The sequence below is a fragment of the Pavona decussata genome, unplaced genomic scaffold (assembly GCF_977016875.1).
Source record: "Pavona decussata unplaced genomic scaffold, jaPavDecu1.1 SCAFFOLD_87, whole genome shotgun sequence".
NCBI classification, from domain to species: Eukaryota; Metazoa; Cnidaria; class Anthozoa; order Scleractinia; family Agariciidae; genus Pavona; species Pavona decussata.
Window position 1 is genome coordinate 1,107,865 of NW_028145504.1, and position 57,771 is coordinate 1,165,635.

A 57,771-nucleotide genomic window follows, 5' to 3' on the forward strand; every position below is an offset into this window, starting at 1 on the left:
TCTCTCTCCGGAGGACTACACCTGGTGTTCGTACTTTGTCAAACTGCATTTGTCTATTCAAGGTCATTTTGAAACATGTTCTACAATAATGAGCCGGCACCCTCTTACAACGTCTCTCCAATCGCTCGTGGTTTCCGTTCCTATCCTTACTCTAGATCGGAGAAGATTAATGGCACAATCAGCAAATCCATAACCCGCCCTTAATTTCGCTAACAACAATGGCAGATTAAGCGAGTCGAAAGCCTTTAGTAGATCTGTCGATAAAATACCAACAATGTTGTCATTAGCCTAATGAGGGTGGAGCTATCTTTAACGATAGAAAGCGCTCGGAAAATAATGGAAAAATAGGACAAATCTTAGAATTTTACCGCCTGCCGAACAGGATTCAAATCTTAGAATTAAGTAGCTTGCCGAACAGGATTCGAGACTTCTAGTTATCTTTAACGGCAGACAGTGTTTGGATAAGAAGAAAAATAAGACGACAAATCTTAGAATTTAAAAGCGTGCCGAATGCGTAGAAGACCTCTAGTTATCATTCACGGCAGACAGTCAGTTCGGATATAAAGAAAAAAAGGACAAATTTTAGGATTTAAAAGCGTGCCGAACAGGATTCGAGACTTCTAGTTATATTTCAAGGCAGACAGTGTTTGGATAAGAAGAAAAATCAGAGGACAAATCTTAGAATTTTAAAGCTTGCCGGCTTCTAGTTTAATATCATTTACGGCAGACAGTGTTCGGATATGAAGAAAAATAGGACAAATCTTAGAACTTTACACCGTGGGGGTACGAGACTTCTAGTAATCGTTAACGATAGCCAATGTTCGGATACGAATAAAAAACTAATAATAATAATAATAATAATAATAATAATAATAATAATAATAATAGTAATAATAATAATAATAATATTTAAACAGGATCACACCGTCAGTGCAAAAAATACCCACTGATATCAAAGATCAAAAGAGGTCCTGTACTTAAACAAAATAAGTAAATAAAATTACGATTTAGACATGAGATGGATAAAAGTCCCCAAAATGCTCGAACTCTTACGACTCTACTAAAACAATTTAATCAAACAGTTTCATTTAAAAACATGCAATATTATTAACAAACTGGTCCTTGGTGTCTCCTACAGACTCATTAAATGATTGTTTCGACTTGATAAAACTCACTAGGCTGTTAAAATCCATGGCTCTATTGAAATAAAACGATCTTTTAGGGATATGAATGTCATTACAGCTTCTTGTAGAAACTGCGTGGGCAGGACTACTGACAAAACGATATAAAATTTTCTTCTAACGGCACGAAACCTAAAGACAAATCTTAGAATTTTAACCTTTACAAAACGAGAAAGAGACTTCTAGTTATCTTTGACGGAAGAAAGTGTTTGGATAAGAAGAAAAATAAGACGACAAATCTTAAAATTTTATTGCGTACCGAAAAGGGTACGAGATTTAGTTCTCTTTAACAATGGAAGTATTCGGATAAGAGAAAGAGTAGCACTAATCTTAGAATTTTCAGCATATGCAGTTTCATTAGCGCATTTGCATTTAAGTAATAATCCCTTATAAAGAAAAGGAAGGAAGCTTGACTTCACTGCCCTCTAAATGAAGCCGCAAACTATCAAACAAAAGGACAAAAGTGTTGCGATCGAAGCTCTGAAAATTTCGTGCATTTCCACGTACTCTGTACACGAAGAAAGTTCTGTTAGCATGGACCCGAACGACGCCGAAGCGCCCAACGACTCCTACATCGAAGCGCCCAAATTTTCCTGCCGGGATTTGTACGCTACATACGTTACTGCAGGGGATGTAAGCGACGCTATAGCTCTCTGGATTGTTATTGGTTTGGTATCTCTTGTTTCTCCCACGATAGTTATTTTGAACGCTCTAGTGATCATAGCTTTGAGGCTAAGAAAAGAGCTGCAAAGACTTTCTAATGTTCTTTTATTGAGTATAGCCATCTCAGACCTTCTAATAGGTGCTGTATGCATGCCTTTAACTGCCATTGTTGACTCATTTGTTGCCCGCCAAACTCTACCAGAGAATGTTTGCGTGTTACACTTTGTGTCTCTACTCTTGCTGTATATTTTTTCTTGGAGTTCTGTTCTCCACTTGACACTGATTGCTTGGGAGAGATATGTGGCGATACAAAAATGGAGAGAGTACAAGAGCATCGTTACTAAAAGCCGACTCAACAAATTCTCGATAATAGCTTGGGTGTCAGCCACATTTATGGTTCTTCCAGATATTATATTACTGACAGTGATTAACGGGGACGATAGGCTCGACTTTGCCCAAGCGTGGTTTATCGTTACTGCTATTTTGGCAGTTTGTGCGCTGGCTCTTATCATTTATTTCTATGTCATGATGTATCTTGGAGTTCGCAATCGTAAGCTAAGTGAAGTTAGGCAAGTTACTTCTCTAATATCAGCCAAATTGGAGAAGAAAGTTGCAAAGATGACGGCCTTGGTGACAGCTGTCTTGATAATCTCCTTCCTTCCATTAATAGTTGTTATTGTTTTCCATGGAGTTTCACGAGTCCCTCCCAAAAGATGGGCCTGGAGATTGGCGGATATTCTTATGCAGTCCAACTCGATAGCTAATCCACTCATTTACTGCTATGGAGATCGCCGCTTCAAGAACGCTGTGTTCAAGCTGTTGAGAGTCAGAAAACCAGGAACAAACCAACCCGGGGCAGTCGCTGGTGTCCGATTTGTCAGCCGTAAGGGACGGTTTGGTTCAGTGGAAAATGTTATGGAGCTGCAACGAGAAGTAAATCTCATGCATTTTAAAAGACGAGCATCCTGTGATCAAGCCGTGACCTTAGACTTTTTTCAACTGAAGTTGCGGAATGAACTTCAGGGTTCCAATAGGCCCGTATCGGCTCCGTCGCTCGCTAAACTGTCATCAGCTGCTGCTGGGAACATTTCGCAACCTGCGCACTCACACATCGTGGAGTGTACTGCAATGATCCATTCTAAAAGAAAAGAACGAAAAAAAGCGAGCAAAAGGAAACCTGGGGAGTTACCCGAAGATGTGAAGATGGTGGCGATATGGAAGGAAGAGCAAAAGTTTCCTTTGACGGATTCATGTGAAGATATCGAGGTGCTGCAAAACGAGAAAGAAAAAAGGAATATTCACTTAAAAAGACCAGCATCTTGTGATTTGACTGTGGCTTATGTTACATTTCACAAAGTAAGGCAAAGATCCATGTCATCTCCATCACTCCTCTGATAGTTCAAGGAGAATCTTTTTGTACTATTAATGATGATGGCATTTGCAATTGGAATGTAAATTTTTCTCCTTCCTTAGATAGCTCGTTAATGTTTCTACGTCATACTTTTGTGCGCAGTTTTGAATCTTAACTCCGGGCAAAACGATCAAATATTTGTACAACTCGTGTAATCGTTTTGTCAACTCTTGGCTTTTTAATTAGAGCCTTCTCAGACTCAAGTCTGATCTAGATCAAACGGTTTCATGCCAGGTTTTGTTTGACGAGCAAATTTGTCACCGTTCGGCGGTTTATAAAAAAAGGCCCGGCTTGGGTGTGTAAAGGTCCGTTTAAACGATTTCAAAGTTTGCTTCAACATGCTTTCGTCACTTTGTTGAACTAAATGTCGGGGGGAGTTAGAGCAGGTCGTTTAATATTGTTGAAAGTGTAAAAAATGTTGAAAGCGTTTAGAATTCGTGTTCAACCGACGGCTTACGATACATTTTATACAATTTATATTTGCTTTTAAACGATTTCAAATGGTGTTGAACGATTCCGACGATCAACGAAATAGACACTGATTGATTCCTTTTTTTAAATTTCCTTTCGCTGCTATAAAGCGATATAAACTGTCAGAAATCTTTGCCAGTGACAGCTTGTAGATCGAGGCAATCGAGACTTTCACATAAGAGAACCGTAATTAGTTCTTAAATATCAATAACATAGTGTCCCAATCACTGCTTCAAAGTCTTTAGTGAACGATAACTGTTTGACGACTTTTATCGAACTTTTAAATTTAGGAAAATTTCAATGTGTAGATAAGAGACTATAAAATGGCGCACCGGCATAGTGCGAATATTGCTAGTGTGCTGGTAGATATTACCTCAGGTTTGACTCACGCTTAATTTTTCCGGCCATAGTAGCTTCTCTTTTCTTTTCTTTCTTTCTGTTTTCTTTTTTTTTATTCTGATTATTATTTTAGTTTTCGACAAGTCTTTTCAACAGCTGTTTTTATTCCCGCGCAGGATTCACTGTTTTCTCCGGTCAAGCTGCGTTTCTTTGTTTTAACCGATTTCATTGCAGTTCACATCTGACGGAATATTTATTTATCTATAGAGCTACTGGTAACGTCAGTGTAAAGTTCAAACAATCTTGGACGCCTTTATACGAACACCGGTTTATAAGGAGAACGGAAACTTTTCAAAGAACCGACCGACATGCTCTCATATAAAGTTAACCTTGCTTTACGAACATAAGGTATTTGCACACTGTATAAATTGTCTTGTATTCAGTCCATCTGACTGAAGCGCTTAATGGGAATTTCAGTGCAGAGAAAAGTAACAGCCGGGCTATATTAAATGATTACGTTGTTAGTCGCGTTTGAAGCACTGAGAGAACATTAACTTTGATGTGAGACTATTTGAATGAGCGTAAAGGAAATCATTTCTCTTTATAGCGTGAAATCACCCTTGCTTTTTTAGTGTATTAGTTTGTGAATCATAATAAACTGATATAAACCTTACAGCGCGCGTGAAAACGAAATCCGAGTGCTCCTATTAAACAGGAGTGGAACATATACTCTTCCGCTTACTACTCTACCACTGAGCTATAGAAGACCTAGCATGGAATGAATCCTTGGCATGATGTGAAAAAAATATGATGTTATGTTTCAAACCTGGTGAATACATGATAGAGCCATTTTTTTCAGTCATTGACACAGGTATACTTGGAAAAAGAAAATCCGAGTTCTACCAACAAGAGTTGAACCTGTGGTTTTCTGATAACGAGTTCAGATGCTCTACCAATGAGCTAAAGGAGACTTGTCGAAGATAGGCCATTAGTCTCCAATCCCTCACCTCCCACCAAAATTAATGATGAATTCGCGAGTAGAGCAAAACGCCCCATTTTTCCATAATTGAAATGTGGGGTTGGGGGGGGGGGGGGGGGGTTGAAGGGGTGGTCTTAATTTTTCATTTCAACTTTCCAAGATTGTAGGTTCCTTTGATAAAAAGTGCCGTATAGATCTTGTATTTTTCTGTTATTCATTAAGCCTATGCTACGGTTAGTATAACGTACATGAGAACAGAAAATATGAAGCTCATTTTCAATTTCATTTGAATAAAACAACTGAGTTTAAATTCACAGTAGTCGTGCTGTGTCTACTTGTTTCAATAAGTAACCTATGGTTGTGTAGCCGAATTATATTTTACAGCAATTTATTCATAACGAATGGGAGGGTTTGGCGAAAATAAAAATGGCGAAATATGAAAGTTATGGTGTTGAACCCAGCCGGGAACGTTTATTACTGCATGCTGGTATAGACTGACACACTAAACATACTGACAGGGGAGATACTGGTGACAAATTTGAACGGCCCTCACTCGAGCACAAACATGGAGTCTTTAAAAAGGAACACTGTATGCAGCTAACAGGAGGATTCGATTATTTTGGTGGGTTAGCCAAAACAATCGCCCTAACAACCTTTGTTCGGTTGTGAAGCTACCTGTAGTCTAATATTTCCTGTACAGCTAACATGCCGAAGTCAAATCAAGTGTTTTGCCAGAACACACTTTTTCGCAGATTCGCCCAGTAGAATGCGACGGGCATTTTTATTCCTACGAAAAACTAAGGTAAATTTTACCTTAATTTTGTTAAAAACGTGTCCCTTAATGTGGAGCTCGTAAGAGATGTATATACTGTAGGTGTTGTATAAGGGAAAAAAGGGGATGGCCTTACATAAAAAAAATGATAATAAATAAAAAACCAAATGGTGAGAACAAGCCGATGTCATTATACTACCCCACCCCTCCCCTAACTCGTTCCGTCTGTACGTGTCCCAAAGCCAACAATAAAACTGATGCCGCCTAAATAACCAGATACATCTTGAGCTCTAGATAAAAAATATTTTCCCATATGTGTAGACAAGAGAGGTTTCAAATGTTTCTATTGCCTCATTTGTGGACACGTGACCTGAAACAGATAGACCGTGTCATAATATAGAGGCCTTGGAACTAGACAACTAGGTAACCCTTGTTACTGCACATACGTTCTGCGCATCTCGAGAGACTGGGCTAACCTATGGGTGGCCGGGTGCTTACTAATACAGGGATAATTTTGCGCGGTTTTGAACTATGCGGAGAAAGCAGAACTTAGAAAGTGCTTTTGGTATCCAAAAAGAAAATTTGAGGTAACCATGCATTTTCAACCGATAATAAAGCTTCAATTTGGAAAAAACTCCATACATTGCTTTACATGTTACTAGTTTATAGCATAAATAAACAAGAATGTTTTTTCCGCATTTGTGTTTTTGACTCACTCATGTGAAACATTTTCTGAATCACGGCCTGCGCTCCTTTTGAAAAAAGAAAAATAACTTCTTTACGCATTTGCATTTAAATAATGAACCCATTTAAAAAGAGAAAGGAAACCAGATTTTACTGCCCACTGAATGAAGCCGCAAATAAGCAAACAAAAAGAAAAAAGCGTTGGGATCGAGCAGTTGAAAGTTTCGTGCATTGCAAAGTACTCTATACCGGAAAACAGTTACCTTAGCGTGGTCCCAAACGACGCCGAAGTAGCTTAAAGTGCCCCTAATCCTACAATTTGTTTTCTTTTGGTAGATTTCCAAATCTTTTAAGAACTCATTTTCGAAAAAATTTTTGAGAAATATTGAATCCTTTTCTTTTTACGAGCGCTAGAAGTGAAGGCAGTCTTGTCGATATTTTCACCTATCGTTCGCATTAGTCCCCCACTCGGCCAAATATGGAGCGTGACGTAAGAAAAGGACATCGTGCAAAAATATCCGAAGATTCGGGGTAATGCTTTAATTGTAAACAGAGAAAATGGTTAAAAAATGTGTGGTTTTTGGATGCAGCAACTCTCGAAATGTAGAGAAAAGAATCAGCATGCATAAGATTCCTTCTGAATCCTTCTGGTGTCCTTTTCTTACGTCACAGCTAAGAAAGTGTCAAATATCGGACGCTTCTCATTGGCTCGTTCCTAATGAGCCCACGAGACAAACATTTGTCCAGCGGGGCTTAAAGCGGGCAAAAATTTAAAAATTTCAGTAACTTTTAGCGCTCGTAAATTAAAAAGGATTCAATATTTCTAAAAAAAAAATTCGAAAATGAGTTCTTCACAGATAATGAAATCTACCAAAAGAAAACGAATTAAAGGGTTAGAGGCACTTTAAAACTCCTCCATCGAAGCGCCAGAATTTTTCTGTTGGGAGTTGTACGCTACATACGTTACTGCAGGGGATGTAAGCGAAACTATAGCTCTCTGGATTGTTATCGGTTTGGTATCTCTTGCTTCTCTCACGATAGTTCTTTTGAACGCTTTAAAAATCATAGCTTTGAGGCTAAGAAAAGAGCTGCAAAGACTTTCTAGTACACCTAGTAATTTCATTTCAGAGTCACTCTTTATGTCCTCGTTCACCACATTATTTCTTGCGTTTCGATCCCAAGCTCATTACTGGAATTTATCGTGATTACACATAATGCCTTCTGCATATTATAATTTTTCTGAAGTAATCGTTAACTAGTTGTATTTTATTTGTGTCCCCATATTAGTATGGTGATTGATTGATTGATTGATTGATTGATTGATTGATTGATTGATTGATTGATTGATTGATTGATTGATTGATTGATTGATTGATTGATTGATTGACTTCCTTATTCAGAGTTCTCTCTCCGGAGGACTACACCTGGTGTTCGTCCGCTCCGTACATTGTCAAACTGCATTTGTCTATTCAAGGTCATTTTGAAACATGTTCTACAATAATGAGCCGGCACCCTCTTACAACGTCTCTCCAATCGCTTGTGGTTTCCGTTCCTATCCTTACTCTAGATCTGAGAAGATTAATGGCACAATCAGCAAATCCATAACCCGCCCTTAATTTCGCTAACAACAATGGCAGATTAAGCGAATCGAAAGCCTTTAACAGATCTGTCGATAAAATACCAACAATGTTGTCATTAGCCTAATGAGGGTGTAGTTATCTTTAACGATAGAAAGTGCTCGGAAAAGGATGGAAAAATAGGACAAATCTTAGAATTTAACAGCATGCCGAACAGGATTCAAATCTTATAATTAAGTAGCGTGCCGAAAAGGGTACGGGATTTCTAGTTATCCTTGACGGCAGCAATGTTCGGATATGAAGAAAAAAAGGACAAATCTTAGGATTTAATTAAAAGTTTTGCCGAAAAGGAAACGAGACTTTCAGTTATCTTTAACGGCAGACAATGTTCGGATAAAAAGAAAAATAGGACAAATCTTAGAATTTAATTTTAAAAAAATCAAAAAGGTGCCGAAAAGGCAACGAGACTTCCAGTTGTCTTTAACGGCAGACAGTGTTTGGATATGAAGAAAAATGGCACAAATCTTAGAACCTTACAGCGTGGGGTACGAGACTTCAAGTTATCTTTAACGATATGCAGTGTTCGGATACGAATAAAAATCTAAAAATAGTAATAATAACATAATATGTAAACAGGATCACCCCGTCAGTGTCAAAAAAACACTGATGTCAAAGGAGGTCCTGTAATCAAACAAAATAAGTAAATGAAATTACGATTAGACGTGAGATGCATAAAAGTCCCCAAAATGCTCGAGCTATTAAAACAATTTAATCAAACAGTTTCATTTTAAAACGTGCAATATTATTAAGAAACTGGTCCTTGACGTCTTCTAAACACTCATTAAATGATTGTTTCGACTTGATAAAAATCACTAAAATGATCTTTTAGGAATATGAATGTCATTACAGCCTCTTGTTAAAAGTACTTATTAAAGTTAAAATAATTACTTAAATATGGTGGCGAAACGAAGGGCCACTATTTTTAAAATATCTCAAATCTCTCAGTTTTGTTCAAGACGGCCTGAAAAAGGCCAGATCTTGTCCTCTATAAACTATTCAAAAATGGCTAGAGTTTTAATATTCTTTTGTTTGTATTCAATTTAGCCGTTCTTGCCCACTTCAAGGTAAAATACTCTTTTGATTTTGGAGCTTAAGAATTAAAGGACGATTAAAATAGAAGTAGCCATATTGGATTAAGGTCTGTACAGTTGGTAATCGGGCCAGTCATTTCGTTTCCTCGATTTCAGAGGTAATATCCTGACATTACAAAGGGACTTTGAAATTTAATTTTTAAAACTAGAATTTTATTTTTCGTAATAAACACATCTTCACCACAACCACACTAACTGAATAGCCGGCTAACTAATGTTTTCTTCTCTCCTACATAAGAAAAGATTTTCCGCGCTTGTGCTTTTGACTCACTAATGTGCAATATTTCTGAACAACGGCTTCCTCCTTTTGAAAAAAAATTACCATAGTCTTGGCGCGTTTGCATTTATATGATAAACCCATTTCAATAAAGGAAGGAAGCCAGACTTTACTGCCTACTGAATGAAGCAGCAAATTAACAAACAAAAGGAAAAAAGCGTTGAGATCGAGGAGTTAAAAGTTTCGTGCATTGCCAGGTACACTAAAACCCGAAGAAAGTTCAGTTAGCATGGACCCAAACGACACCGAAGCAGCTACCAACTCCTCCATCGAAGCTAGGTCAGAATTTTCCTGTAGGGAGTTGTACGCTACATACTTTATTGCAGGGTATGTAAACGACGCTATAACTCTCTGGATTATTATCGGTTTGATATCTCTTGCTTCCCCGACGATAGTTCTTTTGAACGCATTAGTGATCATAGCTTTGAGGCTAAGAAAAGAGCTACAAAGACTTTCTAATGTTCTTTTCTTGAGCATAGCCATCGCAGACCTTCTAATAGGTGCTGTATGCATGCCTTTATCTGCCATTGCCGACTCATTTGTTGCCCGCCAAACTTTACCAGAGAATGTTTGTGTGTTAGACTTAGTGACTCTTCTCTTGATGTATATTTTGTCTTGGAGTTCTGTTCTCCACTTGACATTGATTGCTTGGGAGAGATATGTGGCGATACAAAAATGGAAAGAGTACAAAAGCATCGTTACTAAAAGCCGACTCAACAAATTCTCGATAATCGCTTGGGTCTCAGCCATATTTATGGTTCTTCCAGATATTATATTACTGACAGTGGTTAACGAGGACGATAGGCTCGACTTTGCCCAGGCGTGGATTATCGTTGATACTATTTTAGCAGTTTGTGCGCTGGCTCTTATCATTTATTTCTATATCATGATGTATCTTGGAGTTCGAAATCGTAAGCTAAGTGAAGTTAGCCAAGTTACTTCTCTAATATCAGCCAAATTGGAGAAGAAAGTTGCAAAGATGACGGCCTTGGTGACAGCTGTCTTGATAATCTCCTTCCTTCCATTAATAGCTGTGTTTGTGTACAGTGGAGTTTCTCGAGTCCCTCCCAAAAGATGGGCCTGGAGATTGGCGGATAGTCTGATGCAGTTCAACTCGATAGCTAATCCACTCTTTTACTGCTATGGAGATCGCCGCTTTAAGAACGCTGTGTTGGAGCTGTTGAGAGTCAGAAAACCAGGAACAAACCAACCCGCGGCAGTCGCTGGTGTCCGATTTGTCTGCCGAAAGGGACGGTTTGGTTCAGTGGAAAATGTTATGGAGCTGCAAGATAAAGTAAATGTCATGCATTTTAAAAGACGAGCATCCTTTGATCAAGCCGTGTCCTTAGACTTTTTCCAACTGAAGTTGCGGAATGAACTCCAGGGTTCCAATAGGCCCGTATCGGCTCCGTCGCTAGCTGAACTGTCACCAGCTGCTGCCGGGAACGTTTCGCAACCTGCGCACTCACGCATCGTGGAGTGCACTGTAATGATCCATTCAGAAAGGAAAGGACGAAAACAAGCGAGCAAAAGGAATCCTGGGGAGTTACCCGAAGATGTGACGGTGGTGGCGGTTGGGAAGGAAGAGCGAAAGTTTCCTTTGACGGATTCATGTGAAGATATCGAGGTGCTGCAAAACGAGAAAGAAAAAAGGAAGATTCACTTAAAAAGATCAGCATCTTGCGATTTGACTGTGGCTTATGTTACATTTCACAAAGTAAGGCAAAGATCCATGTCATCTCCATCACTCCTGTAATGCCTCAAGGAGAATCTTTTTGTACTATTAATGATGATAGCATTTGGAATGTTAATTTTTCTCCTTTCTTAGATAGCTCGTTGATGATTCTACGTCATACTTTTGTGCGCAATTTTGAATCTTAACTCCGGGCAAAACGATCAAATATTTGTACAACTTGTGTAATCGTTTAGTCAACTCTTGTATTTTATATTAGAGCCTTCTCAGACTCAAGTCTGATCTGGATCAAACGGTTTCATGTCAGGTTTTGTTTGACGAGCAAATTTGTCACCGTTCGGCTGTTTATAAAAAGGCTTGGGTGTGTAAAAGTCCGTTTAAACGTTCCAAAGTTTCCTTGAACATGCTTTCGTCACTTTGTTGAACCAAATGTCGGAGACGTTAGAACAGGTCGTTTAATATTAGAGAGATTAAGCACCACGTTTACGGGAAACGGCAAACGTGAGATTCGCGTTTACTTTTTCTTGAAAATATGAGTACGTAGTGAAAATAGTACAAGATAATTCTAGCCTTTAATTCTAACGCAAAAACATTCAGTTTTTCTGAGAAACTGAAAACAGCGAGCGGCAAGCGAAGGATAAACATGGTCACGTGGTCATTTTTGCCGCTTGCCGTTTGCCGTAAGCGTGGTGCTTAATCTCTCTATTGTTGAAAGTGTAAAAAATGTTTAAACGGCTTGTCGAATTCGTGTTCAACCGACGGCTTACGATACATTTTATACAATTTATAATGGGTTTTAATCGGTTTCAAACGGTGTTGAACGATTCCGGCGATCAATGAAATAGACACTGATTGATGCCTTTTTTTAAAATTTCCTTTCGATGCTACAAACCGTGGTTAACTGTAGAAAATCGTTGCCAGTAGACAAGACTTTCATATAAAATAACCGTAGTTAGTTCTTATTTGTGGACAAAATATCAATACATAGTGTCCCAGTCGCTGCTTCAACTGAAGTCTTCAGTGAACGATAACAGTTTGACGACTTTTAAATATATGCAGGACAATTTCAATGCTTAGATAAAATGGCGCTCGGGCATAGAGCGAATATTGCTAGTGTGCTGGTAGATATTACTTCAGGTCCGAGTCCCACTTTATTTTTCCCATAGTAGCTTTCTTTTCTTTCTTTCTTTTTTTCTTTTTTAATTTTAGTTTTCAACAAGTCTTTTCAACAGCTGTTTTCATTCCCGCGCAGGCAGAATTCACTGTTTTCTCCGGTCAAGCTAAGCTGCGTTTCTTTGTTTTAACCGATTGCATCAGTTACAGTTTACATCTGATGGCATATGATCTATAAAGCTACTGGTAACGTCAGTGTTAAGTCCAAACAATCTTGGACGCTTTGTACGAACACCGGTTTATAAGGACAACGGACGCTTTTCAGTGAACCGACCAACGTGCTCTCGCATAAAGTTAACCTTGCTTTACGAACATAAGTTATCTGCACACTGTATAAATTGTCTAGTAATTCAGCCCATCTGACTGAAGCGCAAAATGGAATTGTTAGTCAAGAGAAAAGTAACAGCCGGGCTATTTTAAATGATTACGTTGTTAGTCGCGTTTGAAGGACTGAGAGAACATTAACTTTGATGTGAGACTATTTGAATGAGCGTAAAGGAAATCATTTCTCTTTATATCGTGAAATCACCCTTGCTTTTTTAGTGTATTAGTTTATGAATCAAAATAAACTGATATAAACCTTACAGCGCGCGTGAAAACGAAATCTGAGTGGAGAAACCATTTTCGCCTTTTTTTTTTTTTGTTTTGTACAGAGAATCTTGTAATTAATCGGGAACAAAACCTGTTTTCCAGGAATCATTTACTTTATTTCACTATGTTATAAAAGAATTGGTTCATGCTTAGCGTGCGTATATCGAGTTATGGATGCACGCGGGAAGTTTGGAGAGCACGAGAGAAGCGGAAGAGTTGCTCTCGGCTATGCCTCGAGCAACTCTAGCTTGACTAAGGGATCGTTCATTTTTTATGAGCATGGGGGGGCTGGTGAGATTTAGGGGGGGGGGGGCCACGAGAAAAAAAAATGGCACAAAAGGGGGGGAGCTACCAAAAAAAAATTGAGTGAAAGAGGGGGGGTCACCAGCAATAATTGGCTAGTAGGGGAAATTGAAAGTGGCTCAACACAGAAAGAGATGAATAAATTGAATATTATTTTAATTTTATTTAATACGATTTTCCTAACCACTTTTAATTTGTTTCACATACTGAGGTCGAAATCTGCATTTCATATTAACAACAACTGAGGAAATGAAGCATATCTTTTGGAAAAGCAATAATGAGTATAAACTGAAGTAGACACCTATGTTTGTACAAGTTCAAATTAATATAAAAACGTAACAGTCTCACTATTGAATCATCCGTGGGGGAGTAGTTTTCTATTACGTGGTTGTGCTCAGACCTATATCAATAGATTGTTTAATGTTCTGTTTAATAGTACTCACTTTCATAAAGACTGTTGATTAGTAAATTATTTGAGCCCAGGAGTATCAGTAGACTCAGTAGTATGCCTAGTGTGAACATCCAGATTAGTTTTTAATAATAGAACTGTTGTTGGTGACTTCAGTTGACGGTAAATCTGAGCCGTAGGCCATCTTCAGAAAAGCTTGTAACTGTCATTTTTAATAGCAGTACTTTAATATCCAGGCGTGTAGGAGGGGGGTTCGAGGGGTTCGAACGAACCCCCTTTGAAGATCAATAATGGCGGAAGAAAAAGCACAACGAGGAGGTTGAACAACTACATGAGGTGTACCATGCGAGAGAGTAGAATGTCCGCCCTGGTTCTAATGCATATCAAATATGATATGCCTGTCAATCTTGACGAGATAGTCAATTTGTTTGAAGGCCTACACCCGAGAATGATGCAGTTTACCAGCTTGGTGTATGACTATCAGCAGATCGAATAGCAATCAGAACTTGACAGGGCGCGGAATGTACATTGGACTTTCTTGTTTAAGTTGAGACAATTATGCCGCAGAAATGATGTATATAGCTTAAAAAGCTGCTGTAAAACAAATTTGTGATTTGCCTAAAAAGGGTCTCAAAATGCAGGAAATGAGGTTTCTGGGAACCTAGATTTTCAAAAATTTTCGGGGGAGCATGCCCCCGGACCCCCCTAGTAAGAGCGCCTCCGGCGCGCTACAAACACCCCTATCTAACCCTTACCTACGCACCTGATATCTGTATGTCCGCTGTTTTTTTTCTGTTTAATATGACTCGTAATCGTTGATTGGTTTGCTTCGATCCGTATTTTGTTAGTCAGATCTGTACGTGTATTAATTGTTTGTACTCGAAGGGGAGTAATTTCACGTTAAACATTTGCTTGATTAATTTTTATAGTTCCTCTAAGAATCTGAATGGAAATTTAGGGTTTGCCGTTGCCGTAAACGTGTTGCTATCTATAAAACGTTTTTTTTTTTTAAAGAAGAGAAATCTTTACCTAAGCAGAGAACGGTAACTTTTTAATAGTACTGTAAAGAAATCACAGTAACAATTACGTTTATCTTTGATATAAACAGTGCATAAGCGTTTTGCTAAAGTTAGGAGCATGTTTTGTTTCTGGTTGGGCGGGAGGGTGGGGGGGGGGGGAGTCATCAGAAAAAAATAGTTTCTGCTTGGGGGGGCCATGTGGAAAAAATTGCATGCTGGGGGGGGGGGGGTCATACAGTTTCGTAGTGGCAATTAACCAAATCCCACCAGCCCCCCCATGATCATAAAAAATGAACGGTCCCTAAAATTGGACAAAGTACGGTCGCCCAAATCTGTCCCTAAATGTTTAGCTCGTAAGAGATGTAGGCGTTCTATAAGGGGAAAAAGGTGATGGGCTTACATAAAAAAAAGATAAGGAAATAACGGTAAACAAACAATGATGAGAGTAAGCCCAGGTCATTTTAACCCCCCACCCCCCACCCCTCCCCTAACTCGTCCCGTCTGTACGTGTCCCAAAGCCAACAATAAAACTGATGCAGTGGCCTTAATAACCAGATGTATCTTGAGCTCTAGATAAAAAAATATTTTCCCACATGTGTAAATTCTTCATACTTTCAGGGTTCGGTTGTTCGAAAGCCGATTAACACTAATCCTCGATTAAAAGTTAACCGAGGTTTTCATCTCGCTCATTAAAATTCTTTGAAGCTAATGTTACCCAAGGGCTAAGGCAAGACTGAGGGACAAAAATCTTTTGGAAGAATCTTTAATGATCAATCATTAAACTCGAATCAAAATTCACGTTAATCCAGGATTAGCTTAATCGGGCTTTGAACAACTGGGCCCTGGTTACTAGTGCCTCATTTTTGGACCACGTGACCTGGAACAGATTGAAAGTGGCATAATATAGAGGCCTAGGAACTAGGCAACCTCAACACAACCACTTAAACATGAAACACGAGTAAGCTGAGCCAAGACTGAACTGAATTTCATTAAATAATATTTTACAGGAGTAAAAAAATAAAACGAAAGAAACAAGTTTAATGAAAGACTGATGAAATCTAGGAAATGATTGTTTAATGATATATACACAGTCTACAATGCCATCGGAAAACAAGTTTGCCATTTATACAATCATATATCTTTGGTCTTTCTTCTAACGTCTCAAGTTGCTAGACAAAAGTGTACACACATGCATTGGAAAAGATACCTACGTTAGCTGCCCTGACAAGACTTGAGAGTTTCTTCCGACGTGCACAAGAATACACTGTATATGAAAACAACGGTCATCAAATGTGCTGAACCAACGAGAACAAAAGTGGCTCAAACATAAAAACTTATTCCTGTCTAAAAAAAGTGCAATGTAAAAGAAAATTTAATGTATACAGCACACATACAATGCTGATGTAAGGTATTGAGTGTTAAAATATCAAAGCAGATTGGTTTTTTTTTTGTTTCTTATTTCCAGCTGCTGAGCCTATTGCGAGAGAGAAGTTAGATGGGTTTGATCTTGAAGTGAAGACCAATGAGAGAAAACACCATGCACTTGAGATCTTGAACCAAGTAATAAAAACACCTCAAGCCATCTGGATCCCTGAAAAATAGCAACAAAATTAACTTCCACAATAAACACTAACATAGCACAAATCCTCTATGTTTGAGGGGGGGGTAAAGTGTCTTCTACAAGAAACAACATGACTGCAGAGCCTTATGGGCGATTTAAATGATACGACCTTGTCGCATGCGACAAGCATACGACAGTCCTACGACATGAATTGTTTCGTGTAAATCAAACCTACAACTTGCTTACGACTGTCGTGTACATCACAAAAAATGTTCTAGGATTTTAAAACGCCTTTTAAAATCCTATGACAATCGTAGGTATAGGCAATGTTGAGCGACGAGAGTTGGGTGTGATGTTTTGCATGACGTGAGCAGCGGGCACTCCAGAAATCGCATGCGACAATCGTAAGCAAAAGTTATACCGTGTAAATTGGCCTTAAGTATTCAACAACCAACCTTCTGATCTGGCATCTGGTGAGCTGACCCCTCCACCAGCACATCTCCCCAGCCAAGATAACAGGAGTGCAGTGTAATCGTCTTTAAACTTCAGAGTTCATGTGTTATTGATAGGTGTAGTATATCTTTTCCATGTACATTTGCAACTACAAAACAGAAACTTACTTGCACTGGTTGACATCTATAAGAGAACCAATCTTGGAAGTTGTGAAAGATATGTGTTCATCACCCATGACAATTTCAAGTTCCTACAAAATTACAAATTATTTCATCAACAATACATTATTTAGCATTAGAATACTTAGAAATAACCACAAAAAATCACTTAAATTGGCTAGTTAAGTGCCATTTTAAAGGAGGTTAAAAACCTCTTGCCAAGTTGACAATCCAAAAAGAAACTGCGGCGTTGGGTCAGTGGGGAATAGAAACGAACATTTGGTTTATCAGAGTTTAACTAAAGGTTAATTGGCCACCGTAAAGAGATTTGAGTGTTGATATTACAAGCATAAGCCCTTCATCCTGGCAACAAATTGCTCTTCATCAAAGCAAATCCAGAGTGATTCACTCTGATAAGGGCTAATGCTCCAATCTCTTTGCAGTGGCAAATTAACCTTTAGTTATCAACTCTGATAAACCAAATATTCCTTTGCATTCCTAACATATTATCATAATTAATATTTATGACTATTATTATCATTATTGAAACCTTTGAAGAATGAGCCAATGAGAGAAACAACTTAAGAACAATTGAATGGCTTCAAATAGAAGAAAGATCCTCACAGTTAGTATGCAACTTAAGCAGTTGCGTACTAACTGCGAGGATCTTTCTTCTATTTGATCTTTCATCCACAGTTCAAAATATATGTTTCATATATTTATATTCTTGAAATTGAATGGCTTGTTGCATAACCAACCTATAGCGCCTTTTAGATCAGTTTTGTTGTTGTTTTGTTTTGTTTTGTTTTTTTAGCGGAGATTCACTGATTTTCTTGCACATGGCCTCCAATTCCTTCAGGAAACATTGCCCCAATCTTTATCCGTCACTTTGCACTTCATTTGCAATAAAAACCCAGGATTAAAACGTAAAGAGCGAACTCTTACGTGACTCTGCGTGTGAATACCTTATTGCATTATTCGTGTCTCTTAGGAATTCTTTTTACATTTATAGTCGTTCTTATTTCATTCATTCTTGACTTGATAATGACGTTAAGCGAACATCGAAATGTCGTTGTATTTGAAACTTTTAACCAAGATGGTTTTAAACTTTTCAATTTTATGGCAATGTTTTACAGTTAAAATATTCATAGAAATTAATAAATTCAGTGATTTCTTGGGAAATTGTAATTTATTACAAGTCCTAGCCTAAAACTTAAAATGTGTTTAATGGGAAAAAAATCCATAAACCACTGGTCAAGAGTTATTTCTGGAACGTATTAAATTGTGTTGAAAAAGAAAACCAATTAGACATGTGGCGAAAATTAATTAACCATAAGCTGTACTAACTTCCTTTTTTTTGGTTTGCAGTTTCTTCTTGTGGTTTGAGCTAGTGTCTGACTGATTGCAGAACAAAAAACATTTCAGAAATAATGCTAAGCATTTGCAGCTTTTTTCAGTCTCTCTGAAAATAGCTGAAGAAATCATTAACTACAATATCTCTTGTTTATTTATTTATAATCACAACATCTTGTTAAGCATGAACTGCTAAATTTAAGTAGCAAAATGTCATATTTTCTTACTTGTCTGCCAACTCTGTCAGGTTGAGGCCATAGTGTGTCATCTTCTTTGAGTATCTGTATTGAAACAATGGAATAAAATTTAAATTAAGTAGTCTTCACAAACATTGACAGTAACACGAGCACAAAATGTTTGGCACTGCACTAAAGAAACATAAAATAAAATGAAAAAAAAAAAAACAACAACAATAGAAAACCTAAGAATCAATCTAACCAGACTATGGACATAAATGAGTCTGTACTTGTAAATAAATATGTATTTAGCCATGAGACAAACCTCGCTATCTTCAATTATCCTTTTAAGCTCATCCATAACAGCTTTGTGAACAAATGCCTGTTTAAAACAACAATATATAAAATGAATAAAAATTAAAAAAATAATAGTATCAACAAAAATTTTGTGTGGGTCAAGTCCATTATTCAACGATCAACCTCAAAAATGCCTTTCCCACAGGGTTATATACCAGACGGTTTGCTATTTACCTCGCCCAGCAAATATGGCATTTTATGAACAAGTCAACAAGGGGGTTACCTGACATTACAACTATTTGAAATGAGCCACAATCACAAATTCAAAACAACAGCAAAGTTGGAGTGTCACATCTCTTAAAACAGCGAAGATATGTTTCCAGAAAGTTGGCAAATTTTATAGACATTCAAGTGGCTCCAAGAAACTGTTTCCTTATTGGAAGGCAAGCAAATGTCTCTTGAATTTGCCGATTTTACAGAGCTACATCATCACTGTTTTAATAGATATTTCTTCCAAACTTGGCCATTTTACTAATTTTATACTGCTCTTCCCAGTAGTGTCAAGAGATGTTCATTATCTTATGTCTTTCATCCAGACCAGAGATAACAAAGCAGACTGAGAATTTCTGAATGACTTGTGTCACGTACAACACGTAGAACATTACTATTGCCAGACTGGTAAATAGATATAGATAGTTTTATATAATTCAATTAGAGATGATTGACAGCTCTTTGCCTTCCTTTCTTGCCTGATTGAAGTTACTGTAAAAGATTTCCACAAAGCCCCATACATCAATAATTATTATACATGTACCACTGTCATACTAGCCGTCTTCCAAACACGGCAAGCGTGTATAGAGTTTGAGTCACAAAATGTATACATAATTAATGTTTGGGACTGTGCAGAAAATAAAGGCCATAACAATAGCAGCTGTCGCCTGTTCAGTCAATGCATCAGACATTGTTTTTCTTCTTTTTCCCTCTCTCCACTACACAGGAACAAGTGCCTGAGTAAGGGTTGTTAAATGTTTAGCGCAGGCAACTGAATGGATGACCAAACTTATAAGTACACAGGGCTTGAACAATCGATGAAACCGATGATCGGAAAATCAATCAATCAATCGATGACAATCGATGCCTTGTTAGTTAATTGGCATCGATTGGCATCGGCCAATCGATGACCAATCGATAATCACACAAAAGTGGTCGCAACTCATCGATTGTCATCGATTGGTGTTAAAAAAAATTTCGGTATTCCACACGTTCCAGCATGTACGCATACGCTCTTGCAGTACGCACAAATGTGTCAGATTTGAAATCGTTCACCGGATTGTTTGTATGCAGATGCGACTGGAGACGAGTGAGCTCTGAATGGTGGGTGATGCAATAATACTGAATTGTAATACAATAAACCAGAATAAACGTGAATAGGCTTCGGTAATCACTTTATTACTTCTTTGTCACAGCAAAGGTGCATAAAGTAAACAGGGTAAAAAATGAATAAAGTTTACTGCATGCAGGCTTAAATGGGTGAGCCGTATAGTAAAAGCTGGAAAAAAAGAGACCATATCGAGAAACTTAGAGCTGCGCGGGAAAAAGCCAACAACACAACATCTACAGCCTCTGTCCGAAACACAGTTACCACCGGTCACAAGAGAACTATAGGCCACAGTTTGGACTCAGATTCTTTTTGTAAATCTTGACTGAAAATAAAACGCATCAAAAATGAGAACCAATCGATGACAATCGATGTCAATTAACTGATCGATTGGCGTTGATAATCGATAAAAATTGATAATCGATGAAATCGATAATCACAAAAAACCCATGCATCGATTGTTCATCGATTATCAATATCAATCGATTAATTGGCATCGACTGATCGATCGATTTTCCGATCATCGGTTTCATCGATTGTTCAAGCCCTGAAGTACAGGGTAAAAAAATTAGGCCAGTGTTACGATAAAAATGGCTCGGTTTCCCATCATACAAAAAAAAAACATCATAGAAAAAGAAAGGTATATATTTTAACGACTCGGCAGGTCGCCAATAATTGACAAGCCGCCGAAACAGCTTGGGAGTCAGTATAATAATAAATTGTCAAAGAAGCATTGTATTCTATGCTTGATCCGTACAATGATACTCTTCAGTTACTTTCACAAGGGCCCCAGCTTAACTCCGGTTCGTACAAACCAGATAATTAAGATTTAAACGAGTTGCGCCATAAGATCTATGAGAAAAGTCCACAAAAATGCGTCTCACCTCTTTTCGAATCATGACATCGTTCTTGTAGTTTGAGTTATTTGCATAGCGAAGTTTACCTGAAAGCGAGAAAAGGCCCTCTGTAATTGTTTGAAAACCACTTAAAATGCTGCATTGAAGAATAAAAATGCTTACCATCTGGTCTGAACTCGAATTCTAGAAACTCGTGGCCGAATTTTCCTTTATGTCCGACATAGTAGCGCAGGTAAAACTCAGCCGACATGTTGAAAAGAAGCGCGTGGGGAAGTCTGAGCCGGCACTTCTTGATAACAGCGGACACTGTTCAAACTAGTGTTCAGTTTCCCTCGATCACCCCCAAGCCCGGCGTGTTGAAAAAAACTCATCCTAAAATAAAATGAAATGTTGAATGTATGAAAATTGCCCGATATTTCTATTTGAAAAATATTACCTTCTTCGGGGGCTAAAAAAGGATTTGTAGTACCTTAGGCCCGGTTCAGACGCCGTACTTCACCGCATGAGCGAATTTAATTCAATGAAAAGTTCATATGAAGTACGACGTCTGAATCAATTCAAAACGGCCGATCTTATTCGGCTCGGCTCAGCCGTCTTCCTCGCCTGGCTGGACCGGCTTTGATTCAGACGCCGTACTTCACATGAGCCGGATCAAATACATCTGCAATTAATTTTCTTCACGCACTAGTATGCTTCAGTGAAGTACCTTATTTCGCGGGCACATAATTTCGCGAATTTGGAATACGAATATTTCGCGAGCATTAATTTTCGCGATTTTGCAAAAAATGATAAATTTAGGGCATTTAATTTCGGGAAAATTGACAAAAGACAGACTTAGAAAACTGTTTTTTATTGAATGATCACTTAAATAACGATTGATTTACAATCATGATTTGCAATTACGTACCTTATAGAAATAGCGTTGATAATCAGACAAATCAAGCAAATACTGCAAATCAATCAAATGCTACTGCAATAAGTCAATTGTAAAAATATGATTTTAAATACCTATGCCACACAGTTCTGTAATGATTATAAATGCTTAACACCCTTGAAACAGAATAAAACTATAGATGAATAATAATGAAATACAATTTAAGTATGTCTTCCTATACAGCCTTGTGCAATGTCTATATTATTACTGTGGTGCACTGTCTATAGTTTGGAAACCGATCCTTAGGCAACGTTCGAACCTTTCTCGCGAAAGAGAAAACCTCAATGATCGCTATGCTATAGCTGCTTATATATAAGCGCCTTCCGGGACGGCTTGCTGACTCAATCATTGGTCACTTACCCAGAGAGATCTCTAGGCTTACACGTTTTTTTTCTCTTTTTTTTTTTTTTTTTTTTTAAAGCGAGAGGGGCTGCTTTCGCTGAAGTCATACATACAACGCCCAGAAGATCACCGCTTGTACAAGGAGGACTTTAAATTCCAGTTAAAAGTGTGGTTGAAATCGAAGCCACAGCAAAGAACAGATTGATAATTGACAAATACAAAGAGCTCGTGTTGGCTAATTATAAAGAGCCTGACCTAAATGGACATTTTGATGACTGCACGAAAGATGTTTTGAAAGAGCTACATGTACAAGAAGAAGAAATGAGTGATTCGGATGAAGAAATTGCTGAAGTAGAAGATAAATAGACTGATGACAATTACCATGTAGCTATAAACGCAGTTAATCATTGATTAAAGCAATTAAAGAAGTGTATTAAATTTCGCGTGTTTAATTTTTGCGTATCCTAATTTTAGCGGGTCTTTAATTTCGCGTTTTTTTTACAAATCGCGAAAATCGCGAAATTAAAGCCTCGCGAAATTTAGTACGAATAAGGTAATTAATGGTTGAGGTCACACTGGAGAAAGTTAACCATGGTAAACTCAAGTTTACCATGGTTAACGGCACCGCAAGTGTGACCCCCAATTTTCAGTTTACCATGGTAAACCTAACTCTGGTAAGTTACCCTGACAACAGCGGCAAGAACAAAGTTGACTTGACCCCAGATAAGAATCTAGTTACCAAAAAAAAAAGGTGGGTACATCTCTTGTCTATCTAAACCATGCATATTTTGTTGACAGTTTGTCATCTTTTTGGACAAACGCAGTAATTACAATACATTTGTGGATTCATATTTTATAAACATGAAATTTATTTTCCCGCTCATTGGCGCGTGTGTTTGAGCGAACATCAACAGCGCTAATTCTTCGTCCTTCACAACTTTTAAAATGAAGTCGAATGTTTCCAGTGTTACCCTGAAATGGTCTTTCCAAAGGGCTCGAAGGAGCCGGTTATCATACATTTCCTCAAGCCATCCCTGTGGTCGAGGGTAAACCCAGGCTTGCCTGCACGCTCTTCTTTGCCTGTGTCTTTGCCGTCTACAAACCGCTGCACTTTCTTTGGTCCCAAGATCTAAATAGTTGTATGTAAGAAGGAAGCGAATTCTACATGCTCGTCTAAGCAGCAGAATTAAAAGCAAAATGGGAGAAATTGAAAATACAACTCTCTCTTGTTGATCCATAATTTTATTACACGCCAGGTCACAGATCAGTGACTTACAGCCGATATGAGCTCACGCGACATGTCAACATTTAGTGTACTCGTCACGTATAAGTTTACTGATCATGCGAAAGAGTGCACATGGAAAGCGTCAAATCTTTTTTGACAGCTTTACTATGGTAAATAGGTGGTTGCGCAATTTACCTTGGTAAAGCAATTTTTACCATGGTAAAGCCTCTAGTGTGACCTCAGCCAATGTCCACGTCTGAAACAATTCAGCCGGGATTAATTAATTTGGGTTGGTCTAAATTCCAATTCGATTCGGCTCATGTGAAGTACGGCGTCTGAACCGGAAGTTTAATAGGGCAATAGGCCTTATCACGGTTTTCGACGCCATTTTGACGAGAAGGCAAACACGTCTGAAATAACAGTGTTTGTATGGAAATCCGATGTCAAATAATTTTCAAAAAACATCGCATCTGAAAAATTCATGAATTGGAAACTTTTGGCACTGGGAAAACGATTTTAAGAAAAAAATTTTGAGGGATGTAGCTGTGCCAGAAAGCGTCCAGTCGTGTTTTGAACTTTCCATACATTTGTCTGTATAGCGACCAGCCGTGAACTGCTACTAAAAATAGTTCGCGGGAAAAAAAAAAACAGGAAAATGTATGGAAGGTTCAAAACACGACTGGACGCTTTCTGGCACAGCTAGATCCCTCCAAATTTTTTTCTTAAAATCCTTTCCCTCGTTCCAAAAGTTTCCAATTCATGAATTTTTCAGAAGCGATGCTTTATGAAAATTATTTGACATCGGATTTCCATACAAACACTGTTACTTCAAACGTGTTTGCCTACCCGTCAAAATGGCGTCGAAAACCGTGATAAGGCCTATTTTTACTTCGATCCCCGATTCCTCAGTTGTATTTTAAACCATTTCGGTGCTAACACCACTTATGAACACCCAACATCGTTTGCAATTTGTCTCGCAACTCGGTTCAACGTTCCAAGTTTGAGGAATATGTGCCTGGTATAAAAGCATCTACAATTTGTAAAGCCTCCAAACGGTAGCTCACCAGTGTTGATTTGTTTTCCCTTAAGGATGGATGGGCGGCAAGGCCAGTGAGCAGTTAGTTCGTTCAATCTTTATTTTTCACCCGGTTAATGAATTCATCAGGTTGATACAACATAAAACTTCAAGATAAACAATCAATATCAATACGTATAAATATATAAAAATCTACTGAATCTAAAGAAAACTTGATCTGCTTCTCATGATTGCCGTATACCTCAAGCTCCTACAAGCAGTTAAAATTACTTTAAATGGAGTAAGTAGTTGCTTAAATTGAACAAGTGATTCAGCCTGCCTAAGATTATAGGGTAGACTGTTCCAGAGAGCTGTACTGCTATAGCTAAACCTTTTCTTTTTTTAAGTAATTTGTTCGTGGCAAAGGAACAATCAATTTCTAAAGTTGCTGTATTAAGCACGCAGCATCAGTATCATAACGCGTGAAATTAAAGTTAAAACGTGCGAGCGGTACGATTAAAGCTTTTGTAGTCTATTAACAACGTTTTACCGCAATTGGTTCAATTATTGCCGCAAACTCGCGATCAACGCGGGACTCGTGACTTTCTACGAGCGTGCGTGGGAGTTTCGCGCGTTCTTGCTTGCTCAATTTCCAACGAAATAAACGAGCTGATACTGGCTGAACGAGAGAGCGCGGAAGGAAAGACAAATTTAGTAAAGAACGTGACGAGAATCCTCGATCTCGTCTTTTCCTAGGCGTTAATCGAGCCTGCATTCTTTTTCTTTCTATAAACTTCTTCTTACCTGGGGCGCAGAATTGCGTGCATATTGATGTGTGTAAATCAATAAAAACATCCAATAACATAAATACCGGTACAGTACTGACATTCCGAAAGGCCGAAAAGTACAGGACGTGCTGTGGTGTTTACGATTGGAAGTTTCAACAATTTTGGACATCATGTTTAACAAAAAGTATAATTTACAGCCCTCTAAACGATTCCTTCTGGATGCAAAAAATCAAATGGCGCCATCCTTTATGTGTTAACGGCCATGATTTTGCTTCTAGACTACGAGCTGCGGGTGTAGCTAGAACCGGCCCACCCAATTCCTATGCAAAATGTGTTGTTGGTGTTTTGAAAAGCTCACGAAGATGCTTGCAGTCTAGTAACATGTAAATGTAATGTGGTATTGACTCAGCGTGTTCAAGCATGGCAAGAGAATTGAATATTTTACTGTGCACTTAGAAGCGTTGTACTGAACTAAGCCAAAACAGAACACCAGCTCACACATTAATGTGGTGTTAATAGCGCCTTATAAAAGTCACTGAGATTTTCGGACAAAAGAATAAAATTCAGCCAGAGCTTTGACATTACACAGTTTTTGATTTTACGAGGTAAAATACGGTTAATCGTTGCTTTGAGTGTTTGAGATTCTTAGCTATTCTTGCACCAGTTGAGTTTTGAATTTTCTCCAGTCTTACTCAGGTCGGTCGCTAACCCTTTCCTGGCAAAAGAACATTGGGAATCAGTAGTCCATCAGTTATTACTTATTGCACATCGCGGATCGACGTAAACAAGTGGTCAATCTTATGATACTCCTGCGGCGACGGGTCACTCCAATATCGGGTCAAAACTCACAAACTTGTGATGGTCTTTATTAGATTTCAAAGGTACTGATGACTTTCTTAGACGTACTGAACGATTTATCGCTCATACTATTTCTAAACCTTATGAAAACATTCCTTCAATCTTTCTATTGTGAGCAAAATGTAAACTACATCTGCCTCATTGAAATACTGTGCACCGACACCTGCGGCCCGCATCGATCCAAGGAGTCCACAAAAGTTGCACTAAAACCACAGATAACCTTCTAAGTCCAGTTTCTATAGACAGCTGGATGCCGAATTATTAAAATACCTAATTATTTTTTTTTGCCTTCTCTATGGGTTGCATTATTACCGATGAGAATAATAAAACTCATTTTTTTCGGTTCAGAAGTTCAATTATTTCTGTTATTGTTCTATGGTCAATCAATTACATACATATTTTTCATTTCATCAGACTGAATAACTTTTTGGAAAATGATGATACCTCGAAAGAATTCAAAAACATCATTCCACGAAGAAAGAATTTCACTCTCTCCTTAGAAATTCCCTTTAAAACTATTAAGTACGCTCGTATAAATAAAAGTTTTTGTGACATTACGGTGTAAATCAATTTCGAGAGATGACAACACCGCACAGATCACGCGGCGTCCTTATGTATTTTGGTTTCTATGGAGACTAAAAATGTAGCTTTTCTATTGAATTGAATAGGTTTTGACGCCTTTTAAATAGTCGCTTTAAAGCCCAATATTAAAGTCCACCGCACGAGAAGTCAAACACTTTCGCGCGAAGCTGACTTCAAGAGTGCAACTCTGCAATACGCCAGCTGAGATTGGTGAAGACAAGTTATAAGATCATCACTTCCGTCTGTCATCAACGATATCGCATTCCACACATCAAACGTCAAACGTTGTAAACCCGTTACACAGATTCAAATTTTCATTTCGCCGCCAAGATGAGTAGTGGTAACATCAGAGTCCTCTTTCCGCTGCTCCTTGCTCTCGCAAGCCTCCAGGTTTCTTCTGCTTTTCCAGGTATTGCGTTTTGCTCTCAACTCGTCTTGTAAATGATTCTTCAGCAAAGATTTTAGGACTGTTGAAATTAATTTCCCATGTTTTTCTTTAATCTCATGGCAGCGGATTCCTCTACAGGGAAAACCCAAGAACACAAGTTCGTGGAAAAAACCTTCCGCGCAGCAATGCCGTCGGCCAAAGAGGTAATACTGATTTCCTTTTTCCTTTTTTTTTTTTTAATTTTTATATTTTCCATTAAGGTTGCTTTTTTCTTCAATTCACTCGAGTTTGAAAGAATGTTACACATTGTGCTGAAAACAACGGATACCCCGTTCGTCTCTGTTTAATTCAGTTCCTTTGATTATCATGTTTTGTTCATTGCTTGGAGCAAACACTTGATAGAACACGAAGACGTCAAGTGAATAGCGCAAAAGCAGTTTTCTGATTTATACGTTCAGAGATGCCTTACATCTGAGGCGTAACAGTCCGCCCGATTTTTAGGCGGACCACAGCTCGGGTCCCTAAACTGTTATCCAAAATACAGGTACAAGCGTGCCAATATTGCATCTTAATTGTTCGAGAGGTCAGCGTCGTGACGCACCCTGTATTTGCTTAGAATTTTACTGACCGTCTCTCATTCAAAACTCGCAAACTCGGTCGCTTGCAACAGAGCTTGAAAACGCGCAACCTAAAGAGCGGGAAATTTAGAATTGCGAACGAACGACTTTTTCCAAAATATCGTTTTTCGTGTCACTTGTTTTGTCATCGCTTAGGTGAATGTTCACGGGTGTTCTAAATCTTTGCTGTGAAAGAAAACATATCGACTCAAACAAACAATGAATGTAGCCTCTAGAAAAACACGCCACGCTGCAGATTGTTGTGTTTGCATAATTATCTCACCGCCCCGCATTCGATTTCATTAGAGCGTTAAACCAAAGCCCAATTTTTACGACTTGTTAATCGTAGTTGAGTCCCAATGAAATGAAAATTAAAAGTCAAACAAAGAGGTGCGATCCTAAAATATCGCAATGGATTGCATCGCCTACGCGTGCGGTTTTTGTTCCATCAAGTTGTCATCAAGAGTCCATTAGTGCAAAAAGCTACAAAAATGTTTTCACGCCATTAAAACAATATTATTAAATCGTCCAAAAAACATTAGGAATAAATGAATGGAAAACATCTTTTATTTATAGTTAAAATTATAAAATTTTTATTTCTCTGCGTTTTACACCCTGTTTTAGGACCTTGTGGAACACCCTATATGAAATCATTAGTTGGTCCAAAATTTAATTTTAAATTTTATTAGTATTTCACATTTTCCAAACTTAATTAATCCATATTCCCAAGGTGTCAGAGGTTAATAACGGGGGGATCGGGAGCGCGTGGTGGACGCGGCGAAGGTGCGGCTAAGCACGAAAACAGCCTCTGGCAAAATAAGCAAACATTTCAACGTCTACTAAATGACATATGCTTGTCTTTCACGGCCTACAGCACAGAAAGAACGTTAAACTTGAAGGCACTTAGTATTCAAACGAACTCGTAACGGCTTGTAGCTAAGAGCCTCTTGACTTATCAAGTGGTCTTCTCTGATGAAATACATAAAGCCACTAATTTTAACCGAGTATCAAAAACAAAAAGCAAAACATTTCGCGTCTATGCAAGCGTCTTCTTTTATTTTCTGCGCTGAGCGCGGATAGGAGATAGGAAGCTGTATAGAGAACCAAAAATGGAAAACTTGGATGCAAAAATGATAAAAGACTTAGATACACGTTTCGTTCCAAACAAAAATATCCACGGTTTATTGAATTCAGTTGATAAAGTAATTTGGCCACAGTAAGGAGGTTCGTGATCTGATTTTTCGAAAGTTAGCCCTTTTTTAGAGCAAAGACGAAGGACTTACTCTCAAAATAACAGCTCTCGAATGTCTTTACAGTGGCCAAATTACCTTTTAAACTCAAAGCATAAAACCGAATATTCGTTTCTCTCTTTGAGAGGCGGGACATTTCACGCGGATTTAAAAGGTTTGGGGGTTAGCGAGAAAACAGAAAGAAAGAAGACGTTTCGAGCGCTCAGGCTGTCTCCAGTGGGTGTGTATGATTATAAGTAGAACCGTTAAACTGATATTGAGGGTTTTAAACTCGGTATTTACTATAAGCCCTCAAGACATAACCGATCGTTATATAGCAGCGAGTTGTGTCGCAACCAAATTCCGGCGCCAGGAAGGCGTAAATTTTAACAATTGCAAATTCTGCTCGTAAAAGAAGTCGACTCCGTTGCTTACAATTTGCGTCAAGAACAAGATGAACTGATGGCTCATGGCGATACTATTATTTAAGCCGTTTTTAAGAAGTACACGAAACGGTAAGTAACAGCAACGATTCTTGTTCTTAAAGAAAAACAATTATTTCGAATTTGTTTGTTTATCGAGTTATATGCGTGCAATAACATTATCATAATTGAAGTTCGATGCAAATACTGAACAAGGAAAATTTTGAAAGTTGAATAATTTTAGGCATGAAGAACTTTGATGGGACGGCTTCCCAGTTTTGGAGTCTAAAAACGTTTTCTTGTAAATCAATGTTTCGTTATTCCACCAAATAACGGAATTTCGCTTTATCCCCCAATAAACAAATCATTTGCAATTAATGAAACAAAGGCGTGACTTGAACCGAAATTAAAATTCAAGGATGAACTTCTTTGGGAAAATCCAAATCCGGATTAAATTAAAAGAAAAAAGAAATCAAGCTATTTCTTTTAAAAAAAATAAGAAAACGGATTATAAATCCATATGGATAAAGGGGTTAGGTTGTAAAGAAACTACGGAAACTGACGAAGGGCAAACGCTCGAAACGTTAGCACCTGATTCTCTTTACGGTGGCCATTTTCGCGGCCTTAAGTTATTAACAACTCGGAGACCAATGGGCAGCTAGTCGGGAGGAAGAGATTTTCATGGGAGAAAGTTTACAGCAAGACCAGGAGAGCCACTGGGCGCTTACTCTTACCAATCAGTTCCAGAAATGTTCCAGAAGCATTTGAATCTGGTCGATCAAAAGTAGGGAATTCAAATGCTTTTCGAACTACTTCGGTAATAATAATAATAATAATAATAATAATAATAATAATAATAATAATAATAATAATAATAATAATAATAATAATAATAATAATAATTATAATAACAATAATTTACCAATTTATATAGCGCGTATTTACATGTGCTGATCAATAGCGCTTTAGAATCATATGTTTAAAAGAAAACGAAAATACATTACCGTAAGAATAAAATAAACTAAGTTACAAACTATAAAAATACTTCTTAAAAAGAAATGTTTTAAGTTGAGATTTAAAACTGTCAAGTGATGTTGCTTGACGAAGCTCCAAAGGTAGCTCATTCCAGAGTTTCGGAGCTGCTGCTGAGAATGATCTTGCTCCCAATGTTGTAAGCATCTTTCCCTTGGGATGGTCCAATAAGGGCTTACCAGTAGACCTAAGATTGTGAAATGAATTCGATTTTATACTAATAAGATCGCTAAGATAAGTTGGCGCTAGGCCATAAATACATTTGAAAGTCAAAAGTAAAATCTTATAGTCAATACGCAAAGAAACTAGCAGCCAGTGCAGCTCATAAAGCGCCGGTGTAATGTGAGAAAACTTTCCAATGCCAAGAATAAGAGTAAGAGTAGACGTGTCCAGAGGTTCCCCTGATCTTGTTGTAAACGTTCGCACATGAAACTCCCTTCCTCCCGACTAGCTGTCCCTGTCTCCGACGATGTTGATAAACCAAACATTTGTAAATACGTATGAAGTCCTGTCACCGAAAGAGGATTCATGATCGAAGCGTTTCTCTTCTGTTCATCCAAAAAGAATTCAGGGAAGCCCGCTTTACGGACACCCGCTTATTACATGACAATCGTGTTTGTTCCCGACCAAAAGCTAAACTATGTTTTTCTTACATTAGCCTTAATACGAACAACGGACACTTTTCTGTGACCCGAGTCACACCCTAACAAAAGCTAACCTCTCGCTTTACGGACACTGACTTTGTGCCGCACACTGTATAAATTTTCCTGTAATTGTCTAATATTTAGTCCGTCTGGCTGCACCACAACTGAACTGAAAATGTCAGTGCAGCGCAAAGTCACAGACTATATTGTAAATGATTACGTTGTCATTCGTGTTTGAAGCACTGGGTGAACATTAATTTTAGTGTGAGACTATTTGAATGAGCGTAAGGTTTCTTCAGTTTAAAGTTAAGTTATAGTTCAGAAATTAAACACCGTTCTGTTGCTTTTAAATGGTATGCCTTAGTCTTAATATCGATAAAACATGCGTCAATGACGCTTATTCTGACGCCCGCTTAATACTTGACGGACACTTTTGCTTGTCCCTTTTGCGTCCGTATTCGTTCCACTGTATAATGACTACTTTAAATTCACAGTCTGTCTAAAAAGCGCCCACGTTGCGCGTGTACTCGAGAAAATACTCCACATTCTACAACGCTGACTTTCAAATTCCAGACTGTTCTTGTGCCTCTGTAACCTATGATGAGGACGATATAAGATCGTGGAGGACTATCTGCCCTAATTTTCAGGTCCAGATTAAAAAACTAGTCTCTCATTTCCTCAGGAGAGGTCGAGAGAGCGCAACAGGCGAAATTGACTTCTCGTAGAAACAATTGATAGATGATCGTCCTCAGCATATGGGCATTTATTTTCTCGTGCTCTATTGATGTGTTTTAGAGACAATACGCAGTCTACAATAGACAAAACATTGACGTTTTTTGTTTTAATTGCAACAGTTCCATGAGCTAAGAAACGAAACAGTGGAACCCCACTCAATCCAGAGAAGGTTTTTCATGAAACAACCTGGGCTCATTGCTCCTGAATCCCGAGACATCATTATTCATAAGAAACCTGGTTCCGAGCTTACAGAGAACAGAAAAATGAACCAGAAACCCGTGCCACCAGAAGTATATTCTGAAGCTGAAGTGCCAGAACATTTCGCACAGAAAAGATGGTGGATGAGTGGCCGAGGTGAAGGTGACGGTGACACCAGCCAAGCCAATGAACAGAGGCAACCTTCTGTTCCTGAAAGACGTGGATCACAGGTTAGCCACGAAAGACGAGGGTACCAGCACTCCATTCTTCCGAAAGATGATTCCGAGAAGGTTCACTCCATTGATCTGAAAACAATGCTGATTCTGAGAGATCGTGCGAAGGCTCTTCACGAGAAACTGGACGAGGTCATTGACAAGGACCGAAACAGCGACCAGAGCATGAGAAAGGCACAGGAGCCAGATGATCCCAAGTTGCAGGAGTGGGAGGAATTGTTGAAAGGTTTTGCCGACGATTAGCTAACAAAGGAAGTTCAAAAGTAAGAACACAAACAATAAGAAAAATTCTAAGGATTTTGTCGCCTTCAGGGCTGGGATCCAATTGACATTAGCTTTACTTGACGTCACGAAGGGCAAAGGTGTATTAACGTATTGCGTCGCAACTAGAATCCGTAGATAGTTTTCAACTTCGTCCAAAGGGACGATCAGGGACATGTCAGCTAGTTTTAGTGGCACTTTCACATTAACACCACTAGCAACGTAAAAAGAATAATCTTCATAATCATTCAAGTTCTGGGATTATGTTGAGCAAAACTCGCTAAAAACTTGTAAAGGTTTGTTTCGCCAGAAACTTTCCTTTCTATCTGTTATAGGGGCGTTCTGCTCATGAGGAAAGGGAATTTATTGATGACGGATTTTGAACATTTTTGACAAAACAGCCACAAAATCCTCGGAACATTGTCCCTTTAAAGCTGTTAGACTTTTGCGCCTCGTACATTAATTATAATATAAGGGACTATGTCACGCCAGGCGCATGCGCGCGTTGATGAGAAACACTTTGAAATCGTTGGCTCAACTTTTTCAAATACCGTCGCTAAATCTGTGTGGATCGCGTTTATCTTCGGAAAGTCAACTGAACGTTCTATTTACAAACGTTCTTTAGTAATTACAGAAGCTGTTTGTTGCGATATTTTTGAAAGCTTTTGCAATAACGGAAAGCAAAAATCCCGCGACGAGTTGTATGCAAATTAATCTCAACCGTAATTTTACTGCGCATGTGCCCCAGCTGACATAGTCCTTTTAAGCTAAGTCCATTGTTTTTCTTTTATATTGTCGCTGTAAACTAGTGTGTACTGTACTAGGACACACAATTCAGGTTTGTAAGTTAATTAGAGCGGTTTCCAATTCTCAACCAATGGAAATCCAAACCAAAACCAATCGTGTTTTCGCCGCACGCGTTTTCCCGCGCTTGGCACCAGTTACATGTATTTGCTTCGAATTCTGATTGGCTCGTTGTGTTGTTTACATCTGTTGCGATTGGCCAGAGTAATTACTTTAGTTTTGGTTTTACGACACTCAATTGGAAACCGCGCTATTAGCTTTCGCTACATTGAACACAAGGAAAAGGAAACAAAGTAGCTATGAAAAAAAAACAGGATATTTAATTTTACGACTTAATACTGAATAGGCTATAAGGGTTCATTTAATATATATCTTATATTTTCGAATATATTGTCAAGTTCATACTTTGGCTGCATTATTGTTTTAAAATAGCATTTGCTTTGCTTTTGTACCAATTAAAATATTAAGGTTTTTTTTATTGCATTCAACGCTTTGCTAAGTTTGAAAGCTAATTCTATAGAGCCTTAGATTCGTTAAGTTTCTATATGACTAATAGTTTTAACAGCCATTGCCACCACTCGGTTGCGCTGATTAAAACTCTACAGGCAGAAAAAGGTGATGAAAGATTTGGTGGTGAAGAGTACATCATGAAAACAGAGCTAAAATGTTAAAAAATTTGGAGCAATACAAGAATGTTGTGTTTTTCTTTAAAAGTGATTTAAAACTGGAGCTTTTGTACCCAAAAAAATGAGATTTCACATGAAAACAGAACCATTTGAGGGCACAGTGATCATGTCATAGTTGCTCTTCACCTCCCTACAGTACATAATAAAGGCTGCATTTAGAGTTGACTTATGGACACAAACTGCATCGTTCTCAGGCCCCGAGTTTGCATTTTAGCAACTGCGAAGCGCACGCTCCTCTGCGCTTGAATTTGCATAACAAGAGAGACGCCTGGGTCCGAGGCAAGGAATACAATAACTTATGATATTGCACCAGATTAATTCAAAATAGTTTTTTTCTATGTGTTCTTTCAAATAGAAGAGCGCTCACGCAAGGTGACTCTACAGATATTTAATGTTAATTTTTGTATTTGTCAGAATTAAAATTACATTTTCATAAGTTTGGTAAAGAAATCTGAGTGAAAAGTATGTTTTGTTGTTTCAATTACTGCCGACGGAAAAAACTGAAGAACCTTTAGCTTGCGCATGCGCACACCCTTTCACTTTCGTGAGGGACACGCTCATGTCCGATTTGTTTTTTCAAGGATTGGAGACCGCTGTACAAAAGCTAAAGAAGAGTTTTCTGATACCTTTCCATTTTCCCTAGGTGGAATGTTTGACTGCATCAATTGTGTCCTTTGTGCTAGCGACACAAAATTCATTTAACACGACTTGTTTCCAGCTGGCCTCATAGTTCAGTCGGTAGCGCAATGGACGATCAAATCCGGAGGTCGTGGATTTGATTCCCGCCGAAGTTAAAGATTTTTTCTTTGCCTGGTGCGCGGTCTCTCATTTCCTTACGAGGACTAACGCTCGGTAGGATTTTCGTGGATTCACTTAACAAATCTACCATAAACATCAGTAAATTTTCTGATGCATCATTTGTTTGAAGTTAATGTTCGGTTTTATCAACAGACTTGATAAGGTAATCAGATTCAAGTGCTGGCACTCGAATTTCTACTGTGGTCAAATTACCTTAGCTCTACCATAAACATTCGATTCCACTCCCCAACCGTCGCAGCACCAACAAATCCCCTTATCTATTTGTTCGAAATTACCCGGCCTACGAATACAGCCGCCGGGCACCTCTTATCGCTCCCGACCTATAGGAACGCCCCAGCTGTGGCTATATTTGCAGATTTGTTCGAAATTTGCGTCTCTGTAAGATTTGATGCCTCTAACCACAATAAAATTCAAGCAACTCTGCGAGAGGATTGGGGCGGGCACTGCTGACCAAATAGAAAGTTTGCTCGCAGGCTACCACAAAGCAGCAAAACAGTCTGGGCCCAGTTGTTCAAAGCCCGATTAAGCTAATCCTGGACTAACGTGAACTTTGATTGGAGTTTAATAACTAATCAATAAAGATTCTTCCAAAAGAGTTTTTGCCCTCAGTTTTCACTTAGACTTTTCTTTACCTTTAGCTTGAAATTAGGCTTTGAAATCACTTTTAAAGAGCGAGATGAAAACCTCGATTAACTTTTAATCGTAGATTAGCGTTAATCAGCTTTTGAACAACCCGCCCCTGAATTGTTACTGATGCCCTTCAAATGCTAACCTAAAATGCACGTACAGTCAACTCCTTTTATTGCGGAAGCCCTCAGGACCGCGAGTTAGTGTCCTTAATAGCGAGAGTGCGTAATAGCGAGAATTTATTTCAGTCAAACGTCTGCAATTTATTTTTTCTAGGGATTTAGTTGCTGTCCGTATTATTGGGGTGTCCGTAATAGTGAGGTGTCCGCATGGCGAGAGTTGACTGTAGTTTGTTTAAAATTCTGTAAAAATGATATTATTTCGTGTATAAAAAATCAGATTAAGCCAAACAGAGGGAGTCGGAATTTATAAGCTGTTAGCTTGAAGGAAGTCTCAGGAACAGAGTTCTAAACCAGGAGGTTTGGGAGAGTTGGAAAGTTACGAAATAGCTCGGAGTTTCTAACCAATTATTGACTCAATTCTAGATTTCCATTCGAATTGCATGGGGTGTAGTAAAATCAAAATGGTGGCTGAACAGATAAAACTCAATATGACCAAATCTCGTCTGCAGTGCCTTCGTTACCCGTCGGTACACTATACGGTCCATACACAACGTACCTACCCTTTTCTCCTGACCAAAAGAATCGCAGTTTCAGGGAACGAGATTGAATATGAACACGCAGATTCTCCTCACTGTTCTCGTATTTTTGTTAAGGGACTGGTAGTGAGAATTTATTTAATCGTCAGAGGGATGAATCTCTCTATTCTCATATAGAAAATATTAACGGCAGACTGATCCCAACGGCGGAGGTGGCGAAACTAAATAAACAAAATGACTAGAAGAACTGAAATATCATGATTAATAACAAATAGGCCATTTCCAAATTGCTCCGTACCTCATTATGAAAGCGAGGCTAAGTGCAAAAGCTTTTCAAATGAAAATGAGATTTGTTTGCATATGAATGAAAACTAATTTTCATAACAACAATTTTGCACTTAGCCTCGCTTTCACAATGAGGTTCACAGCAACTCGGAAATGGCCTATTTGCCCTATATTTCTGTTTGCAACACAAACCTTCATCCCCACCCCCCCCCTCACCCCCTACCTTTTGTCCCCAACAGCCACCTTACAAAATTAAGCTCTCTAGACACATCACTAAAGTGATTCAGTTCTGCTTTGATTCGTTGCGTTTTATTGGCTGAGTCATATATCAGTGTATATAGTAGATGAACAATGCAATGCAATACAGTACATCTGATATGGCTCTCGGGTGATCTGCCATAGCGAGAGGCAATTACAGTAAGGCCGTGCCCGAAGATCCGGAAACTGGCTTAATGGAAGGGTGAGTTGTAATATAAATAATTTTCATTCACCTGTACACTACGCTATTATGGTGGCCAGTTGAACTGAGAAGAGTGCCCGCAATATCAATGACTTAATCAAGAATTCACGATATGGCGTTAGAGGTCGCGAAAAATTTTAAACACGTAATGAAACTCTCAACTAACGAAGGGTCTATATCAAAATAACTCCTTTTTTAACAATTCTACATTATATGTGGAAGGTATTTTAAAAGTAACTGGGGTTTTAAAAATTTTGAAATATGTGTAATAGGGTATTTTAAGTAATTTTAGTCTTAAAGTAAGTAGCGCCGATTGTTAGCGTTTTACAAATGATCAATATTTCAGTTTGAACAGCGTGAAAGTACCTTTTTTTAAATGAACTTGGATGGGTTCCTTGAACTTTCTCTTCAAAATGTTGGTGATTGAAGAATATTTTCTGTTATCGCCGATATTTTTGGCTCAATTTAATTAATTTAAGATAACGTCCAGTCACTCTCGTGTTTCTCTTTCCTCATTCACTTTTTCGCCAAAAAACTTTTATAAAAAAAACAACAAATTACATCCCTTGTTTTATTTAAACTAATTGCTCCGCTGGTTTCCTATAGAGTGTGGTAAAAAATGTAGCACTTTAAAAACACACGTGTAACATTATAGATACCATCTGAGTATTGAAATGTTTCCGTTCCACAAATAGAATATATTTAATTTTAGGTATATATTTTAGTTTAGCAAATCTTTCTCTTGTTTAGATTTTTTATTTCTTCAATTCAATCGTTTGCTTCGTTTTCAATTTTGCAATTTCTTCATTGGGTAGTAAAAAGTTCGAAAGTACGAGCGACAAAATAAATTTTGAAATTGAAAAACAGCGTACATTTCGTGTTTCATTGAATATTGGTGAAGATATTTTAAGACAAACACGACTTGAACTTCAGATAAATTAAGCTAAAAACGGCGATAAAATGGCCATTTGAGACCACTTGTACCTTACAGGGCGTTAAAGCAGTTCTTTGTGAGTTAGACTGGAAAACGGGTACCGGCCCAAGAACCTGTTCCTACTTGGATAAACGTGCGTTGCTTCTCACTTCTTCCAAGGAAGCTTGATAAATCAAAGGAAGATGGCATTTTGCGGGGAAATGGGATTTTTGGAAAGAAGAAGATGACTTCGTGTGATAGAAATGGCGATTTTTTCTGTTCGACTTCAAAGACTAGCGTTATATTCACTGCTGGTTTTAACTATAGTTCTGATTTATCAGATCTACAGTCATGGTGGCGAATTGGTCAAAAAGCAACGACTACGCGATGAATCAGCGAACGCTCCGAAGTCAAATGATGTGAAATCTTCAATAAAAGAAGCAGTTTCAGAAAGAAAAGAAGTCAAAGAGCAAATCAAAAGAAGAGAACTCGACATGGAAAGGTCTCAGAATTCGCGTTTACAGAATGAAATCAAGAGATTAAAATCCCGCATTAACCAGAAAGAAGAGCTAATTCATCGGTTAACTGCACAATTAGAGAAAGAAAAATCACAGGCGCAGAAATTCAAGCAAGAAGTTGGAAATTTGAAAGTTCAAAACGCGGAACTTTTGGCTGAAATGGAAAGCAATTCTGTCGGGGAAAACAGCGGAAGAAGCGAACGAATTCCAGTTTCTACGAAAGATGATTCAGGCTCCAAAATTAAAATACCATCAAAAGATATTCAAGTGTCCGAACGCGTGCAGTTTCAAAGCTTTGCGAAAACGCACGTCTTTGAGGTCGCAGCTTCCTTGCGGCCGAAAGATTATATATTTCACGGACAAAACGCCAATATGCGGAAAGTTAAGTCAGGTAGAAAGCATTTCCTGGAAGCACAGGACACTGCGATCAACTTTATTAACGCGAACACCTCGTACCGTGTGAGTCGTGACAATGTTGTGGATGGAGTTTACAGAATCGATATCAACGCGGGAATTGATTATGAGCTCTATTTCAAAGATCCTGCCTCAAATAAATTTATTACAGTTCGACTAATTCGTCCTTTAGGACTTATGCAACCAGTGACAGCCCCAAATGATGGTAGAAACCCCAGCGAACTTATAAACTTAATTCTACCCTTGTCTGGGAGACTTGAAAGATTTCAACAGTTTATAGATACTTTTATAGAAGTGTGCATCAAAAGCGACAAGCACGTATTTCTGACAGTCGTCTTGTACGGCGCTTCGGACTTCAACAGCGTAAAATCAACTCTTAAAGATCTCGAGGCTTCGTATGGTTTTAAAAAGTATCAATTGATAATGCGGGATAAGCCTTTTTCTCGCGGCAGAGCGCTTCACGATGGAGTCATGTACTGGAGCGGAACTCCAAGCAATGTTTTGATGTTCTTTTGCGATGTGGACATAACTTTTCGACCCGAGTTTTTACGCCGCTGTCGCATGTACACAGAGCCGGATAAGAAGGTGTATTACCCAATGGTATTTAGTTTGTATAATCCAAAGAATGTCTACGAAGATGGTAACACTCCACTGCCTTCAGAACAACTAAAAATTGGTAAGTTTTAATTTGCAATGTTATTTTTAGAGTTTTGCGTTTCATTTCATTTTTGTTGTTTTAACACAATACCAGTATTGGTTGAGCGTGGTGCTACAAAACCAAGTGGCCGCCATGTTGGATTTAATGGCTGAAAGGCCCTGGGTACGACTGAGGTGGTTCTAGGGGATTACGCTAGATCACGTACTTTGATTTGGAATGACCTCGTCTTGGAAGTATTTTAGAAAATATCGAGAAGATGGTTTAGTTCCAAGTTCAAGTATGAGTTTTTCCTTGCTGCAATTTCCTTTCGCAACTGCTTACATGTAAGTTGTGTACCTATTTTAAGAACTGCGAAGGTCTCTTTCTTGACTTAAATATTTCACTTGTAGTTCAAACTTATGACATTTCATATATCTCAAATGAACTCACTCACTGATCCTCATCAGTCGGGTATATTACGAAAACACAATATGAGCAGCTCCCAGTTAAGCTTGATAGCTCAGTTGGTAGAGCACTTCACCGGCATCGCAGAGGTCATGGGTTGAAATCATGACTTTAGTGCGTGCCATAAACTGGGCGTTGAAACGAAGACGTGATACTCTCTGGGCCCTGAACGACGGTGCATCATCTAGTGCCAGTGGATACATATTGCACGCAGTTGTAAAATTGCATGTGTGTCCATCCTGATTAATATTTGCATTCAATTTTGCGCGCATTTCTACTGAAGTAGAACGTGATTCAGTTTCAGCGGGGTTCAGTGGAGAGTGTGCGTGAGCCTTTACAGAAACACGAGAGTGTCAAACGTACCGGACCCGAGTATCTCCACTTATTTAGAAAGAAGATATGAAACTCATATACTAGTAGTAGTAGTAGTAGTAGTAGTAGTAGTAGTAGTAGTAGTAGTAGTAGTAGTAGTAGTAGTAGTAGTAGTAGTAGTAGTAGTAGTAGTGGTGGTGCTGGTGGTGGTGGTGGTGGTGGTGGTAGTAGTAGTAGTAGTAGTAGTAGTAGTAGTAGTAGTAGTAGTAATCATTCGAAAAAATTAAAATGGCTATAAAAGAAAAAACTGATTTACAAGATTGCCGAGTGGGAATCGAATGTTTCAAGTGCGCCGTTGATTTCCGTCTTAAACTGTCCAATTGATCTGATCGCCCTAATACTACCAGGAAGAGAATTCCACAGTAAGGCACATTTGAACTGTGCATGAATCAAAAGAATTAATAAATAAGAGAACATTGCAGAAAGCAGTTTTCAAACGAGTTGCGTAAAACCAGTGCCAAAGTAATTGTTACGACCAATTACAACAGACACAAACAGCGAAATGAGCCACTCACGTAATTCGAAGCAAAATACATCTCATTGTCGCCGAGCGCGGGAAAACGCGTGCGAGTAAGTCGCGATTGGGCTTGGTTTTGCTTTTCATTGGTTGAGAAAGTGACGCGAGTTTTGCTAGCCAATCACAGAGCGCAGTAAGGCAAAATCATTTGAAGCAATTTATTTTTAAGCGCTAGAGATTACTTCCGCACTCAACTGAAAACCGCTCTATTTCCTGTTGAGCCTGTGGCCAAATATTCTTTTGTTTTAAAGTACGCAAACGACGCGAATGCAGAATGGCTCAATTTCCTTAACTTGTTTGTCTGTCAAACCACTGATAACTGTAATAAACAGCATTTGAAAACCGTGAGTCACCACAATAGTTATTTCTTTTCTGCAGTTGAGTAGAAAATAATTTATCACATAGCAGACTGTTCTCCATCCTTGGAGACCGAGGAGCAGATAGTCGCCGGGTCAGGAGGAAGTCGAAGCGGCTAAAGTCTCCGAGAATGACTGTTCTCACAAGTGCTGTGCATTTTTCGTTTAACTTAAAGCCAAAGTAAAGTAATTTATTTAACGTCAATAACACGGGGAGTGCTTGATCAACCTCCCGAGCCAGAGACCCATGATAAGTTCTCGACAATAATCCAGATCGAACTGGAATTTGGAAATGTTGGTTTTTGAGGAGAGGGGAAAACCGGAGAACCTGGAGAAAAACCTCTCGGAACAAGGACGAGAACCAACAACAAACTCAACCCACATGTGACGCCGAGAGCGGGAATCGAACCCGGGCCACATTGGTGGGAGACGAGCGCTCTCATCAATGCGCCATCCCTGCTCCCCCAAACTGACATTCCTATTTCTTTTATTGAAGAGCCATTTAAAAAAGGCCCAGTTCAGACGACGAATTTTTCATGAGTCGAACCTAATACCTTGAATTAAGTACATGAAAAGTTCGTCGTCTGAATCAGTTGAGAACGGCTGCTTCAATTTGGAACTGGGCCTTAGTTCCTTCATGTACATCCAAAGAACAGTTATTGGATGTACGTATGGTACTTGACTCTTACGTCATATTCTTCCTTTTCTCCGCAGAGCGTTCCCACGGGTTTTGGCGAGTCTACGGATTCGGAATGACTTGTCAATACCGTTCCGATTACCTTCGAGTTGGCGGGTTTGATTTGAATATTGAAGGATGGGGCTCAGAAGATTTGGTATTACACCAAAGACATCTGCTTCAACCCAACACGAGGTAAAGTTTACTGAGGACCGCATCTTACGTATTTTTGAATTTTTAGTGAAAACTTCAAAAACTACAAAATCGTGCTGCTCAAGTCATTACTAGATCAAATTATGACACCAATTCTGAGTATCTTCTTTATTCGCTTGGCTGGGACATGTTAGCTTCCTGGAGAACGAAAAAAAAGACGTTAATTTAAGGACGGTGCCTACTAATACCGAAGTATTTTTATGCGGCTTATGACTATGTGGGAAAAGTAGATCTTAGCAAGGCCTATTGGAATCCAAAAAGAAAATTGGGGGCAACCACGCATTTTTCAGAGATAATTAAGCAATAATATATCTAAAAAACGCCAAAATATAAAGCAATGTATGGGATTTTTTCCTAAATTGAAGCTTAATTATCTCTGAAAAATACATGGTTACCACCAATTTTCTTTTGAGATACCAAAAGCATTTGCTAAGTTCTGCTTCCTCCGTATAGTTTTAAACTGCGCAAAAATATTCCTGTATAAGTAGGAACCACCCATAGGAAACCCGAGTATCTCGCGATGCGCAGAACGTATGCGCAGTAACAATACTAGGCACCGTCCTTAAGATGCACAAATACGTCAATAAGCTCGCCCCGGCCTATCTCTGTGAAATGTTTACTACCAAAACTCGTCCTACGATCTCCGTGACGCTTTGAAAAAAATGGTCGTACCACAACCAAGAACTGAATACCTAACCTAAAGGATAGCTTTAGTTGTAGTGCTGCCAGCGTATGGAATACCCTCATCATGGATCTCAGATCAGCAAATTCTCTTTAAAGTCCCTTTAAAGGTTTTAATTTTATAGGTGGTTTGCATTGCCGCCATGTTGGTGGACAAAACAAAAGAAAATTTGTTCACAAAGTTTACATGAAAATGAAGTGAACTCCCAGAGGAGAAAGATCTTATTGCTCCTGTCCACCAACATGGCCGCCATGACGTCACATGCAAACCATCAATTGATTCATTTCTGTTGTAGATTTTTACTTTTGTAGATAAACTTACATTTTTGTAACTAACCCCTTCAGGCTCACTAATGTTACGTGTCTAAATTTCAAAACATTCCTCAACATGTTTATGGTATTAATTTTCGCCCTCTTTCTCCTTCAGAATCATTCGTGCGCCCGACAGAGACCTGTTCCATTTTTTTCACGAAAAAAAGTGTGATCCTAGTCTGTCCGCGGAGCAGTATCGATCGTGTTTAGGTTCCAAAGCTCTTGCGGAAGGAACACATACTCAGATAGCAATGCAGCTGAGCAAACTCAGAGAAAGGTACGAATCCGATTCACAGCTGGATGATGGAGATTAATGGTTTCCAAGAGTACACAGCACGTGCGCACGTGACAAGAGAATGCCTGAACACGTGACAAAGCCATTCAAGTGAGAAGGATCGGAAACAATGAACGACTGCTGAATCAAGATGGCAGATTCTGATTCTCCAGAAGATGATTCAAGAGCCACAACAATCGCTGGTTTGCATCGTACAATTTCCCTCCCAAAAACCCTGGCGCTGAGGATGAGTCAAGTAATTCAAGTTCCTAAAATCTTCTGTTTGTCAGTACTGTTTTCTCATTTTGTTACTTATTAGAGAGGGAGGAGTAAACTAATGGGCTGTTTACGTGGATGTAGGAAGATCCTAGCACAAGGAAGATCCTAGAAGGCGGATCATACTAGCGCCATATGTTTTCTGTATTCAGTTTACATGCAAAAAGTTGTACTTGGCCCTAGCACTAGGATCTTCGTAGAGATAAGAACTTCCTAGCTGAGAGATAGGAAGATCCTAGGACTAGGAAGATCTTAGCCCCATGGAATAGCACTAGGAGTATCCTAGTACTAGGGACAAAAAGAACAAACATGGCGGCAGCCGGGCTTTCAGCTGCTCAAGGCCAACAGTTATCCTTCTTTTCCTTCTCCACTCGGTGACTACTTCGGCCGAAATTTCTGCATGTAAAACAAACGAAAAGTTTTTCCGCCTTCTCGGATCTTCCAAGAGCTAGGATCTTCCTCCCTCCATGTAAACAGCCCCTAAAAATAGCACATTTTACGATCTTGCAACTCATTTTGACTGCTTCCAATAAAACATTTGAAAAACAACTTTCATAACCTTAAATCAAAGTGAAAGAAGAAATTCATAGCAATTTTGCAATTTTCAAAGTTAAAGAAAAAAGAAAAAGCAGTAGTGTACCAGTTGTGATAAGCTTGTAATAAAATATTGTTTTAATTGTGTACCAGCTGCCATTGTTTGTAGGGTTGGGGGTATTGTACAGTTGTTTGTTCTATTGTTTTCTAGAATGGTCGCAAGCCAATCACGCTTTACTCCAGGGTCTCCAGGCCTGTAGTCTCCTTCACACGCGGCCGCGTGGGGACGGGGAGCGTTGCGTGACTCCGGCCCGAGCGGCTGCGAAGGAGACTACCAGGCCTGTAGAAGTTTGGAAGGAGACATCAAAAGGCCCTGGTGAAACTAGATTTTCAAGCGATCTGATTGGTTAGGTTTCAAACAGAGAGAGAGATCCATAAGAGCGATGAAGACTGGATCTTTTTTGCCGACACTAAAATTCGTTCGCTGATCAAAGGAATCATGATTTATCGCCACTAAAGTGAATTGGTATTTAGCTTAGTATAGTCTGAAAATGGATTTTGGAGATAAGAAAAAAATCGTTTCAACCTCAACCAGTGTTAGCCGATTTCATTCAAGTTTCTCAATAAAGCACTTGTTAATCATTTCTGGTAAACTCGATTGAAATTCTAGCTTGTGAACAGGCTCCCAAGTGGGGTATAGGGCGAAGACAAAAAATACCGCGCTCCGCTCGCCTGGCTTGTCGATTTTTCTTTTCGCCCTATACCCCACTTGGGAGCCTGTTCACAGGCCATTGAAATTCGCATCCCCGGAAGGTACTGAACTGGAAATTAGCTTGCACACGCAGCTTTAGCTGGGGAATCTCTTCACGCCCAAATGAATTTTTTTGACATATTCCCAACAGCCTCCATTGCAAGCTACACCCAGGCCAATACTAGGGACCTTCAGATTTTACTACGAGTACGACTTTTCAAATCTAGTTTGCGTGGTTTAGATAACCGCTTGTCACACCAATCTCGTTTCTAGGGTCTCCTGATCTGCTGGTAAACAACGGGAAGGAGCGAGAGTTCTGAGGAAGTGACTGATTTGACAGTTGAAAGTCGTACTCGTATCTGATCTGAAGGCCCCTCGGAACAAGCCAACTTATTAACAAGTCCAGTCACCATAATTAAGCTTTTATTTCAAGTCTATATTCCTTCATAGATCACATCTGAGGCAACATCAGTAGCTACCTCCAATCACAAGTTGTTCAGTTTTACTACTTTTCTGTTGCAGAGAATTCAAATTTGTGATGCTACTAATGGCGAAAAACATTGAAGAGCAAACCGAATATGCGATGACAATGTAAAAATCTATTTTACAACAAATAAAATTGCACATAATGGATGAATCAAAAGCTTTCGGCACACACATTGACATGAACATGTTTCTACTTGAGAATACTTGTGATAAAAAAGCAAAATACAAATGAAAAAAAAAAAATGAAAGGTTTGGTAGGCTTAAAACGTGCGAAAATTTGAAAGGAAAGGAAAGGTGTTTTACTGAAGCAATACATTCAAAACCAATGGACTGCAAATACCAGGGTTTATTCTAGACTTCATGTATGAGGGCACCAGGTATCCTTCCCCTCCTCCTCGGAGATTTTAAAGGACTTGATCTCACAAACGAGGGGGTAAGATATTCGAACACATTATATACGACTTCAGATTAGACAATTCATTGGTAGTGTAACAATTGAAATCAAACTTTTTGTAAGTTTCAATCTGTAGTAACTTTTTTAGGATTGTAAAAGTGAAACAGTTGTTCTAAAAAGGTATGCAATTCTTAAACCTGGGATTCACTAGTGAAAATTGTGGTCCACGATTGACATGCTGCTGTAAATTTTAAGCACCAACCGATAGTTTTATTTGCAATGCCACAGATTTAGAACAAACCCTGAAATAAATTCAAATTTGCTGCCCTTGTTGAATGTCACTATCTCATTATGCTTTTACATTAATCTGTCTAAAAGAATCATAATCAACGACCTGGCTACAATGTAATGCAAAGAATAGATGAAAATGTATCCTTCACAAAAACAGTGCTAAGGGCGTGATAGGAATGAACAACAAAAGCTACAACAACGTTAAAATAAAATGTGGCAGTGATATGAGTTACATGGGTGATAAAATAAACTGCAGCAGTTTTAGACTTTCTAAGAAAAGATGATAGGCCTTGCTTGGAAAGATGATAAAGGAGACATGGCACCAGATATGTCAACACTAAAGTTTTCAGCAAGTTTTTTTGTTTTGCGTAATGGTCACCCTTTGAGTAAATTTCCATTTGCAATTAAAAAGATACAGATTCTCACATGAGAATCGAGAAAAACTTACTTGATGGTTGACAAATTTTAGTACATATTTTCATCTAAAAAGAACAAAAACTTGTGTCACACTAGTGTCATACAAGTACAATTTAAATGCCTATCTATAAAGTAAAATTTCCCTCCAACCCTATTTCTTCTCAGCTTAGATGCAGGACTATAGTTAAGGCTACATATTCACCAGCTGCCAGTAGCTGAGTGAACCAGGATTGTCAAGAGACTCTTGGTGTATGCCTACCAATCAAACGCCTCTGGTTAAGTGTAAAATGTTCTATTTTACTGCCTGAAATTTATTCACCCACAAGAGCGACCCTTCTTAGTGGCTTGCAAACCAAAAAATATTGTAAAGCTTGATTAGTCTTCATCTTCTTCATCATCTTCCTCTTCTTCCTCCTCTTCTTCTTCTTCCTCCTCGTCCTCGTCCTCCTCCTCATCCACGCCATTCTCAACCCGTTCCAGTCGAACTAAAACAAACAGAACAGACTTATTAACTGCAACAAATATAAGGCTTTATCAACTTAGTTGATAAGGTAATTTGGCCAACATGAAAGGTTTCAAATGCTGATGTTTCAAGCGTTAGCCATTCATCATTTGCAGACAGAGGGCTAATGCTTGAAATGTCAACACTAGAATCCCTCTATGGTGGCTACATAACCTAACTCGGCTGACAAAACCATAATTATATTAATTGCAAGTCTTGAGGGTGCAGAGTCAGTGCTTTAGACTGCAGATATAAATGTCATGAGATGACAATCAATCGATCTACAAAATATATTATATATTAAAAAATTTTTCCCACAAGGCATTATGGAGCATTTTTTAAAATACTTTTAAAAAGAAACTCCTCATACCAATAACTCAAGTAGTTACAATTAAGTTCAAGCATATTTACACATTAAAATTTGTTAAAACCACAGAAAGATCCAAACCGCAAGTTACGAAAACATAGTAATAACACCACAGCCCCTACAGTTTGTTGAAGCAGACGTCACGTAATAATCTGAAAGCTCACCACAAATCTGCTCTTTACATAAGTGATTAGAGCACCTGAGTGACATGCAGGAGATTCAGCTCCGGTCACTTTAACCATAGGTAGATGGACATGTGACAGTAACTTAATACAGTTTTTCTACAACTACAAAGCTAAACAATAAATTATTGCTACCTTTTCCTTTTCATAGCACATTACACATACCGGTAACTAAACTGCATGTCACATCACAAACCTCACGTATGACCTAACAGTAGATCACCATATGCAACGCTCCATAAAGCACTGTGTTTAGTGCATCAACTAAAACGTAAGGAATTTAATTATACCAGCAAAATGTAAATTTGCAGCAGCAGACAGCATACGTGTAACTGGATAATTATGTAGCAAGAAGCAGTTCCCCTTGTCTTTTTTAGCAAGATTTTTTTTTACTTCATAAACCAAGCTTATGGCGACTTAATACTCAATGCAAGACCTGTTGGTAGCACAAGTGAAACTTACTTGAGTCGTTGTTTCGCACCATAAGCTCCGCCGCTCTGATCCGTGGTCCCTGGGTGTCAAAGCCCATCCCAAAACTCAACAAGGTTGTGTTCTTTTCCAAGGAATTCACAATCTTTTGTTCTACTTGGCTGCCTATTATAGCAGACTATGAGAAAAGGAAAGGAATTCACAATCAACATTTTACAATAACTGTCCAAATTCCCGCGCGCTGATTGGCTCGTAGCTATTGTCTATAAGAGTACAGACGATAAAAATGACGTCACATGTAACGTGCGCGCTTTCTCAATGAAAAAAATAGCCAGTTCCGCTCATACTTTTTATATGTTATTGTAAAATACAAATCGATGGCAGTTTTCTATGGTCTATACCATTAAAGACCATAAAATGACGCCATAAAATGTCCAAAACTTGGCAGTGAAACCACTCGCCTGCAGCTCGTGGTTCCACTTGAGTTTTGAACATTTTTGGACGTCATTTTATGGTCTATAAGAGTATAGACCATAGAAAACTGCTGTCGATTTGATAATTATTTTATGACATATAGTTGTTCATGAATTCATACCCAAAAGGGCCTAAAGTGCACATCTATGAAAACAAATAAATTTGGTTCTGGTTTGAAAATTTTTGACTGTGGTGAAATCCTACCATGATACTTAAATTGAGGTATCTGTTTTAAGTGTCACATACAGTTATTTAAGCTTGAAGTGCTCTTGGTCAGTTAAAAAGAAACACTTTTTGACCAATTCTAACCTCAAAAATACAGCCAAAAGACCAGTGCTTCAAAGATTTAACTTTGCGTTCTGCCCTCTTGGAAAAACCAACCAGCACATACCTGATTAGCAAGCCGCAACGCCTGCAAGGTGGTGTTGGTTTCTAAGACTTCCATTATTGCCTGGAAATAAAAAGCAAAACAGCTATCAGAACAAAAAACAGAACACACACACTTCATTCTGCCATATTCAAAACTGTTCAAGATAATGATTATATAATCGCTCCTCACAAAATCAAGACATTGCCAAAACTTTTATACTGTCTGCAAGTAGAACATTTGTCAGTGATTAAATCATGGTTTAGCATTGATAAACTTTTGAATAACCAGAGCTAGTAAGCTACTTACCATGATTCCTACACCAGTGAGAAAGTTCGACTCAAGGTTGAGCGTCTCAAGAGTCTTGTTTTTACTCAGAACATCAGCGAACAGCTGAATCAAGGCAGAATCAAGAGAAACAAACAAACTTTAACCAGCGCACAAGGTTATTTTACAGGAGAGCGGAAAGGTACATTGTCTGTTGATATTTAGTTTCAACAGTGCTCAACCCAAATAAGTTTGAAGGGGATTAACTTTAACCAATTAGGACATAATGTCATGATGTGAAGGACATTTAAGTGCATTGTACATGAAGTACTAGTTTTTATTTTTTGCTTTGGTCAAATGACCTTGGATAGAACTGCTGAAACGTTTTGGGTCGTTTTCAAATCATGAAGTTGTTTGTTGACACACATGTATTTTCAGTGTAGTTTTGGACTATTTCGTCTTAGAAATCAATTAAAAGATTAACTTAAAACCATGTCAAAAGATAAAATGGCACATAATCACAGCTCCCAAGGACAGCTTTGTTGTAACAGAGACAATCAAGACTATTAAAAGCAACAAGCATAGACATCTATATTTCTGAGAGTATGGTGATTGGCCCAGGAAAAAAACTATCTCTGAATGAGATTTAAACATGCACCTGTCAAATTGACTCAAAACCCTGCGCAGGCCATGCTGAGCATGAATGCTACCTCTGGATCATTTAACAAAATTACTCATGGGAAGTTTAATTGCGATATAAATGTGTTCACTGGGGCTGTGTATTTAAAACTTAAAGAGGATGATCAACTTAAACAAAAGAGAGAAAAAAAAATTACTATTCATTGTACCTACTGACTCTTCAAAGTTATTTTGTATGCATGTGGAGCTAGTGACCTCTTAAATTGTTAAAAATGGTGAAATAAGACCTTCACTTTACTACAAAATAATTCTAGAACAATGAGAGGAGAAAAATCAACTCAATTCTTGACAGGAATGACTCGTGATTTGTTCTAGCACATTTTGGAAACAAAAATATGAGAACTTGAAAAACATTAGCCTAATATTTTTCAAGTTTCAAGCCATTGCAACCTACTCTGTACCTGGCCAGAGGCACTAATCGACAGTTTTTTTGCACTAGAGTGATAATTTATAACAAACCTAGACATCTACTTTTTTGTTTCTGTTGTCAGACAAACATTTTTGGGTTTTGAAATTACATCAAATTTTCGTGATACTTCCCTTTTAAGTTTGAAAAAAAAAAATGACATTAAAGGAATAACCAGCAAGCAAACATCACATCGTCTACCCGCTATTAAATTTCAATGGGTACTGGTAACTATAGATATAATACCTTAGCTGTCTTGTCTGTCATTTGTGTGTTGGCCAAATGAACATGTTTAAGATTGGTGTTGGTTTTCAGAGCCTTCGCTACATCTTCAAGCACCTCTGTAGTGACTTCTTGATGATTATTGAAGTTAAGCGATGTGAGTTTGGGATCATTTCTCTTTAGCTGATCCATAGCTTTGCTCAGATCCAACTCGTTCACTGCTGTCAGGTCAGGCTTTTTAATCCTAGCTGCTTTCACAATACCTAACATGCCCAACAAAAGAACAACCAGCATTTCATCACTCTGCATTATTTTACTGCAGAGAATGCAGCTATGCACATATGGGTATTGCAAGTACCCAGGTAAGCTCTAGTGATGTAAAGCTGAATCGAATTCTTCAGTTTACAGTCAATCCACGCCACCCTTGACAGGTATTTTTGAAATTTGAACAGAGTTTTGAAATTTACATGTCAGTTTTGAACATCGCCACCAAGATTTCAGAGTTCCCGTAGAAATTTCCCTAGTTTAACTTTATTGATGGTATAAAGCTATGAATTTTTCTTCACCTTACAGCATTAAGTATTTCAAGAATAACAATATTGTTTCCAAGTATTTGAATCTTTTTTTTTTCTCTTAAAGCATCTTTTTGGGAAAGATATCCAGAGAAATGTTCAACATTCCATTCACATGTTGGACATTACAAAGAAAAATTTGAATGTTCATTTCATTCTTGGAAATACTGGTCACACGTGATGTGAATTGACTGTGAATGTTTTTACATGATAAAATTTATCACCCAAGGTGAATTTTCTTGATATTTTAAAAACTTCTCCCAAGAACTTGTATAAAAGTGTGGGGACAAGATAGGATAATTTGTTCTTTGGTATTAGGGGTTAAAGCATACACATGAATGGCTTAACCCACCAGGTTTGTATTTCTTTAAGCCGCTACCCCTGAGTGCTTTTCCAGCGTCTGTCTTTTCTGCCCAGTGGCTCTGGCTTTGGGTAAGCATACTGTGTACTCCAAGAATGGCTGAAAGGAAAGTTCAACACAAATTTTAGAGTTAAAGACTTTCAACTTTTAGGCAGCGTACAAGATCTGTTGGGGTAAAATCCCTTTGGGGAGGGGGTGGGAGATTTTTTTTTTTTTGGGGGGGGGGGGCAACTCAGTTCTCCCAACCCTGACCCTATTTCAGACCAAAATATGTAATTTTCTGGTAACCCCTTTTCCAGACCTGGCCTCCAAAATTATACCCATTTTCTGACCTGGTCTCTTGAATCCATACCCATTTTCAAACTTTCAGAATTACAAATTATACCCTATTTCAGACCAAACAGCTCAAAAACCATATGCTTTCTGCCTGCACATACCTAGAGGGGAGTAACCCCCCCTCCCCTGGGTAAAATCTAGATAGCAATTAACTCTCTCAGGTAAAAGAACCTTCCAAACTTTACATCACTCACAATCTAGACACAAAATCTTCCTTTGTTTGTGCAGCGCTATCTATAGTGCTGTGTGCCAATCACGTTCCTCCAGTGCAGGGGAGTTGGAATGGCACAGTACATATTAACTAAATGTTATTCTACAATACAAAATTAAAAGCAGCTTCACGGGAAACAGCTGTGGTTACAAGGAGCGGTTAGTTGCCTTGACATTTGAACCAGTGGGAATTAGATCACATACCTGCAAGCTCCATCATTTCTTCTTCCGTTGCGTTATCCAACACCTCGCTCAGATCATCAGGAAGCATAGGCTCTGGTTCTTTCCTACCTGGCTGCTCCTTGGGTCGCCACACCTTGCCTCGTGTTTCCTTCTTGTATGGCACATAATCCTTGCGTTCCTTCTCGTTCTTGGCTTGCTCCTCTAAGTGATCTAACAGGTGCTGTCTATTAAATGGACCAGTATTTTCCTTGTCTGTCTGATTTGCTTGACGTTCATGTACTGGAAGCAGTGCATTCTGGAAACAAAGCAGGATAGTCAGGCCTTATTCTAGAAATTGGCTGATGAGGGATCCACTTAGAGACTGTTGATGGTCTTTTATTGCAGGGGGGGGGGGAAGGGGGGGGAGGAGGGGGTCTCAAGACACTTTCATACAGAACATAAGGTTGGTGCCTCCTTCTGTTACTGCACATTAAGTTATTTATTTTATTTCACGAGAAACTTGGGGTTTTCTTATACAAGAACAGTGCCTACTAATACAAATGTATTTTTGCATGATTTATGACTCTGTTGGAATCCAGAAAGAAAATTGGGGGTAAAAAATAATGCCTGGCTACCCCCAATTTTCTAATTGGATTCTAACAACCCTTGCTGCTAACATCTGCTTTTCCTGCATAGTCATAAACTGGGCAAAAATACTTCTGTATTAGAAGCACTGTCCTTACCATTTGACAATAGAGCGGGGTGTAAAATTTAATAATGTTTGGTGAAACGAAACTTTTTATAACTTGCTTTGATGGCGGATCAGATTTGAAGTGTACCATTTTCAGGTTTGTGCAGAATGATTTGATCTTTCAAACATGACCATGGTTGCAAAGCTATCCAAATGTCAAACCTCTTTGTAAAAGGAAAATAGCCTTTCTTGGTGAAATTTCTGCGCCACGCCTTGCACACTTCTCCAAACGTTATGCCCTGTTGTATCTTTATTTGTGGCAATTCTGCAATGCCGCGCTCTAGAATAAACCTTGGATATTTAAAATCAGAGTGTCTGGAAACTCAAGTTGATATTACAGGCCTGCAGCTCAGGGAAATGATACATCTACCACAGAAAAGCTTACTTTTCCTGCGAAACTTGCCTAAAGTTGGTTTGCAATTTCTTTGAACCATAAGTTAACTGACAGGAAACTTTTACTAGACTACATGTATAAATTACATCCTTCACTTTTAAAGGCCCATATCTACCCTTGATTCAATGTGGTTGTTTGTTTTTGTTTTGAAATTGCACAATTGTTAAATGGCCCAACCCGATTGGTGCACTATTTTTATGGAGCTTTTCTCAAACACAACATGCCGGTAGTCTGGAAATCGCACTGTGTTCTTGTGAAATTAATCTGACAGTCTTGTCAAGTTAAAATCTACAAATGTAAGCTAATAAAAGCGGATAAATCCATTGGCGTTTTTCATTGGGTTCGCTTGAACTTGGCGTTCCAGTGACAAACTATTCAAGTGAAGCATTCGTTTATTGTTATGGCTTCTATTTTGAATCAAAACATTTTTCCATCTTCTTTATCCTGCCTGTTTATTGCGATTTTATGGAGACCGAGGCTCATGTTGAGTTGCAGCTGTGCTCACAAGAGTGGCCAAGTGTGCTGATCATGTTAGTGGCAAACAGTAATGCCCATCGCAATAAATCAGAATGTAAACATAATATTATATAGTGTGAGCTCTGATGCATCAGACATGGGAAGGAGAGGAGACATGGAGCGACTAGCAAATCTTGCACTCAAGATGGTGACGCCTTCAACGGCAGATTTTCTAAATTTTTCTCTGGTCCATGAAGCCGCTAGAAGAAAGAAAAATGTCTGTCCGGTTAAAAGTAATGCTTTCATCAAATTAGCCTGACTCATCAACTTCAACGTTTCGATTGTGGCAATATAGCCATCTTTGATGAATGTGTGAGGTCATGTTTTCCTCGTCTTTCAACGCCTTCTCCTAACTCCCCTTCGTCGAACTTCCCATGAGAGAACAGGAAGAACGCTTAGAGGTACTTGTTCAGGCTTCATTGTTTTCAAGTGAATAGCAGAAAGCCAGCGTTAACTACGCATCTTGACATCGATGTAACAAGTGCAGAAGAAAATATGACAAAAACACACTCTCTACCGATCGACAATTCTCCAATGGAAACTAAGTTCCAAAACAATAGTCGACTCTTTCAGCTAAAATCTCTTCCAATGATGGGAGGGGTGCTTCATTGTCTGAAAACTCTGCCATTTCAGAGATCTATGCGTTCTTGGCATTTTCGATCAAATCCGCAGATCTTTGATACAGGATTTAGCACGCTTTCCCCTTGCTATTTTTCTCCTTCCCATCACCCTCGCTAATCCTGATCGCGCTCCGCGCTCAGCTCGCTTTATTGCACTCTGTGCTCAGCTGGAAAAGCCTGTGAAGGAGGCAGACACAGACTCACAGTTTGCATTTTCTACAGTTCTGTTTCTTCCATGTTATTTCCTCACTTTTCCAGAGGATAAAAAACAGATTGAAACCAATCAAGAACAACAGATGAAACTCTTGTCTTCCAACATGACGTCAGAATGTAACCGCTATTATTGTTGTCAGACGCTCTAGCTTTGACTTCAAATGGCAAAATTTACAATATATATGGAATATAATATATTCCATATCTACAAAAAGTACAAAAGTATCATATCAAAATATGCAAAGATAAATGGGGAATGCATTTACAATAAGCGAACTAAAAATATATGTACAGGATTGCTTTGTAAAAGGCAATGATAAAAGGTTCTTCAGTTTTGTTGAGGATTTCACTAATTTCGTGTTACACGAAATTCAAATTGCGGCGCGCAATGCATCAAGGGTGGAAATGGGCCTTTAACATGTTCAAATAACATATTATACACAAAATATAGCCTTGCAAACAACAGTAAACATGTGTAAGGTCATATCTGAACTAATGTTTTCATTGCCAAAATTGTTCCAGGGCTTTTAACTTAATCCAGTGGATCAATAATAATTTATTATTGTGATCTAGTGGATAATATACATTAGCCACTTTTTAACAGCTGATTGGCCAACCAATAAAATAACTTGTTTGTTGATATTAGGGAGAACAAGATCTACATAAAATTTAAGCTTAACTATATGTAGGGTTCAAGAACTGCAAAATCAAAGCAAAAACATATACAAAAATCTAGAATTTGCTATGATCACTTTTACATTCAATCAATTTATTATTTCTGAAAGGGCCATAATTTATTCACATCCTGGTAGAATTAGTTTCTAAGCCAAGTCGGTCTACTGAAAAAACGCTTTACATTTCCAACGTTTTAACCTCATTCGTATGAGTATTAAGCACATATGTAGAACAAATGAGCTGCTACACGAATGATCTTCCAACAAAACCAAGTGCCGTGTTAAATATTACACCTCGAAATATTAAGTACCACAGGAAAGTACTCATGTTCTACCGTTATCTAAACACCAACAACATTCAAGTTGCAAATCTGGAAAGCTTTAGTGGAAATTGAAGCACCGAGCATACAAATTTACAAACAAACGCTTCCCCGCACAATAAATGGAAGATTCTCCATGATTCAAAACAAAAGTAGCCCCATCGGGTTGAATAAAACGCCCCATGTTGCAGTAAAATTGTGCAGCTCATTCAACACCAACGAAAACAATAGAAAAAATGGGTCCATTATTCGTATGGGTTGCGGCATATAAGCTTACCAGGAACACAAACTTTGCCCTGCTCAGTCGACAAAATTAACTTATTTTGTGCTCGGCTCTGATCGGCTGTCAAATCATTCACAAAACTTTGATAACCTCAATAATTTCACAAGTCGTACCTCAGGGTCAATGGCTGCATTCAGTTCTGCTATTTCTTCTGGGGAAAGAGCTTCTACTAAAGCATCTTCATCGATATCTTTGAATTCCTCGAGATCCACTGGACCTTTCTTCTCCTTTAGCCAAGACATGGCGGCAAGTATTCCTTCTCCACAAACTACTGCTTTTGTCTGCCGACACTCGCTGCTCCTTCAAGCAAATGACTCCGCCAGCCGGGGATAACTTCTCGTCGCGTAGAACACCACTTTAATCGCCTAAAGAACCGAGGAATTGCGTTGTAAAGGGAGAAATGTAAGAATATTTCGCTGTGAACTGTGGAAGACGGCAACACGGGTACTCCCAAACTCACCAAACAACCAAGCCCGACCCAGTCCCCTTGTGCCTCTCCGCCCATAAATATTCCATCATAAGTGAACGCATATGGCTTGCATTGAAGATAAGCGATGAGAGACCGATAATTACACAAATTGTTGCTCGATTGTTCTTGAAAGAACTTTAAAATCGTCAAGTTTTTCATAACAAAATATTATATTTCATGAGTGTCGCACCAAAGGTCGAGCTCAACTCAATCCAACGAGCTTGAAAAAATTCAATTAAAAAAGCTCATTTTTGAGCTCAGTTCCAAATAAGCGAACATGAAATTTGTGTCTAAACATCCTGTATATCTTTTGTTTTCTTTAGTGAAGAAGGAATGGCTTTAGCAAACATCATTTCTTGTCTCCATCAATTATTCAGCAAAGTCAAAATATTTTCTGCATCGCCATAGAGTCAGAACAACAGATCAATTTTGTACTTGAGTGTGCTTACGTCACAACGCAGTCTATTCATTATCACGCTTCAATGGATAGGAGGAAAGGTTTTATCGGCGCATTGTGCTCCTCTCGGACATGTCCTATCTTCGGCAAAGGATCACAAATATTTTGCTCCAAGGCACTGATTACGTACTGTATGTAACCCAATCCACTAAGCCAAAACACTTTTCCCTTGACATTAATTTCAGGCCAAAACAGCACAGTTAGATATGCATTCCAAATTAGTAATTACAGCAAAACAAACTTTATTTGCCTTAGGAGAAAAATATTCCAAACCTAGAGCCTGGCAGGAGGCCGGACCCTGGACAAAATTAGCAAAATTCCATATCAGTTTCAGATCAGTAAGCAAGACATAACCAATTTTAAAAAGAGCAAAATATCCCAAACCCATAACATATTTCAGAAACAGAGGTGTCCTAAACTACACCCGTAGGCTTTTATAGCCTAGTGGGGTTTACCCTGTCCCTTCCCACCCCCGGGGTCTACAGCTGCCTGGCACCAGCTGTCAGTGAAGCGTGTTAGTCCTATGCCAAGATCTCTCGCGCAGTCTTGCTTAACAACACGAGTTTTGTTCGCTTAGCTAGTGGCTAATTCCCGGGAAGATGTAATGATTTCTGCCAACTCGGCGCATTATAGTATATGACTGAGAGGGAATAAAAGAAAAATAAACTGAAATATCTAAGAATCATGTACTGCAATCAGGCGTCCGCGAAATTGCATCATTAACCTTTCTGAAATGTAACTGCCAAAGCACTAGGCTGATTAACTTAGTGCAGGATTGTAGGTATACTCTTTTCATGGTGGAGGAAAGAAGAAGGAACTTTCCCACTTTTTTGATAGCCTCCGACGCAGACGTTCTTTTGGTCGAAAACCTGTGCAACCTCGAGGTGATGCACCGATCATGAATTTCATTATGAAAGCGAGGCTAAGTGCAAAGTATTTATTATGAATCGTATGCAAACAAAGCTACTTTTCATAGGAAAAGCTTTGCAGTCAACTTCGCTTTCATAATGAGGTTCACAGCAACTCGGAAATGGCCTGTTTGAAACTTCAACATTCTTCCCCCTCCACGACAAATCCCCGGGCATTCGAACTTTTGAAGATTGTCTTGTCAAATGGCCATCTTCTGGGCCAAAAAGCCCCTCAAATACCCTTGCTCCTTGGTGCTTCAGCGCCTTTCCCCGATGACAAATTTTCAGCTTTAATCAATCACTCAAATGCATGTGTTATGACACATGATTCAAGAACTATTTTTA

General features: G+C 38.6%; 4 protein-coding genes across 5 annotated transcripts; 2 read left to right on the plus strand and 2 right to left on the minus strand.

Annotated features, from left to right (window-relative positions):
- Window positions 1-15,750: 15,750 nt before the first annotated feature.
- On the minus strand, window positions 15,751-21,197 carry LOC146474666 (protein mago nashi homolog). The gene is made up of 6 exons (XM_085116386.1): window positions 21,089-21,197; window positions 20,954-21,012; window positions 18,720-18,776; window positions 18,446-18,499; window positions 16,875-16,957; window positions 15,751-16,284 (listed from the first exon to the last, which is right to left on the minus strand). The coding sequence occupies exons 1-6, from the start codon at window positions 21,174-21,176 to the stop codon at window positions 16,185-16,187; spliced, it is 441 nt and encodes a 146-aa protein (XP_084972512.1). The 5' UTR covers window positions 21,177-21,197; the 3' UTR covers window positions 15,751-16,184.
- A 5,590-nt stretch (window positions 21,198-26,787) lies between these two features.
- On the plus strand, window positions 26,788-33,533 carry LOC146474667 (uncharacterized). The gene is made up of 3 exons (XM_085116388.1): window positions 26,788-27,079; window positions 27,182-27,261; window positions 31,857-33,533. The coding sequence occupies exons 1-3, from the start codon at window positions 27,001-27,003 to the stop codon at window positions 32,409-32,411; spliced, it is 714 nt and encodes a 237-aa protein (XP_084972514.1). The 5' UTR covers window positions 26,788-27,000; the 3' UTR covers window positions 32,412-33,533.
- Window positions 33,534-37,536: 4,003 nt separating this feature from the next.
- Window positions 37,537-44,075, plus strand: LOC146474668 (chondroitin sulfate N-acetylgalactosaminyltransferase 1-like). Of its 2 annotated transcripts, XR_014866040.1 has the most exons (4): window positions 37,537-39,289; window positions 41,675-41,831; window positions 42,958-43,460; window positions 43,883-44,075. XR_014866040.1 is itself a non-coding variant. In XM_085116389.1 (3 exons), the coding sequence occupies exons 1-3, from the start codon at window positions 37,945-37,947 to the stop codon at window positions 43,154-43,156; spliced, it is 1,701 nt and encodes a 566-aa protein (XP_084972515.1). In that variant the 5' UTR covers window positions 37,537-37,944; the 3' UTR covers window positions 43,157-44,075. The 2 variants fall into 2 exon arrangements, 1 of the variants encoding a protein (XP_084972515.1); XM_085116389.1 differs by having other exon boundaries at window positions 42,958-44,075.
- Window positions 44,076-45,083: 1,008 nt separating this feature from the next.
- LOC146474669 (tropomodulin-2-like) lies at window positions 45,084-56,076 on the minus strand. Its single transcript, XM_085116412.1, has 8 exons — window positions 55,706-56,076; window positions 51,864-52,137; window positions 51,105-51,212; window positions 50,205-50,443; window positions 48,896-48,979; window positions 48,611-48,670; window positions 47,779-47,923; window positions 45,084-46,750 (listed from the first exon to the last, which is right to left on the minus strand). Exons 1-8 carry the CDS (start codon window positions 55,832-55,834, stop codon window positions 46,641-46,643), a joined length of 1,149 nt encoding a protein of 382 aa, XP_084972538.1. The 5' UTR covers window positions 55,835-56,076; the 3' UTR covers window positions 45,084-46,640.
- Between the last annotated feature and the right edge of the window lie 1,695 nt (window positions 56,077-57,771).

Coding starts and splice junctions, on each gene's coding strand:
- LOC146474666 (XM_085116386.1), bottom strand. CDS start 21,176: ATGTCGGCTGAGTTTTACCTGCGCTACTATGTCGGACATAAAGGAAAA. Junction 18,500..18,719: donor GGATAATTGAAGATAGCGAG/GTTTGTCTCATG, acceptor GTTTCAATACAG/ATACTCAAAGAAGATGACAC. Junction 16,285..16,874: donor ATAGATGTCAACCAGTGCAA/GTAAGTTTCTGT, acceptor GCTATTTTTCAG/GGATCCAGATGGCTTGAGGT.
- LOC146474667 (XM_085116388.1), top strand. CDS start 27,001: ATGAGTAGTGGTAACATCAGAGTCCTCTTTCCGCTGCTCCTTGCTCTC. Junction 27,080..27,181: donor GGTTTCTTCTGCTTTTCCAG/GTATTGCGTTTT, acceptor ATCTCATGGCAG/CGGATTCCTCTACAGGGAAA. Junction 27,262..31,856: donor CAATGCCGTCGGCCAAAGAG/GTAATACTGATT, acceptor TAATTGCAACAG/TTCCATGAGCTAAGAAACGA.
- LOC146474668 (XM_085116389.1), top strand. CDS start 37,945: ATGGCGATTTTTTCTGTTCGACTTCAAAGACTAGCGTTATATTCACTG. Junction 39,290..41,674: donor TTCAGAACAACTAAAAATTG/GTAAGTTTTAAT, acceptor TTTTCTCCGCAG/AGCGTTCCCACGGGTTTTGG. Junction 41,832..42,957: donor CTGCTTCAACCCAACACGAG/GTAAAGTTTACT, acceptor TTTCTCCTTCAG/AATCATTCGTGCGCCCGACA.
- LOC146474669 (XM_085116412.1), bottom strand. CDS start 55,834: ATGTCTTGGCTAAAGGAGAAGAAAGGTCCAGTGGATCTCGAGGAATTC. Junction 51,213..51,863: donor AGAAATGATGGAGCTTGCAG/GTATGTGATCTA, acceptor CTTTCCTTTCAG/CCATTCTTGGAGTACACAGT. Junction 48,671..48,895: donor TCACTGGTGTAGGAATCATG/GTAAGTAGCTTA, acceptor TTTTATTTCCAG/GCAATAATGGAAGTCTTAGA.